Genomic DNA, 72,089 nt, shown 5'->3' with positions numbered 1-72,089 from the left:
ACCCTAGTACGGGGGGGTGGGTGGGAGTGGGAGCTGACTTAACCGAAGCGAGATGTTTGCCTGCAGGTGTGATCGTTGGACCAAGAAGACAATGGCTCTTGCTTACTGCTGAGAACATGAACTACCTGTTCCCCCTCGGTGGCTTCAATAGACTTACCTGTTCCCCTCGTGATTGAGGACTGTAATAAAAACCCCTGAGTTAACCAGAGATTTGGAGAGAGAGAGACTCTCCCTGACATGACAGGCGGACCCCTCGACAAGACTACGAGGACTTCGTCTCCACATTTGGTAGCTATACCCCCCCTTTTCTCTCTCTTTCTCCATCTCTTTCTCTTACTCTTAATCCCTCTATCGCATTTGCTGGGGTCAATCAATAAAAGGTGCATTTGTTTTAATGCTGCAATCCCCTCTGTGTTGTGTTTTGCACTCTGAGATCAGTAAATGAACCATCATGACCCCCGCTTGTATGAGCAGATTGTGACACCCTCTCTTTATTTTTTTAATTTTTTAACCTAAATTATTATTCTTCTTCTATGTCCATTGGAGCCTGCACTTTTCTCTTATCCTTTCTGTTCCTGAGATCCCAACAGTGGCCATTCTACCTTTGTGGACATAACAGGTACCTCTGTATTAATGCTATGCATTTAAAGTTAAACCCATTAGTGCTCATACAGAGAGATAGATGATGGCCTCTAGTGGTTCTCTGTATGTGTGCAGATCAAATCTTCAATACCCCTCTCATTTTAAGACTATGCATGCTGGAAGAAAAAAATTATTGATGTCCAGCTGTTGTCTTTTATGAACAAAAAACTTTTGGCAACAGTAAAGAGAGCTGCACAATATGTCTAGAAGAGAGAAGGTGATCTCCTCCATCAAAATATGAGCTGGAATGTTTCTAAGCACCGCTCAGAGTAGTCAATATAATGCAGTCGCAGATCACCTAAAATGCCCCTCATTCTTTGGACTGAGCACCAGAGATGAGATCATTCATTCTGAATGGAGGCATCCTTCCTGTAGCTGACAGCCAAAATCCTAGCGACCTTGCATCCAGAATGGGTTTCCAACCCTGTTTCCAGATGAAGAACTGCAGGATGACTGACTGTTAGCCAACAAATGTGTCAGTCTCATCTTTCTCCTGAGTCACATCCAGGTCTGTGCACAAGTCTGTGCCTGTAAATGCAGATGCGTGGAAGAATCTTGGCTCTCCTAGCTAGGCTGGATATTTGATGCTCACACAGAGTACATCAATTGTTCTCGCTGCGGTTCCTCAAACCAAATGTACCTGCCCCTCAGCTCTGATTGCCACGCTAACTAATCCGTACCCCTCAGGACCCGACTTTGGCTGGCCAGAGACAAAAGCTCCCTGATCCCAGTGGCCAAGGAATTAAAATGTAATGGCTAGCAGCATCCTCCTCTGCATGTTGCTGCAAACATTCAGGCTATTTTCCCTTTAGGAGCTCTATGGAAGAGGTCTGTACACTTTGGAGGAGCAGGTTTGCTGACACGAGTGTTCTACACCAGGCAATATTTTGATTTTAAAATGCAGCTATGCCATGTAGACAGTTTTCCTCTGAAAAAAAATAGATGGCATGGTGAGCAAAGCATCTGAATAAAAATATATTTATGCCAGGTTAATCCTCTGAATGGGCAAAATAATGTTACACTACTTTACTCCGTGTTTCTTCAAAGGCCTTTGTTCTACTAATGCTGGCATCTCTTTAGGTAATAGCTCCTGTATTTTGGGGATTTTGTTTACTTTAGTTCTAAAGAAATCTGCATACTAAATAATTTGGCATCCTCTATTGTTAAAAATTATCCACAAGAGAAATAAAGAACCATGGCAACAAGAAAAAATACATTAACATTATAAAACTCAAAGTATTTCAGTTGTTTATTCTTGCTTTTTATCCTTCTTTTTACTATAAGTTGTTAATTTTTTACTCTTTTCACAAATTCAGACTGGTTTTGAGACTCGTTAGACAGAAAGACAGGGGAAACAAAGAGCTAAAACATTCTATACATCTGTCAATGGCAATCTTAACTTTCTACTTTAATATAGTTTGATATGCTTAAGTGTAGTCTTCAAATATTTCTTATTTACACAGATGACCAAGTTATATGCTTAAATATGTATCAAAATATCCAAACATAGGGTTTTTAAGGTCTGAAGGATTAGAAGACAAATTCATAATGCCATAATTTCTTTCTCAGAAAGAAAAATAATCTAACAAAAGTCATTTAGGACAAAATAATGATAGGTCTTGAATCTTGACATTGAAATCCTAACAAAATTAATAGGCATAGTTAGATTGTTTGACTTACAGCTTCGCAAGAATTTAGAGGAATGACAGGTGGAAGGCTGACAACCTTCAGAAATTATCTAACCCTCTTCTTTCTACACTACAAAGCATTCTAAAGTAACTTTAATAACATTGAAAAATTGTCAAGAAAATACATTTCCAGCTGACCTATGTTAAGTATGGTCTCAACCTTCCCTACTTATATCCCAACAGTTTCCAGTTGTAATTTTCTATGTGTGATCATTGCTTCTTATCTGCCACAGAAGGTCTGTGCCTATGTCTGTTTATTTGCATTCTTGAAGGCAAATAAGCCTGGCAGCTACATTTGCAAAAATAATTCAATTAAAACCAAAACAAAATGTCCATACAAAAAAAGCATATTATGGAAATAACTTTTTTGAGTAAAGAATATCTGCATATAGGTAATTTACATGTAGCAGCTATTTAGCTACTCACAGCAGTAAGCAATAAATATTTTATTCCATATACCAGTTGATGATGATGCTGAAGCACTTTCACTTTTGTCTTCAGACTCATCTCATTCCCTCTGGTACAGTGTATTACTTGTTTTGCTGACAACAAACCCTCAAATATCTGACATTAGATCACTTTCAATTAAGTGTGTTAGAACCAAAGACTAAAGCTCCAGGGAAGAGGCATTTCGACTTAATGCCAGTTAAGTATAGGCTGCCCCTGTACTGGAAATCACAAGTGATTTGAAATGAGTCCTTTAGACTGTCTAGATTGCACAGATCAAAACTGTTATATGGATTTATTTACATTTGACTCTTCCTTTTGGATTTCCTTATTGTGACACATGGTTTTACTTATTCTTTTTAAAGAACCACATTTAAATTCCAAACTCTGAAGCCATCAATTTCAAGCTTAAAAACAATGTTTCAGCAAAATATTTTCAAAACTACACCTAGCTGAAATGGCTTTTATTGCTATAAGCGTAGAAAAGATATCAAATAAAGATTAGAAGTGGCTAAATGAGCTGTATGTAGGGGAAGAATCACTTAAGCAACACTATGAAGAATATCTATATTAATATACAGAATGTCTTCTTATAGCATATAGCATATATACAGACTATTTGAGGAGACTGTGTGCTCTGTTATCCTTTCTTGGTCACTAGGTGCTGAGCTGAAGAGTTTTAGAGAACTGGACAAGACATGAAGCTGATGATATAGAGCCTAAAAAATTGGCCTGAATCACAGGGTTCTGAGAGCCTATTGAAGTAATTGGCTCCACAGCCACTTAGCACTGCTGAAAATAAACCATTTTCTCTCATACTCACTACTGTGAAATGAAGCATGACCCAAAACACCTGCCATCTGCAGCTGGTTGGAAAGTTCAAAAAGCTTAAAAAGAAAAAGGAAATAAGATTTTCACTTTCTCTTCTATTTTCATGTAATTTTTATGTAGTTGATTCCCTTTGCTTATGAATGGACACCCTAATTTCAGATCCTTACCCAAGAGAACTTCTCTCACCCAGCACAAACCAAGCTGCCAGCTTGCTTTAAAAACTGTGTGGGTTCAAAAAATATCAAGCCTGGGAGGTTGTTGAAAGGGGAAGGTAAATATCTGTCTTACTATCAGGAAGCTGATACATGGCTGCTTCATTTGTAGCTATTCTTAGGATAGCAGGAGGGTCTGTTTTCCTTCCATGCTGTCCCTTTGGTACTGTTAACAAATGCTGCACTGAAAATCTTGTCCCTAATGAGGTCAGGAGTAAAACTCTTATTGATTCTTGCAGCCAAGGATGCAGTATCCCTATGTATTTTTCCCTCTATTTAGTGATAGATATGTTCATGATTAGAATGGATAATTAAATAGTCATTGTAATATAACCTAGTAGTGCTCTTTGGATAATTTTCAAATTTCATATTTAAAGAACCAGACTCTGAAACTAAACGAAACCTTTACTTAATTACTCCTCTGTAGACGTATTAGGTTTTTGTTTTTTTCAAAGAAACTTAGCCACTATTTTTCCCTTCAGGCAGAAGGCCCAGTGACATTCTGAATAAAACGGCGGATGCCAATTGAGCCAATATTAATACAATTAGAATAGAAAGCATCAATAATTTAAATCCTTTGTGACAAACTACAGGGAAAATCATGTTGTCATCTTGCAGCAGATAAATTCAAAGGAAAAACTTCAGGATAGAGTGTGAATTTAAAAAAAAATATTATAATGGGATGAAGTTTGCCTACAAAGTAAATACATTCATTGAAGATTAAAGAGCAGTTCAGGTTTTGTGATGAAGCTACAAATTCATAACTACAACTGTGTTCTGGGCATGCTCAGTTGGACACTGCCATGGTAGTGGTAAAATTTCTTTTGTGATTCCATCCACAAGAGAATTGTCTGCCATTTCCTCAGATGGCCTTTTCGCTATTTTGTTGTTTGAGAATGTTTAACTGACTCAGATGAGATAAAGTACACAGAAGGTGACTATTAGAACAGTTCTAACAGATAGTAGGTGAGTTAGGGCAGTTGTTGCAGTCCATAATTTGTAGGATCCCTTATTTTGTGGAAAGTTTATGTGGGAATCAGTTCTAGGTAGGGATACTTGCATATAGGTGTATGTATGTAGACTCCAACACATACACCAAGTGTCTTAGCTCTTCTACAGTTAATATGATTAAACAATGACATGGAGTGACTTCACTCACTTTCAAGCAGGTATGGTTGCCCAGTTGTGTCTAGAAGATGGGGATGCTCTAGGATACTGCCATGGTTTAATCCCAGCCAGCAACTAAACCCCACACCACCAGTGGCATGATGGTGGAAATACAGTGGGATGAGGGAGAGAATCAGAAGGTGAAATGGGAGAAAACTCATAGATCAAGAAAAAGACAGTTTAAGAACTAAAGCAATGTTGCTCAGGCAAGTAAATCCAACAAGGAGTTCATTTGTCATTTCCCAGGGGCAGGCAATGTTCAACCATGCCCAGAGCAGGGTTTCATCACATTTAATGGTGAACTGAGAAGACAAACGCCATCATTTTGAATGACCCCCACCCCCCATTCCTTCTTCCCCCACATTTCTATGCCAGCCATGATCTCAGTATGGAATATGGACAAGAGTGATGCTTCTATTTCTTTTTCTCTCCTGGTGGTAAGATCTATTGAGTGAGTTTATACTTCATTTAGAGACTGAATATAATTTCCAATTTGCTATGCAGAGAAAATGGGTGAGACCCAGGGAATACAGGAGACAGTCCTAAAGGTACACAGCAGAAGCTGAAGTAATTTAACCCAAATGAAACAGTGAATTCAGAATAAAATTATGCACTTCAGTTTCTTTTTGAAGGAAATAAGAGTTCTGCTTTTGTAGGTTAAATTTTAAATAAAATATTTGAATGGCCACTGAGGTGGAAAGCCACACCAACAAATTAGTCAGGAGTTATTTCTGAGAACATACCTCAAGTTTGGCCAAAAAAAAAAAAAAAAAATAAAAATCATAGAATCAATCATAGATTTATAGAGTATGCTTAGTTGGAAGGGAATCATCAGGATCATCAGGACCAACTCCTGGCCCTACACAGGACCACTCCAAGAGTCACACCATTGTCCAAACTCTGTCAGGCTTGGTGCTGTGACCACTTCCTTGGGGAGCTTGTTCTAATGCTCAACCACCCTCTGGGTGAAAAACTTCTAATATCCAACCCAAACTTTGCCTGACACAATTTCCTGCTGTTTCCCTGAGTCCAGTCACTGAGCAATCAGGTCTGCAATCAAGTCTGCCCTTCCACTTCCCGTCATGAGGATGTTGAAAATGGCAATGAGGTCTCCCCTCAGCCAGTGATAGGAAAAAGCATTGAACACTGTTATCCAAGATTCCCTCCTTTATTAACTCTTCATTCTATAAGATGGACAAAGTATTTCATTATAAATTTTTTATAGGTGTTTCTTATTTTTCTTGTGAGGTGACTTTTTTTTTTTTTTTTTTTTTTTTTTTTTTTTTTTTGAACTTATGTCCCTTATAGCAGTCCTTAATTGTATGGTAAAAGGGAACATTAACACTAATATTACATAACTCTAATAAGCTTTACTTTTTATGATTTTTTTCTTCATAGTACAATTCAATTTAAGAAATATTGTCAAGAATAAAAATCATTAAAACTTCATTTAAAATTTTCATCTGAAATTACATTTGCATATGAGAGTTTATGACTTAACCATGAGCTGTCCCAGACCTTGCAACTCAGATAAGACTGTGATATGCAAAGGAAAACATCCTGCGTACCTAAACTGGCTCCTTTTGTAGAGCATCTCCTTGCTACAGATGAACTGAGAGAAATGGACATTTCTGAGAGGGACCTGACCCATTCAAGGAGGTTCATTTATTGTTTCATTTATAACAAAAATGAGGCCTAGAAAACTAATTTAGAATTGCTGCTGAATTTTATAGACTTAAATTCTGCATGGCAGCCATTAGGTAAAGTGACTGTTAATGAGAGTTGCAGACTTGCAGTTTCAAAGTTCTTAATGAAGATGAAGGTGGAGAAGTCAAAGGTTTGCCGTGGCTTTTCTCAAAGCACTGAAATCTTTTATGTCAGCTTCTGATTTAACCCCTACATCAGAAAAGTCAGATTCTCTGTTTTGAATATTCTGGCCTAATTTATTTTATTAAAGGATAAACTGCAACAGAGAAATGGTGGCAAATTCCAACAAAGAAATAAGATTTCTTTTAAGAAATATGTAATGATAAAGCTTAAAAAGACACAGACATATATACATTTTGTAATATATCTCTTCTGAGTTTGGTAATATATCTGTTCTGACTACTAACTAGGATTTGAGCAACAAAAATTATTTTAACCTGATTTTGCCATGTTATCTTTCTTCTTAATTTTTAGTGAATGATAATCATTGGGGAAAGGCTAAGACTTGACAAAAGGCTGCATAAGAATTCTGTGTCCTGAGAAGGATAATAATATATGTATGTAACTTCAGAAGTCTTAAGAGACAGTCTGAAATTCCATCTTCGAATACTCATTTGTTTAATCTCCTAGAGTTCATAGAGTTTGCTATGGCTAGGTCTTCTCTTGCTGTGAGACACTGGAATATTAATGGCTAATGACTCAAAACAATCAGCCATTTGCAGAAATAGTAAGAAGCATATCATGGAAGGAGGGAAAATATTTTTTATCTTGCCAAGGTCCTTCCTTATACAACGGGCTTGGGAGTGAAAACTCCCCTTGGGGGAGATTTTGGGATGCTCATGCATCCACACGTAGGCCTGAAGAGGTTCATCCCTCCCAATGGGGCATAACCAGCTCAACTTCTCTGACATGAGAGGCAATTGTTGTGTCTTAGGAGGTGCAACACACAGTGTAGAGCTCCCCATTCCCAGAGAGTTACCTGAGCATTCCCACCTAGGCTGAGCATATATTAACCCACCGAACTTTATATTTCCTTGGCTACCACCACTCCTAATGGATCAAGACTGCAGCAACCACTTCAACAAACAGACATCTGAATTGCAAAAATCAAGCCTTGTGAAAAATTATGACAAGTAAAAAGCTGTACTTAAACATTCTGAAATAGATAATGCTATTTAAAACAATGTTTATGCAAACTGGATTATTATTCTTAGGGCAAGAGTACTTTCTCCTATCAAGAAAGTATGATCATAGATTCACAGAATCATAGAATCACAGAATGGGTAAGGTTGGAAAGGACCATAGAGGGTTACTTGGTCCGATCTCTCTGCTCAAGTGAGGTCATCCTTGAACATATTACACAGCTTTGCATTCAGATGGTTCTTGAATGGCTCCAGAGGGAGATTTCACAGTCTCCCAGGGCAAACTGTTTCAGTGCATGATCCCCTGCACAATAAAAAAGTTCTTCCTTATATTCAGTATCTTCATGAAAATATAGTTTTCTCTCTGTTATGTATCCTTTAGATACTGCTCCCCAAGGTTCATAAGATTATCATATCTTTTTGTCTAAAAAAACATCACTTATGGAGCAGTTTAGGATAAATCAGGGAATTTATATGGCTGACAGCTTGCTAGCCACTTGGCATTACTTGTAATGTACACAAGCATCTAAAACAGCAAAGTAAGAGTGTAGATTATTAGATCTTAATGTATAAGAAATAATAAGTAGCATCATTACACAAGGAATTCCACTGTTTCAAGTAGACAAAAGAATTTGGAAGATTTTAATCAGGATAAAAGTTTCTCAGTTTGACTCAAAGCTTGCAGAAAAATATCATTGGGGGGGCACATGTTTTCTTATGTTTCTCTTTTGAGGAGGGGAATGATAGAACAGTTAGGAAACAAAATTAATGATTCTCCTAATAGCTGCAGTGAGCTTAAAGCTACAGCCACTCCCCACTTCAGTTAGGTTTTATTTGATGACTTGAGGAAAACATTCTGAGCTTGACTCTGGAAAACTAGACAAGAAAATAAATATGAGATGTTGGAGATCAAAAACATTCAGAAAATGTGAGGATAGCAGACATGCAGAAATAGGAGAAGCATCATTCCTAATGAAAAGTTCACTTGGTTAGTATTTTTTTTATATTTGTAATTTTTTTTTTCTGCAGATAACATATTTCGCATCAAGTTTTTGATATATTTTACAAGTGCTAGTGAGTTGAGCCTCCAAGCTGCAGCCTCCTGATATTAAGTGGATAATATTAGTCACATATCACAGAGGAGAAAACTTGTGTTAAGCCCTTGTAAAAGCAGTGAATTTTGCCCTGTGTGATTCTGGAAAGTCAATGTGTCTCCACACTAGCATGGGAATGCACCGCTGAACAGATTAATGATGGGTTGTGTATAAACTTGCTGTGATTGCTCCTCTGTGCACAAATGCATTGTACATGTAAATCAAGCCTGAGTGCTACTCAGCATGTATATTATAAAGGATATTAAAAAACAAGGCACATGCAAAGAAGATAGAAGGAAACAAGCAATACACAGGTAGCAGGATCTGTCTGAATAGAGCTGATTATACACTCAATTTTTGGTTATATTTCAGCCAATCAGTCAGAATGCAAATGTGAGTACTTGTAGGAAAAAAAAAAGGAAAATACATGTCAGCAGGGCAAAATTACCTAAGAGCTTGGTGTAGATCACAGAGTCTTTTGCTCCTATCCCAAGCCAATAAAACTGCTCACTGTCCTCTGTGTTCAGCTTTGAAGCCAAAATTCACCTTTGAGGGAAACAGCAAAGCCAGAAGTGGCAACAATGATCCTTGCCATTTGTCCCTTTCTTTAAATGGAATCCTGGTCACAGTTATTCAGAAATCTCTCTCCTGTATGAGGCTCACTGCCTTGCTCTTAGGAAAGAAAGAAAACAAACAAAAAAGCGTAAGTCCTATTTAACCTTGTCTGAGAAAAAAAAAAAAAAAAGCTTCAGGAGATATTTTTTTTCCTTTTTTTCATTTCTTACTCGACCTATAAGAAATATGCCATCACTGAGATGAATAAAAGGGTCATTTTATAAGGACAGTGGTGCCTTGATGAAAACATGTTTTGCCACTTGTCTTATTAATAACATTTCCATCTTGCCAAGTCTCTGGGACCTTTTCAGAAATCTGGAATCATCACCCATCACTTGAACAAGGAAAAAACTAAATTCCATTCTATTTTTTTTTTTTTTTCTCCTGAGCAAAAAATTGATTTAATTTAAAAAGAATGGTAAACATTTGGAGAACTTTTTTTCTAATGGCTGAAACTAAAATCTGTTTTGTGATACACCTGAAAGCATACATGTTTATCTGCCTGGTCTGAGACCACTCACAAAGTGAACTGCAGTCATATTTTCAAGGCTCAATTTTAATACTTTTACACATTCGAGGGCTAAACTACAGGGCAACAAGGTAGAGAAAAGAGCTTTTCTTGGATAACCAGATTTTAAATGGGATGGGGCAGGTCTTTGTCAATCTGTAGTAAGGTTAAAGCAGAATGAAAGCACTAGTATCAACAAGATGGGAAGATATTCTTCACTAAGTAATTTTAACTGGAAAGAAAGGTAATCTGTAACTGAAACTTGAAAAGATATTTCTAGGGGTTTTTTTAATAATTTTAAGATTAAGAAACACTGAGGATTGTAGCTGCATCTACTCTCCAGTATTCTGAAAGAATCTCCAAAATTCTTGGCAAACAGAAAATAGATATTGCCTCCCATTAAAAGCCCTCAAACTTGGTGATACCCTTAAAAACAACAGTAAATAGATAAGGCACAAAGCTGAAGCCGTCTTCTGGTTCACACTCAACAGTTAATTTTTAAATTTTATTCTATGATTGCTTCATACAAATTAAATTCAAGTTCTTGCTTCACGGAAAGATGTCATAGACCATCCTGGATAGTATTACCAATTATTTAGAAAGTAAATGAATAACCACTTGAGTGTGCTAAAGGTCCCAGACAATTAATAGACATATTTCACAAAAACAAATGTTGATAAAAATCAGATAAAGATTTCCGACTGGGAAATGAGCAAAAAATCTCAACAAATCAATCGGGTTAAACAATTTGGGCCCTTCACTTTAGAAACTGCATCACTGACACTTTCAGTGGCTGCAGTAAAAGATAACCTCTGTCCCTACAAAATTCACCTCATTTGGATCCCTCTCTGTACAGTACCACCACTGTATTTTTCAGCTCATTTGAAAATCTGGGGATCACAGGGTCAGGACAAGCAGGCTCCAGCACAGCATCTGTGCTCTCTCTCCAACACCCCCTCTCATCAGTGGGCTGAGGGTGAGCAAAGTCTTGAGAGGGGACACAGCCAGGATAGCTGACCCCAGCTGACCAAAGGGGATATTCCACTCCAGAAGCCATGTGCCCAGCAATGAGGAGAAAGGAGGAGGCAGGTGGTGGAGGGGAACAGGGGTGTGTGGGCAGGGCATTTTTTAATGATGATGCATGTCTTCCAGAGCAACCACCACACATGCTGAAACCCTGCTTCCTGGGAAATGACAAAATATTGCTTGTTGATGGGAAGTAGAGAATAATATATATTTTTTTTCCCTTTGCTTTCACATCTTCAGCCTTTGCTTTTCCTTTATTAAACTGTCTTATCATCTCCCATGAGGTTTTTTCCATCTTATTTTCTCCCTGCCTCCTCTGAGGAGAGGAGTGACAGAGAGGCTCAGTGGGAAACTGGTGTCCAGCCAAGGTAAACCCCTTACACAGAAATTTTAAGCTTTTTCACTATCATCTTTATTTTTGTTGTTCCTTCTTAACTCTGTCCAATTCCTTTTGCAGTTTTTAACTTGCTATTGTTTAGCAGAAGACTTTTGCGTGTAGTAATTGTAGAACAATAACATAGAAATGTAGAAGAAAGTTTTGGCAGACCTCTCATCAGTATCAGTAATTGAGTTTTCTTCAACGACATTAATACTCTGTGTAAGAATAGCAAAAACAATTTCACATTTTCCTTTCCAATTCAGCTCATATATTTTTCAATTCTTTTTTATTCATATGGAAGAAACTTGACAGATTTTGAATATACAATCAAAACACTTTTTTTCATGTTGAACAGAAGGTCTGTCCAAATGACAGCTGTTTTCCCAAAAATCATTTTAATTTAAAAAGATCACATTGTAGAAAGGAAATAGAGAAAAGAGAGAAAGAGAGAAAGAGAGAACGAGAGAACGAAAGAAAGAAAGAAAGAAAGAAAGAAAGAAAGAAAGAAAGAAAGAGAAAAAAAAGTGGCAAATTTAAAAACAGTTTCTCTTCATATTTTTGCTTGTGTATAAGAACATTTCTCTTAACTTTACAAAACATTTTGAAGTAAAAAATTCAAAAAACTGGAAAAAAAAATCTGCAATAAGAAATGGAGATCAGTTTAGTTACTTTGCTTTCATGTTACTCATTACCACAACATTTAAAAGATTTCACCTATCTCTACAGGCAATAAAATTAACACCTATTGAGTATGACACATGCAATTTCTCATGCCTCTAAAGAGGCAAATTTCCTTACATGGAACTTTTTCCTGATTTTTGTAGTTATAGGTGTTGAAATTTGTTTTTAGATATGCACTCTGCAATTGACATAATTCAATGGGTGTATTTTAGGCTCTAGTTCAGAAACTGGTGATGGATGTCATTTCTTGAGGGCGTTCGTCTTAGGTAATATTTTGCACTTACATTTTGTGTCTTTTTTCTGATTCTCCCAAGCTACTTTGTAATGTTCAATGATTCTTCATTATTATATATTGGATAGATAGGTAAATGTAAAAGCTATTTCACTCTTGACCAGAGAAGATAGAATTCTCCTAGCAAAACATATTAACTCAATGTCAAAACTGGTCTTAGAAAACTAGAATGGTTGCACTGTGCTCTAACTTATTAATTATACCTCCTATTAAAGTCTTCTTATTTGGGTAGAGAGCTTCAAGGTCAGACAGTATGTGTTGAAAATACACCAAAGGTCTATTTAGTTATTGAGGCAGATGAGAAATTATGTGCCAGTTTTGTGTACAGGGCAGTGAAATAATTGTGTTCTATGTGTGCAGACACACCACTGCGTGCACTGGTTATAATTATATTCTTTTACTGTGTGTTCAGAGAAGGAAAAACTTTGTCTGAGTTCTGTGTCCAGAGAATGGACAATACATGAAAAGCATTGTTTCAACATGACGACTCTATAGTTTTATTAATTCCTTGATGCTAGTACTGGTTGGTAGATAATAACTAAGTGCATAAATTTTTTTCAGAGCTTTATAACTGTTTAGTTTTTTACAATTAATATTTTAGGATTAAATATGTCACATTAGCAATATAAATTCACCACAAATTAAAGGCAGCAATAGCTGATTGACAGTTCCCAAAATCTGGGAGATTGTCATCTTCAGATCACATATCCACAACGATATTGTAATGATCAGAGTTAGAGACTTGTTAAAATCTTCTATCATAATGCAGAAGTGAAACTGAAATAACTGTTGATAAAAGGTGTAGATTGAAAAAAAAAGACCTTTGAAAGCATAGTTAATTATAAAGAAAAGAAAGAAAGACATACTGAGGTAGGCTAATTAAAATAAACTCTTTAAAATAACCAGGCTTAGAGCTCTACACAAAGAAAGGCTATACATTAAGAAGGAAGAATATATGGCTTGAAAACCTTTAATCTGGAAAAAAAAATAGTATTTTAGGAGGCATTTCTTCTTCTCTCAGAAGACATAGGTAAGAAAATTTTGCTGTTTCTTCCAATTTTTTGAACAAAGTAACACATATTTTGGAGATGAATTTAAATGCAGATATAAAAATAATGAAAATTGTGGGAGAATTCTGCATAATATTCTCATATCTGACTTTTGGAAAAATGTAAAACAACAGGAGACACCAAAAGAAATACCCATCATTAGCTCCTGAATTATTCTTCTGACACCATAGATGATTTCAATCTCTTCAGCTGTGAGCTTTTTTACAGTGCATTACTGTCTTCATTAGAAGAAAATGCTGGACACTAATCAGCTCTTTAGCAAAAAAATCATGATAAAAAGGGTGACCAGGAAACAAAACTTTACAAATTAAAATAGCCAATAGACATACTTTTTAATTGTCAGACTGTTTAATATTTTGAACAAATGATCAATTGATAGAACAAAGGGAGCACTTGGTGGTCTGTCTGATCAAGTTGAACTGAAAATACAGTTTAGCAAAGTGAGGTTTTCGGATATTAGGAAGATTAAGGATGTAAAATAAACATGGAAGTATGCAGAAGCTTATCAGATAATCTATTACCTCCTTTTGGTCAAACATCTGAAAGCACAAAATAAAAACCATCTGTAAATTACATACTCAGGTATTTCTTTGTTGTGCTGTTACCCAGACTCTGATCTCAGTGACCCTTTGCAAATCTGAAGAGCGTATAGTGGGTTACAATGTGGGTTTATCCAGATTTAATGCAACAGGATTTTATCCAAATTTCAAATTACTAGACAAGTTACAAGAGTACATATGAAAACTTTCAATCTAAATTTTACTGTCAGAAAAGAGTACAAAGTTCTTTGCGTAAACAAAGGAAGATCTCCAGAGCCCAGATGAATTTTTAGTTCTTTTCTGTCTTAATTTTCTATCATTAAGACCAAAGAAGAATGCATTGTCAAAGTCATATATTTTATAATTATCTAAACTAGTGAAATCACCAGGTTAGCATATGTAAATACATATCTCAATGTGCAAACTGTTTACACATAAGCAGGACTCAAAAATTACTTCTCTATCTTATAGGTGGGTACAAGAGAACAAATTGGCCTCATCTGACTGACATTATTTTAAGGCAGAGATCCAAAACCCTTATCTGCTCTTCAGTGTAACTGGCTAAAAGACAAAAGACTGCATTGCACAGGTGGGTGGAATCTGAGTTCGTGTGAAATCAAGGGAGAATAAAACCTCTCTCAATAATTTAGGATCACTTCAATCAACAGTTTCTTTTAATTTACTCCCCAAACTAAGCTGCTTGTCATTAACACAAATGTGAGCAGAGAAAGGTGAGACAGACTGAATGGGGACCTAACTCAGCACTTTGCTGTCAGTTGCAAAATTCCCTTTAGTAGCTCATCAGAAGCAGGAGTTACCTCTGGTTCATAGTGCAAGCTTCCATCCCCGAGCTAAAGCTCTAGCAGGTCCTCAAGGACTGAGTGACACCTTTACAGAGAGAGAGTGTGCTGAGTACAAACCTCTACAAACCTTTCCCTAACCCTGAGGACTCTGGCATTGCTCCCACTGTCACAGCTCATGCCAAGAATTATCTTAGCTAGTAGTGGCCCTGCAAAGCACATATGCTGAGTGACTTGCACTATCAGTTAGTCTGTGCAGCTGTGTGTTTCTTGTTACCTTCACCTTCCTAGGAGAATCACATTAGGTTGGAGAATGATTCAAGAAGCTTCCAATAACCTAACTTTGAGATTCTCATTCAGAAAGTGCCTGTCAATCAAGATGTCAGGAAAATAAAACAATAAAAAAAAATTTTGAAAAATTAATGAATAAAACATGAAAAACTGCCATGAAGATTTCAAAGGCTTGTTGGAATTGTGTATCAAAAAGGAATAAAAAATATGTATTTAATATCCTATGAATACTGAGATGAAGTCTATTAGGCATTTCTTTCTAGCATGCAGTAGACAAGTTGAAGATGTTTATTAGCCTACATAGTAAGGGTCTTTGTGTGAGGTTTTTTCACATTCCACAACTGCAACTGGATTTTGTAGAAGAAAATAAAAGAAGCATGTTGGATTTTATACTTCCACTGCTACTTAAAGTCTGTTCAGGTGTTCAGTACTGCTTAAGCTCTCTCCTTCTTTTTCCTGCCTTCCAGAACTGATTTATTCTTAAGGAGACAGATTCAATCTTTGTCACCTGAACTTCATCCTTTTGCAGTGAAACAGCTAATGTTATTTAAACAGTTCAGTTGTTTCCTCTGCTTGACTAAACTACTAATAGCTTGTTAAATAACTGAGCTAAAGGTAAAAGGTATATTTCGCAGTGAAGCTTTCCTAGAGACTTTCTGAGAGGATATTGACTTTGCTTTAATTGTCCATGACAAGCTAACTTTTAAGTTCCCAGCCCAGAAGTCATCTCTATACAAGGGCACTGAAGGTTTGCACAAGAAGCAGCTTCTCATGGAAGTGCCAAACTCATTTGCAAGGAAATTGAAAGGACCATAATACCAAGCCCACCTGGGAAGAATGCGAATCAGTATCTTGAATCTATGTGTGGAAGCGACTTCTTCAATAGTGATGAGGGTAGGCAGGGCGGGTGTTGAGGCTTTCTGTTTGTGAGACAATAGCTACAGAATGGACTTATAAATACTGACACAATTAAAACAGGGGGGTACCCTGAGACTTAAAGCCTGCCCAGATCCCTCTGTAGGGCCTTCCTACCCTTCAGCAGATTGATGCTCCTACCCAATTTAGTAGCATCTGCAAAATGAGGGTGCACTTGATTCCCTCATCCAGATTATTGATAAAGATATTAAACAGAAATGGACCAAATACTGAGCCCTGAAGAACCACTTGTGAACCATACTCCACTTGTGACTGGCTACCAGCTGGATGTGGCATCATTCACCACCTCTCTCTGGGCCAGGCCATCCAGCCCCATGCTGTCTGGGCCTCATCCTCTGGTTTCCTGCACCTGCTACATGATGTCACTCAAAATTTCCTGTTCCATGACTTTCCCTAGAAACAAGGTCAGGCTAACAGGCCTGTAATTCCCCAATCCACCTTCCATCCCTTCTTATAGATGGGTGTCCTATTTCCAACCTCCAGTCAAGTGGGACTCCACCAGTGAGCTGTCCTTGTTGGTAAATGATATAAAGTGTCTTGGCAAGCTCTTCCACCAGCTCATTCAGTAGCCTTGGGTGGATCCCACCTGGCTCCACAGACTGGTCTGTGTGTGTTTGGTGTAGTAGGGTCGCTGATCATTTCTCTTTGGATTATGTGGGGTTTCATTCTGCTTACCTTCCCTGTATTCCATCTCAAGCTGCTGGGTACCTGGAGAGCAAGGAGTCTGATTATTAAAGACTGAAGCAAAGAACTCATTACCTTATTCTTTTCCTCATCCTTTGCTACTGTATTTCCCCCCACATTATATAAAGGATGGAGATTCTTCTTGGCCCTCTTTTTGTTGCTAGTATGCTTATAGAAGTATTTTTTATTGCCATTTTCAGCAATAGACAGATTAAATTCTGCCTGGGCTTTCCTCTAATTAACTTCCTTCAGACCCACACAATATCAATCACAATGTCTCCTGAGCCACCTGCCCCTTCTTTGAAAGGTGATACACTTCCTTTTTGTTCCTGAGTTCAAGCCAAAGTTCTCTGCTCAGCCAGGCTGATCTTCTCTTGCAGCATCTCTTTTGGCAATGTGGATGGCCCAGTCCTGAGCCTTTAGGATTTCCTTGTTGAAGTCCAACCTTCCTGCAATTCTGTTCCCTTCAGGACTGCCTCACAAGGGACTTTGTCACAAATATGCTTTTCTGACTGCCGTCCAACTATCAAAGTGGCACACAGGCAAAGTACTCTTTCCTGCTGTGTGGTAGACCTCTCATACCTGAACTATCACACATCAAGGATTGTACACACTATCTTTACAATAGGTTCATACTCTCCAGACACCCTCACTTTCAACAGCAGTTGAGAACAGACTTACTCCCCTGCTAGGTAGGCTAAAAATGGTGTGGTTAAAGAAGGCTTTCAGATTGATCTGGACAGAGAGTTGTGAATTATTTATGCAATTAAAACTGTGTATTTACAAAAAGAATATAAATTGACCAAAATGCTTAAGAATAAAACTCATTCATTTCATTTAGCTAGACAGAATGACAATTTGGAAAAGAAAAGAAAAAAAGAAAAATTTTGTCCAACACAGATAAGATACAAAGCACATTAAAGAAAAAGAAGAGGCTCAGTCCTCCTCCAGAGCAGACACTGTTAGTTTTTGGCAAGATTTGCCACAAAAGCAACATCAATGTGAACTTTTCATGGCACAGAATGTAAACCAGAGTTATGCCCAGTGCCGACAATGTAATAAAGACAGTCATTCCTCCCTCCTGCACAAGCCACAGGACCACCTCTAGGACACTGTGCATCTACTTGTGTCATCTTCAGGTCCTATGTGGAAGCAAGCCCAGTCCCCTGTCGAAATGCACAATCTGAACAGTTAGAGTGCTCGAGATGGTTTGGACATTAAATACATTCTTTCTCTTTAAATCACCCCCAGCAAGAACATCATCTACTCACTGGAACAGTTGTAACTTTTCAGCTCCATTTCATGCTTACTGTTTTGATGTGCCCTCCCATCAATCATGCCTTTGTACCCGACAGTTTTTCAGGACAAGCAGGATTACCTGTTTACACATTGTCATCTGGGTGCCCAGGATCTGCTCAAATGAATCTGTTTCCAGAGTTTGACACTGTGCTCCTTTTACTGCCAACAGCATTGGCATTACCTTTCATGTCACTGAATGTGCCCCATCTGCTAACACCTCCCACTTCCATAATAGATATAGGACAAATCCACCACAAATTAGCTACAGCCAGTTACTCAAAAATTATTGCATGTAGTCCCAGGTCCAGCACAGCACACTGGGGGATGTGTTTATATTCTCCACACATTTCCTAACTCAGGCTTAACACAGGGCTTCTGATGCTTGCAGGAACAAAATATTCATTTATACTAAGTGTACCAGTACACTTAGTTCTGTGCTCTCATTACTACAACTTTATTTTCTGGAAGCTTACTAACTTAATTGTAATTTATCGACCAAATGTTTCAACTCAACAAAAATAACATTTCTTTGTTTTTCTCTGATAAAACACAAAGTTAATTTAAACTTCTAAGTAATAAGGTATCTCCAATATCAGCACATTTCTAGTTCATTTACTAATACATAGTATGCTTTTTCGACTTAAATTTTCTCCCGCTTGTTTTTTCTAAAAGGTAAAAATCTCAGCATGATAACTGCATTGTGTTCATGCTGCAACATCAAAACTAAATGCTTTCAGGCTAGACACTCAGAAATTACAAATGTAATTAAAGCTTTGCTTTAAAATACTTCTCAGAGCTTATTGGTAGTGAGTACTTCCCCTGATGTCTCAGTGTTCTGACAGCTGTGCTTAGTGAAATCAGGTTAGTTTCCTCTTAACAAGGGCAAAAATAAAGACTTCCATTTTGTGGGAGGTGTAACAATTGAGTAAATATAATACTGGTCACCAAAGCAAAATATTTTCGGAGAATATACAACCTAATAACTTAATGTGGCAAAAAAAGACATTTGTGTTACACTTACAATATTTCACTTTCTGTGGTACACATCCATTCTAACCATAGTTTTGAAGTTTTGCATGTTGTAATTTCACATTGTGTACCTTTGATAAAGTAACTGATCTGGGGATAAAAAGATGTGCAATATGCTGAACATACTGAGGCTGCAGCAAAATCCTTGAGAAATGCCACATGAAAAATTCCTAATGAATATGAATGGACGGAATGAAAGAAGACACAAAAATAAAGAAGATTTTGCAACAATTTCAAAGCAGGAGCTACTGAACAAAAAACACCAGTGCAGAAATGATCTTGCCACTTAATGAGTATTTTTGTTAATGATCTTTGCCACCAAAAGTAGGACTATGCTAATGAATATTGTCACAGAAGAAAATTTGAGAGGCATTATCAATAGCAAAGATCAAGACAGACACAGAGTAAGCAGTGGATGACCTTGAGACTTTGTGACTACAATTTGAAAAACATTCTGCAATAGAAAAAGAAAAAAAACAGGTACTATGCCCAGGGACTCCAGCTATAAAATCAGTTTGAAATACAAAAGAAGGACATAATACAGAAAATACATGAGAGAAGGAGAGCAGCTTTGCCACAAATGAACCTACAGTAATCAGGCCAACAGATATTCCGTTAATTTTGGAGCAAAGAGACTGGTTTAGTGGAGCCAAAAGTGCTGCCTACAAAATGCCAGACTAACAACAACAGAAAACAAAACAAAACAAAGCAAAAAACAAACAAACAAAAAAACCCCAACACTACTAACCTCCAGAAGAGAAGGGTGTATTGTAAAGGACAATTTTGTAATGTCCCATTTGGTTGAATATTAAAAAACATTTAGCTTTAAAGCTTTAACAAGATTATGGAACAAGCCTCCTAAGGATTAGGGGAAGGAATATGAAAAGTATCCAAAAGTGACAGGGTAAATTTATGTCTGTGGTGATCTTTTGTATATCCCTTAAATGTCAGAAAACTACATCCAGTGACCGTGGTCTCTGTGTCAGAAGCTGGTGGGATGACAAAATCTCGTCTGCTCTTTCTTACAATATATTCTTTCTCAGTCTTCTTCCTAAGAAACCATTAGTCACTGAAAAATATCTCCACAGATAATGTGATAATAACTGTAACTAAAAAAATAAAATTAATAGACATATTTTTATCCTTGTGATTTTTAGTTTTAGGTCTCTAGAGCTAGGAAGACATGTTTTAAGTGTGGTAAGGGCAAACATTTGGGTTATTGAACTACCACTGTATTCAATTTTATCTTTACAAATAATTCAAATGTTCAACCCAGAGCAAATCCTACATATAGGCATTTACAAAAAATGAGATTTTTTTCATCACATAAAGGGGACTTTGAATGGCTCTGCAGGCCACTTAAAGCCTTCATCCCATGAACTAGAACACATTTATGTCTTTGTGATATAATGTCCTCAGGATTTCACTGACATTTACAAGATGTGAATTTCTGTCAAGCAAACATAAGTTGCTTCATAAAGGATAGTCCAACTTACAGTCATTAGTTTATTCTCAATGGAGATGTAAGAATTCCTTTAAATACTCACTGTAATTTGAAATCTCAATATAAACTTACTTAAAAAAAAAAAAAGAAAAAAAAGAAGAGAAAACGGTATTCAGAGAAATTAGTTTCTTTTCTGAAATAAAAAATTGAAAATCGAAGAAAAAGTGTTTGGTCTGACTGCTGAAATCAAAATATGAAAGAAGAACAGTGGATAAAGGAGATAAAGGAGAGGTTAACAACACTTACAGGCCATCTCTGGATGCCTTGGAAGGAGTAAAGTTCTGCAGTCATTTCATCTCTAAAATCTGAGAGTTGTATGGAAGAAAAAGACTGACTTGAAAAAATTGGAATAAATGTCAAATCTCAACAGTTAAGGGCTCTGGAAGTATCATAGTCCTGCTATTCTTTAGAAAGGATGGCAAGAAGTAATCTAAGCATATTTTTTCCTGTCTCTTGAGCCTTGGAGACCATTTTGTTTGATATTAACTCCTCCACACCTGACCAAGGCCCTCTTTATAGGATTGAATAAAGGATATTTTTTCCTTCTACCCATTAGTCCTCAGAATGAAGCTGCCATAGATCTCCACTGCTGAAAGAATTTTATGTCTTCTTAGAAGAACAAGAACCAAGTTTAATTTCTTTTCTTTGAAGGGTAATAGATGTTCAAGTAAAGGCATGATAAACCCCTGCAAAATTAGGCAGTGTAGGAGTCATAGAGAGTCATCTAGAAATTGGAATCAGATCTCTTGTGAAGGTGTAGTTGCGACATCTGGCCAAATATGACCTTGGGTTTCTGAGTATATTCCTACTCCTAGTTCCTCTGTCAAGACTTACACTTTATCTGAATTCACATATAGCTCATTGATTCACTGTTAATTTCCATTGTTCCTTTGCTAATCCTAAAATTCCAATTTTTGACAAATCCTTTGTGTCCTGCCTTTTTTTTGGCCATTGAATATTTTGTTCAGAAGCTCTTGGTCCTGAAACTGTATATGAATGTATTCTGCATCAGAAAAGGAGGGTGGCGGAAAGAGGAAATATTTTTGGCCAGCACACCAATAAATCCTATCAATATTCTCCCTATGGTGGCAAACAACATCTTTGCATTTTTCCCATGACACTTGACTTTGCTTCTGCTGGACATGCACCTTCTTACATGCACCTTCTTTTTTTGTCTTATTTCCAAGAGAAATGCTGCATGCATATGTGTCTTCACATAATCATCGTTGTCATAATTTGGCTTTGTTGCTAACTCTCCTGGAGATGACACTTAGATATGGTGCTTAGGAACATTCATTTGTGGTGGACGTGGCAGTGCTGGGTTAATGGACTACATGATCTTAAAGGACTTCTTCAAACTAGAAAATACTATGACTCTATGATTCTAAGATAGTAAATGCAGCTGTCAATCTTGATATAGCAGATAGAACTGATAGAATTTTTGATTCATGTTCATTAGTGAGCATGGTAATGCTTTTCATTTCAAAATAACTGGAAAGAATAGGAAGTCAGAAGGCAAAACAGTAGTTTTCATAAACACTAAGAGGGGCTCCCTGGGTGTTTGACTTACTTTCAGGTGCAAGTCCCAATGCAGACTTGCCTACTAATCAAGGTGCACATTTGCCCAGGTGAAGGTTTAAGCACAGAGGGGGAAAAAAACTATTTTTATTTTAATGGCCAGAAGAAAGGAGGGAATTGAACTGTATTCCAGTCCGCCAGGACATATCCAGAGTGAGATTCTGGTTCTTAATTTAATATATGACATAATCCCCATTTTGAAATGGCAAATAAGGAAGACTCAGGCAGCTACAGGCCAGTCAGTCCTACCTCTGTGCAAAGCAAGATCATGGAGTAGTTCCTCTTGAAAACTAAGCTAAGGCACAGTGAAAATAAAGGAGTGGTTGGTGACAGCCTCCATGGCTTCACTAAGAACAAATCATGCCTGACAAATTTGGTGGCCTTCTTGTGGGGTTACAGCATTGCTGGGTAAAGGAAGAGCAACTGACGTAATTATTGAAGCTACAGTTCAATACCATAGGTCATTGCTCGATATAACAAAAATTACTCTTTTCTCTGCAACAAGGAATGGGTAGTTGTTAAGAGGCTGCAAGTGTGGCTGGCAGCAGCCATGGTAGTGTTCCAGAGACACAGAATGCCCATAGGAAGAATCTCAGTAATCCTGCACTGACAATGAAAACTAAAAGGTCTCTGAGGCAGAGTTCACTGACAAAACAAGCTTGCAGTCTGTGGGAGAAAAAAAGTGCTTATTGAACAGACAGGTTAAAAAAAGGAATCTGAACTTTTTCTCCACTCTCTCCTAGCTCCACAGTAGTATTCAGGAAAAAAAATTAAAAAAGGAGTTTGTATGCAAAAATAGGATGGCATTTTTGAAATACCTCAATAATAACAATAAATTTCCCTCTTCCTAAACAGAGCAGAAAAGGCCCAGGTTTCTTGAGTCAGTGGATTGCGGTTGGTGGTTGCACTTTTCCCCTACCAGAATTACTTTTTACTGATGATTTCAGCAGAATTGCTGAGTTGGTCTGTATATTTCTTGGTGGCCCATATATTCTGCACCCTTTGTGTCCATTATCAGTAATACATTCTTTTCCACCACCTTTGTAAGCTCTTGGACAATAGTGCCACCTTTATCTTACCTCAAGTTCCCATCACAGTGGCTTAGAACAGTCCAAGCACCAGGTAACCACAGAGGCGTATTGGGTGAGAGGGAGGGGGTGGCATCAGTGGTCGCAGACGCCCTCTGTCTCATAACTTGGGGTGATCTTTTTTTGACTGTGGTATGTGTATGAGCAGTTGCTTCCCTGCACAATTTGCCAGTGGGAATTTTTATCTGGATGCATTGCCAGGATGTGCCAGCCAGACCCCACCTGTGCCAGACCTGGAGTTAACTCCATCCTGTCACTCCATTCTGTGCTTGTCTCATGGCAAAGTCCTTCTGTGGTCTAAACAGTGCTTGGGACCAGCTGCTGTGCTCTGTAAGACCTTGCAACAGGTCAAAGAGTAAGTAATGTTCCAGATATTGGTTCCGGATGCTGAAATTTTCCATGCGTAAGGGCTGATTCAAGCTCAGTGTTTCTGCAGAAGGTTCCAGCTGAAAAAAACCCCATTGATTCCAGGAGAAAAAATATTGTCTGTAACTAAGTGAATAAAAAAACAAGCAAGCAAAAAACCCCAGATTTTTGTCTGAGCAGCATAGAATTTCTGTTTTGGTATAGGGTCTGTTGTGAACAGACCCTTTGATCAATGCTGTACTTGTTATACATCTGAATAGGTGTCTTTGGCCTGACAAAATGGACTTGAGAAAAAAGAAGGGGAAAAAAGATATTACATGTAAAAGGAAACAGAGAGATACTTGATTAAGGGAAATCCTGCATTTTCTGACTTTCAAAATTGGTGATCAAGAATCTCATTTGCAGAGATGCTAATCCTTCAGAGGTGGATTGAAAGATGTTGGGAATTGGTTTTGACCATAGTGGATACTAATACTATGTAGTGCTAAGTACTCTATTATGGAGAAAAAAAATAGGAAAATAGCTCAGAGCCTCTAATCATTGAACATAAATTAATGGAAACTTGGTGCTTGCATATTTTGTGCAACAAATAACAGTCAACTTTCAACAGTTCAACTGGGTGACACTGGGTGACACTAGGAAATAATTTACCTCCATGAAGGTACTATGGGAAAAAATTAATTCATATTTTGAAGTCTATGGATACCATTGTAATGACTGCAGTCGCCAAAATGATGAAAGGATTAATATTTTTGTATTCACAGAAGGTTTTGGCTGAAGCAAGAGCCCTATGGATGAGGGTGAAAGTTCATACATATAAAAGCCATATGCAATGTTAATTCTATCATTTTCTAGCTTTTAAGTTCTAGGCTTCATAGTCTTGAAAATAATCTCTTCTGTTCTCAGATGTTTTTTTCTGCAATAAGTGCAGAAAGAGACGGAAGTTAAAATGTACATTGTTTAACTAAAAGCAGTCTCTGTGTTCCCTCTTCTTTGTCTCTAGAGTGATGTCCCTAATGCTTTTGTAAAGCTAATAAAAGGAGAGAAAACTTGGATCCCTTATTATTCACTGCAGAAAACAAACTTACATATTTATACAGCACAAAATATAAATTATTTACCTGATAGACCACAGTGGCCTCTGAAGAAAAATGTTATCTAACTAATACACTTTGAACACATACATGGAGAAAAAAGCAATAAGAAATCATACAGATTCTTTATCCAGTGCTTGCAAATTAAGTGACTAACACTTCAGAATAAACATACAGAAACCTTTTCTACAATAAAACAAACTAAGTGGGTTTTCTTAAATATAGTGCAACATTCCAAATACTCATTGACAATGCAGCTTTAAATTTGCTTGAAAACTTTCCAGGTTATTTTTTCCCCACTAGTAACTTCAGCTCAAATATTTCTGTTTCCAAAGGGGGCTTTTTAACTTCCTTGATTCACAGGAAAGGCACTGTGTTAACAAATTCCACCATTTCCAGTACTGTCCTAGGATGGAAACCTGTGATTAAATCTAACAAAGTTTTAAAACTAATTCAGGTGTCAACTGCTTAGTCTACTTTTTTTACTTAGTCTACAGATTTTGTGAAATGAAGAAAATTCCAAGCATTGAAATAGACTGATCAGAGAAGTAGTTGAGTCAATGTCCCTGGAGGTATTTTTGAGACATGTCGATGTTTCACTTGGGAATATGGTTTAGCGGTGGACTTGGCAGCACTGGGTTAATGGTTGGACTTGATGATCTTTTCTAACCTTAATTATTCTATGATTCTAAGAGATTAAATAGACCTTGGCTTCAGTGTATAGCATATATGTAGCTGGATAAAAGTGAAAAATTCAGTTTATTAATTAATTTAGGCTTAGTGGTAGTACATACTAGGCTTTGAAAACTTAGACTACTTGTTAATTGTTGATTCAATAATCGTGTAATACCTAAAAAACTTCCCAAACCTGAAGAGAAACTTCAACTTTGCATAAGCATTTTTAAATGCTACAAGCAAGAAAGCAACAAAATGAGAAGGTTCCAGGGTGTCCCTCACAGAGCAGCGCCTCCGTCTGCCCGGGCTAGCCTGACACTGCCTTCAAGCGGGAGTCACTCCTCTGGATCCTAGGAACCAGAGGGGCGGCTAAGGGGGCTTTCCCCTTATCTCGGGAGAGGACCACGACAATGGCGGAGGAAGGGGTCTGACTCAGCTGGAGGGCAAAATCCAAGACCTTTATTCACTCCCTGCTGGGACCTCTGGGCCTCAAGGGAGCTGCTCCAGCAGAGCCCCGAAAAAGGGAAGACAGTGACTTATAAACGGGGGAGGTACTAAGGGAGGGAACAAACCATTATCTAATGAAAGACAAGGTGGGAGTGGAACAGGGTTGGAGAGACATTCAAAGAAACTAGTGAGAATATCAAGGGAGGAACTTCCTCTGCTCCTGCCTCATTACTCGATGCCCTTACCCGAGCTTTCTAGAAGCCGGGAGGAGCAATCGAATGACAGGCAGGGCTCGAAGGAGGGGACTGGGAGGAATATGGGAGGATTGACAGGGAAGAGGGTTAGGGACAAACCTTGGAACACAACATTTCTTCAGGAGAAAAGGGAGGTGTGGAACAAACCATTATAACTAAATAAATAACATAATATACAATATGAAAATAACATAGAACACAATGTAACAAGAAGGTATAGTAGATAAGGGACTGCTAGGAAAAGTTCCAGAGCCTGGTTTTCTTTTATCCATAGTGTTTTCACAATGTTACTCCTTGAAACTTAAGTCTGAGATTCATTTTCAACTAAATCAAATTAATTAGCAAGGAAGTAAAGAAGTAAATAAAGGTAACAGGGGCAATTATAATTTAGGAAAAACAAAAAGAATGTACCATGAAGAAAGTCATATATAATGCCAGGGCTCAGAGGCTGAAGTATTTTATTTCTTTAAATAAATCTCATATTTGTAATAAATCCTATAAAATTGGACACAAACAATAGAGCTGCACACTTTCAAGGAACTGATCATCAGAATGGCTGAATTGGAGAAAATGGGAAAGTTACCATACAGAATACAATCTCTATATTAGAAAAACTATTTATTTTCTTAAAATGAAACCAAGATCAACCTTTTGTTAAAATTTTCTTGAATCATAGCAGACAAAAATGGCAAGAGTCAGAGGGAATGTTCAGTAAGATTTGAAAATTCCAGTCCTCCCCAGATAGTCTCCAAGATTTTTGTGATCCAAGGTCTTCATCCACTTCTGGAAAATCTTGTTTTAATCACATTAGATAGATAGATAGATAGATAGATAGATAGATAGATAGATAGATAGATGATAGATAGATAGATAGATAGATAGATAGATAGATAGATAGATAGATGATAGATAGATAGATAGATAGATAGATAGATAGATAGATAGATAGATAGATTAAAAAAAAAAAAAAAAGTCTGTAAGGGGAGAAAATTCCTAAAATGGCACCTCCACTAAAATGAAATAACATCTAAATAAAAGCTAAAAATACATGACAACTGAAACCCCTTGATTTTGCTACCTGATGAGGAATGCTCCCCAATGGCACTGCTTCCTTTCCTAAGCCAGTACTTGTCTGTTGCCTTACCACAGGCAAATCAAGTCAATCCTTGCCACTTCAGCTTCCCTTTCAGTAAATCAGGACTGGCACATCACCTATTTTGGAAAGTGCTTTACCTTCTAATGGCAGAATTCTCAGCTTGTAGCTCAGCGTTATGATAAATATGAGATTTTTGACATGCAAATATGATTATGCTTTTAACAGAATTACAAAATATAATTAACCCTCAAGCTTGGTACTATGTGATAAAAGTAATCAAAATGTGTGATGAATTATCTGGTTTATTGTGTCTTATATCATAATTATGTATTCCTAATCTATTCTACAAAGCTCAAGGATGGTTTTCTTACCATTGAAAAGATAAATGTCAAGTGATGGCTTTTTCTTGTTTTTATCCAAGCCAAGAAAATGTATTCTACTGGGAAAATCCATGAGGATCCCTTGAACAATTTATGTAGCATTGTGGAACACTTCGTACTGTGAGCAAGGATAAACTATAAATTGTTAAATGCTGTTTATGAGTACAAAAAAGTAACAAAAGTAATAACAATTAACTACGCTTTGGTGGCAGCAAATTGTAAATGGGCAAATATTAATGAATGTTTTGGTGATAATTTGTTTATGCAATCCCATGGTTTGAATCATATAAATTCTTTATAAAACTTTAGTTATGAAAAGTTTAAATTAAAAAAAAAAATCTCAAGATAGTCACTAATTTATGACTGCTCTAATGAAGAGTGTTTATCATCAAGAAAAGTTGGAAAGCAAGACATGCATGGATAATACTGGTTATCCCACTTACAAAGTCCTTACCCATTTTGTTCAAGACACAGTCCCTTAAAAGGGATCAGAAGTTCAACCTCTGGACAAAGTGGCAAATTAAGTATACAATTACGCATGAGACCCATGCCCACTCTAACAGGAAGTGATTAAATCTATGGGAGAAAAAAATCCATTGACTGACTCTGAATACCAGGACTCACACTCACTCAGGAAGTCCCTACCTGTGAGTTTCTGAAGGCTAGAAGGTTTTTCTGGTGAAATCTCATTATGTTGTTTGTGAGCTCTTCTTTATGTATCAGATTTTGATGTCTACATATAATTTTGACCACATCTGTGCCATCAAAATAAAGAGTTCTCATATCTGATGGTGGACGGCTGCCTGCTTGCTTCAGAGAATGAACACAAGGAGACTTAAAAAAACACGGAGTACATTCAGAATAGGGAAATGAAGAACCTGCATTAGACAACACATCACATAATAGACTTGCTGAGGCTCATGGAGATTACATAGGTGTTAAAGTCAAGCCCATCAATCACAGCTTACCCACCAGTCCTCTCCAAATGTGGAAGGCAATACATTTGTTCTGGCAAGATTTATCCATTACAAATCCAAGCTAATTTCTTCTGGTCATCCTCTACTCCTTCATATGAGGATTGTCACCATAACCTTCCAAGAACCTGAGATAAGGCTAACAAGCCTGCAGTTCCCCAGGACTTCTATGCTGACCATCCTCAAGGTGGGCATCTGGCTTGCTTTTTCTTGTCATCAGGAATCCATCTCAACCATCATGATATTTGAAAGATTAAAATCATGAAAGATTAAAATCATTAAAGTCATGAAATGAGGGTGATAAAACACAGTAACAGGTTGCCCACAGAGCAATATTTCATTGGTGGAACCTGCCTCTCCCCAGAAACCCTCATGCTTGTTGAGACAATTCCAGTCAAGATTCCAAACAAACTCTTGGCAACACCAGTCATGAAGGGCAAAGCTAACTTATTCCTGTGCTTCTATGCCTACACCCCAAAATTCTCTAGTCATTCTTAAGCTTTCCCGAGTCTCCATGATAGTACTATGGTGTTGATAGGGAAAATCAGGCAAAAACAAAAGTCTGGGTGCCAGACTTGATGCTGTGTCAGGTGTACTTTCCATCCAATCAAGTGTAATCCATGTTTTGTTCTTTTCATACATCACTGAAGAGATGTTTACATGGATTTCCAAAAACAGATGTTGCAATATCAGCTCCAGCCAGCAGTTGTGGAGTCACACTGACAGGTGTTGGGAACAAGATACCAAGCTTCCTTGAGAGAGAGGTGATGTGTGAGCTTTAAGAAAAGGCAGGATGGCTTCATAACTTCAATGGATAGAGCACATGGCTCTAGGCTGGGCCCGTGGTGGAAAAATAATGACTGATTGTACTTCCTGACAAGGGTATCCTTAACTTTATATTAATGCTCTGTCAACACATTCAAATGCATTATATTTTTCATAATTCAGACAAGTATGCACTATAAGACAGCAGACTACCTTCTGTCTGTCCTTACAGAAAGAATAATAACGTTCCCCTACTCTTAGTGTGCCAAAAAATGTGTTTCATCTGTTGTCTTGTCCCCTCACTAATTTCATAGGTAATTTCATGTGATGTTCATTAGTGAATACTTTTCTTTAATGTAAATGGGATTATATTCATTTTGCACTGATTTAATCAAATAAACAATTTTCCAGGAATTAAATACAGTTTATAAGAATAACCACAATCCATCTGCCTGGATCTGGTATTTAAGGACAATCCTTTAATTTAGGTCCAATCTAATGGCCACTTTCATCATTCTACTAGATTTAAATTCACATTCCTATTTTTTCTGGATTTTATTTTAAGAATATACTTTATCTTTAGTAAGCAGGGAATAGAATCATAGCTAACCTTTGCTCATAGCACTGTAACTTTATTTCTTTTTATCTGAATTACGCTAATGCTCAGCAAAAGCTAAACAAATCCTGATTTCTCAGTTAATGTGTTTTACTTTAAAATGGGAATTATTAATCATTTAGTGTTCAATCCCACAAGGCTGAGGATGAACATCTGCTGATAACCATCACTGATCTACTCAGCTGCTGATGATTGTGTTGCTATCACACTCAGAGCCTGATAAACTGCAGCAGATTATTTAGATCCTAAACTCTTTGCAGTGGGGATTATGTCTGCTTTCTCGCATACCACATCTATTACAGCAGAGAGCTGACTGCTAGCATTTAGCAAATGCTGAAAAATTAGCACTACAGGGCTTTACAGCAACTGCCTATAAGTGATGCTGATCCATAAAGATCATCTCCATCTGGCCCAGGAGAATAACTGGTGATACTCTCTCCTGGGAAGTGTGCAGCGCAAAGTGTCCCTTCAGGTATCTCCAGTAACTCCCCCATAAACCATTTAGATGTTTTTCTCCTTCTCACAAAATTACTATTAGCTCCCAGCATTTGTTGTCAAAGGAAAAAGAACAAAAACAGACAAGCAGACCCCAGACCCAGCAACCAAACCGAGCTCTGCTTCCTCCCATGGGCAATCGTAACCTTTCCAGGCACTGTAAAGTAATATCAAAATTGTATACATTTCCTTTCCCTCCTTCCCAGCCATCTCACTTCACCTCAGCCCCAAATCTCACTTCCATGACACATCTGCCTGGAAACCTGGGATGTGGGATTTGGCCTGCCTATACAAATGCAGCAGGACAAGCTGGACACTCCCAAGATTATGCTCAGCAGCTTATAGCCCCACTGTCCTGATCCCAAAGGTTATCTTGAGGGAAGCAGGTCTGTGCCAATATGGCCATGAAGCTAAGGCAGATTGTGTCTGCTTGTTCCCATCTGTGCACATATGCCCTGAGAGGGTGCTTGCCTGCGTCAACCTCTCTTCTGGGAAAAACAGTAACAAGGCTGTGCAAGATCCCAGATTTTTATTCATGGAAAGGCTTGTGACGGTGAAAGCTGTATCCATTCACGTTCTGAATAAAACAAAGGTAATTTGGTATTTCCCAGAAAAAGGAAATAAGTACTTACAAGAAGCTGATTAATCACTAAGAGGCCAGCAATCTGAGGGGAAACTTTTTTTTTATTATTTATTTTTTTCCCTGTGCTTAAAGTGTAACATTTTTAACACAAGTGCACATCTCCCAAGAAAATTCATTCTGAGAAAATCAAACAACCAAAAAGTCAACAAAAAAGCTCCCCCCCGCAAATTTACTTTATTACGTTTTGAGACCATTTTCTGAATTTTAGCTAAGAATTTCAGATGGATGGGCCAATTTCTGGAAAAGAGTTGGGTTTGAGCAAAAGGTAGTTTTCTGATGAAAAATGTTCTATCAGAAATCCTGGAGCAATTGTCCTGAAATCCTTAAAATGGCTGCCCCCTTCATCAGCTGCATTCACCAGACCATGCCAGACATACTGGTTTTGATCTGTGTTAGTATAAATTGATTCAGTTCTACTGGTCTCTAATGTGTTTCTGATGCTTTCTATACAGTCTGCCTCTGAGTTCACATACTGAATTTCATCCTGTGATTAACAGAGCTGTGCTACCACAGGGAATAAAAGTTCATCGTCAATGTTTACTACTGGCAATGAAAAGAAAAACACATTTCCATTAAACAATTTTGGCTGGGTTTAATCACCCTGTAAAGGCACTAGTACCCTCCTTTGAACGTAGGCAGAAGATAGGGTCACCCTGCTTGGACAGGTGACAAACTGAAGCTGCTCACAGAGCTCTTTCTATGTGAGGCAGAAATATCTCCACGCCAGCCTCTGGAGACCTTTGTTTTTCCAGCCTTTGCAGCATTAAGTATGACAGTGACAAGAAAGAAGAAGAAAAATTATGAGGCTGAGTAATCCTTCCCTAGGACAGAGCTATCTCTTATGAACAGGTGCAGTTTTAACAAGAGGATGGGGAATAGAGCTCTATTAGGCACGGTTAGTGCGGCATTTGTGCTGTAAGTTATTGTGTTACAAAGCCATGGCTGTGCAAGTCCCACTTCATCCACAGTGTGGATTTCACTGCATTTGACTTTTCTTATTAGGAAAATTCCATGGTTTTAAAATTTATTTATTTATTAATAGTCCAAAGTATGAGATAGGTGCGTGCATGTACAAATGGAAAGATAAGGGATCTTCCCCACAGAGGTTTTTGGGCTTGTTCTGAACAGACACATTTCAATTCATCCTGGATCCAAAGTCTATTTCAAAGCAGCCCATCAATTTAAATCCCCTAGGTGTAGAATTAATAAGGATTAGATAAAATTAATAAACTATATAATCTTCAGAAACCGATAACATTGTTTAGCTTTCTATTGCTTTATAATAATAATCTCTTTATCCATACTGATAAAAAATGCCAACGTTTCTATTACCACATATCTGTCTGAAGCTTTTACAAAGGCAGAAATTCCCCTGAAAAAGATATCAGAAAAAGGACTTTGTGACTATACCAGTGGGTTATGATTCACTGTAAGCTAAATCTACACCATTGATATACACCAAACTTTTTTAAACAGTGTTTGAATTTTCATAGAATTTGCACTAACTTTCTGTAAGGGGAGAAAGGGAAAAATTTGTTTACAGAATATCCAAAGACAATGAGAGGAACCCCAAGGATAAAGAACCTTCAAAGATTTCAAAAGATATCATATCTTTATTAGTTTTCACTTAATCCCTGGAGTAGAATTTGATGGCTTTCCCAAATAGTAAATTCTTAAATTAATTTACTTTAATCAACAGGACTAAAAAACTTAACATGTTCATTAGGAACACAACAGAAGATCTCATTTAAAGAGATTTTCAAGAACTGTAACAGAAAGTTAATTCTGTTGAAGTCTGGAGGAAACTAGCTACTGATACTAAAATACATATGGGTTTGGGTTTTTTCCAGGAAAACCGCTTAATTAACCAAGATAAACAAAAACACCTATGTGTACACAAACTTTTACTTAATTGCTTTTAATACAGTGAATATTCACCAAAAAATATTCTTCAGGTTATGAACTTCCATATTTTCTCTTATTTCAACATTATCTCAAATCTCCTATCAAGTAGTTAATTAACGTGAAAAGAGAGATGATAATTAGGATGATCATCTAGAGGTCAAGCAACTCAATGAGATATATTAAAAGCTAAGAGCAGGGTTCTAATCAAAGGAGTGTAATTTCAAATCAAACATTTGGAAGATAATTTTCTTGACAGGAATTTGCAAACATTTAGGTAAGTATGCGAATAAACTTTGCATATGCAAATAACCCTGTTGAGGGTAATAAAACTACTCAGAAGTGAAATGATAGGGAGGTGCAGGGATTGAAGTGTAGGGAGGGTGCAGGGATTGAGCAGAGATTTAAAGCACGAGGGAGTTCCCTAAGATCTGCCGAAGTCATTGGAGAGCAGAGAAACAGCAGAACATATACGAGCCTAAAGAGGTGCCGGGTGCACCCTTGTGTGTAAGCCCGTAGTGCCAGCTATTTAGAAGCTGTCTCTAGAAGTTTTCTTCTTATTCTTCTGTTTACACAGAAAGCAAAACCATTTGCAGGGTGAAAGTCTTCCTTTGCTTCCTCCTCTTCCGCATGCAATCTACGCATTTTGAAATAGTAACAAACTTTTCCCCCTGTTGCTTTAAGGACCACCAATGAAAGCCAAAGCAGATGTTCAAAAACTGAAGGTATTTCAAGGGCAGGGGCCACACACACATCAGTTTGCTGCTTTTTTTCCCCAATGCTTCTTAAACAAGACTTGTGTAACTGTGTGACCAATGAGGATTCTACAATCAGGTGACAGTCCCCTTGCTCTCACAGGTAGAAGCTGTTGCTCTTCCTTTCTAAGCTGCACTACCACTGTGCTGCAATTCGGAAGAGAAACCTAATTTACATAGTAAGGTGAAGAAAAGTGTTAAAGAAGAAAGAAGATTCCATATAATACTTGCTTCTTTATGGATTGTGGCACTTATTAATCTGTTTGACTTAGAAAAATACACAGAAATTTTCTGTTTCCCTCTATTATTCACTATGGCTCATATTATTCACATTGCTGTTATTAATTTTTTCTTTCCTGATTTGCACATCTATGGTTGAAAGCACCACCTTCTGGCCAGAGCACACTAAATTTGGGCAGCAAGCAGATGATGTTTTTATAGCTATCAACTGAAAAATCTTCATGCAATTTTACAGAAAATGACACATTTCTGTCAATGCTCAGTGCATACAGATCTATATCACACTTATAATAAAAAAAATTAGCACGAAATACATTAGTATAGAAAGATAAAATCTGTTTTGGTTTTTTTTTTTTTCTTATGTCACTATACTAGTAAAATTTATTCTTTAAAGACATGAAAAATCTGGAGTGAATACTGCCATTGAAATACCTTGAAAGCTATGAACCTTTCCACTTTGCTTCTAGATACTGCGCAAAAATGATCCTTCCCACAATGAAGGAATGTGTTTTCTTATCTTTATGTTGGTATAATTGAAACTATTAAGATTATTTTCATGTCCAGAGCATACATATGTGAGTGGAGTTGGTAACAGATGTTACATTTGCAGCAGCTGCATTTACAGTAGCTGTGCATCCTGCTGCATTTCTTATAGCTCTCTTAGAACCTGAAATAAAGAGATGAACAATGTAAGACCTGTCATTGTATTACAAAAGGCAAAATAAGGAGTTATTTAGCAGAAACACATGGTGGAAATTAAGAAAATCATTCTACACTGCTCTGTGACTTGCTCAATTCTTCCAATTGTTCTCCCTTTATTGTGGTTTTTTTTGTGTTTGATCTCTCTATGGACCCAATCAAAATCTCTCACATTTCTACTATAAGAAGATGGATCATACCTCTTCATTTATTTCCTAGGGAAAAACAAGGTAAACCAAACAAATTTTATCTTAGATTTAACAGATTTAACTTTTCAATTTCTTATTTACGGACTTACTAGGAACATACATTTTTAATTCATCAGCTGCAGAAAGCTGATTATCTATTCACTCAAAGCACACTATCCTTATTTATCTGATTTATCTTATTTGTCTCACAAAAGCTGTTATTATGTACATAGACATCCTATTTTTGCTAGGATGTTTTGTAAGTATTCCTGACTCAAGAAGTATGAACTCTACAGCCTGCATATCAAACACTTGGGTCAATACTCTGGACACTGGACTTCGCAGCAAAACCTCTCAGTGCCTTTAATGGGGCCAGACTTCTATCTGCATGTTTCAAAATGCAGAAGTTGACAGAATTAGTTAATTAATAATTAATCCAGAATTAAAACACAAACTGGATTTTTTTTTTTTCTCTTTTTGTCTGCTGTAAGCATTTGGGGAGTTCTGTGCAGCATTTCCCAGTTTATGTTCCATCTTGCTTGTGTTCTAAAGGCAAGCATAGAAGAATAAAAATCAAACCAGCAACAGGAGAGTATTAACAAGGAAATAAACAGGAGGTACATCCTGAGCAATAATTCTTTGTAACCACCTCTGTTAAATCAAGCCAGGAGTTCCAGGGAGTTGTATAGTTATACCTCCTTGCCACTAAGCACCTTGAGGGTTGTTAATATTTTTTTTGTTTGCAGTCCTGCCGCCCATTTTATGTCCACCTGGTGATATTTAAAGTAATATTACATTATTTCCAGAACAGACAGAGACCAACAAATGATAATTACATATTATCTGACGGACTTAAGGGGCAATCCAGCTAAGTATCTTAAATACTGGAGGGTGAGGGCCATTCTGCTTAATTTAAGAGGCCCAAAAGAGCAAAGCAGACCTGAATCAGGATGAATTGGAATGAACTGGATGTGCTTCATGCTCCCCCTTGGACATATCTCATTTGTCTCAGGTGAGGAAGGTGAGGGGTCCAGGCTGGTGGTACAAGCTCTGAATGGCCTAGGTACAGCTTGTCATCACATCTGGGTTACAATCCCAGACCTAGTCCTATTCTAGGATAGAGCTCAGACACAGGTTTCCTTCAAATTCACTCCTCCAAGCTCAACAATGTGCTGTCAAGTGTAAACACTGGATGGCCCATAATTTCTTCCACTTTCCCCACAGTTTAGTATCCCCTTTGCTTTCTGAAGTACTGCAGGTCTCTCTATAATGATAATGTTCAGGTGCTGAGAATGCTAAACAAAAGCAGTTCAGCCACTGATATCTATCCTGGTGATTTCTTATAAACAATACAAAGTGCTCATCTCCCAGAAATACCAAGCTTTCCTATAAAAGGGAAAGCTTCTTCTAAACTATAGAAGTGTACCCTAGAGAATTATTGTGCCATGCCTTCACTGAAGTGGTGATTAATTCACAGTAATTTACCTTGAGTTGTTTGAGTATATCTTTCACAGTGATGTGACAGAAGCTTGATTTTATGTTGTTTGTTACCTGGCTTTGTTTTACTTGGTGCCTGGTATTGTTTTATGTTATATTTTTTTTCCCTTTTGTTTCTAGGACAAAGAAATATGTATCTTTGGATGAGATGTTTGACTGTGGCCTTTATTCTTCCAGAAATTAATGAAAGATACATTCCTGGCACAACACCACCAAATTCTGTGCCCGTTTCTGTTCCTTTACAGACACCAGAAAACTCACTTTCGTTTCCTCCAGCAAAGGAATTCGTATAAGTCAAATGATTTATAATTTTCATGAGAGGAATTTACAAAACCCAGCACAGCTCAGTTTTTGCTACAGCTGCCTCCTCCTTAGTTATTTATATGGCAATACAGTACAGCAAAGCAGGAATGGGAAAGCTGTGCTGACAGAAAATGAAGATAGCATAAACAATACAGATTACCGCAGTAAAAGCAAAGCTGGATATAAACCACTACAAGTGGAATCAAGAAGGGCGAAAACTGTATGAAATATCAGATTGTTGAGAGCGAGTTAAGCAGCACAGTTGGAGATGGGAAGTGAAGTACCAACATGATCAAGAGTTTGTTGCCTTCCGCTTTCTGTTACCTCCCTTTAATGTTTAGGTTATGGCTTCACTGGGATCAGAAAAGCATTTGGTTACTCATTTAAGCTCATTTAACCCACCAAGGCCCTGACTTTTTAAGAGTGTTCTAAGTACTGCAGCAACAAATTAAAAAAAAAAAAAAAAAAAAAAAAAAAAAGTGATAGCTCAAAGATAATTTCACACACAGGTTCATTGTTCTTCTCCAGAGAATGAGAGATCGTGACATTCAATATTTTGAGTGGCACACATTACTGGAAAGCCCTTCAACACTGTAGGAAACACCAAAGAAAAAGCACTTTTTCTTTTTTAAGAGTGTACTCAAGTTTTATTTGTTTGAAATAAAATCAATTTTAGCCATTTAAGGTATAAGATATGCTACTTCTATAGAAAAAAGATAAATTTTCCCAAAATTTGATATTTTGGTTGTCCTGTAATGCTCTTGAGTAACCTCATCAGCAGATGGGCTGAGAAACTGCCCAGTGTGGAAAGAAAACCCTTTCTGTACATCCAATGTATCACTGCTGCATTGGAGACCCAGATCTTTGGTGAAACTCTTGACCAAGGAGCGCGTGGAAATATCCTTGCAACAGCAGACAGAGATGTACATTCAGTTGCTTCATGTTTTCAAAGATATTCACACATCTTTACTGCCCAGAAGTATAACTCTTATAAATTGAGGTGCCTTTTAAGACAGGTCACCTTGAGAAACTCTGGAAATTAATACTTGAAACAACCCAGGCTATTTTTACCTTGCTAGGGAAATGGGCTTCAGATAGACACTAAAAGCAAAGTCAGACCTCAGACATTTACCTGTCACAGCCTCATCTCTAGACAGTTTAAATAAGCATCTTGGTGCTTGCTCAGCCTGACAGTTCTTCATGTGTTAAAGGTCGGGATACAGAGATGCACCCAGCACCTCCTGCAGTCACCAACTTCTAGTCAAAGTAATAAGGACAAAAATGGTTGGAGCTCAATATTTTGTGTCATTTTTGTTCATATCTAACTGAATTCAATTCCTGCTTTATTCCTTCTTCTTCTCACCTAATACCAATTGATAGCAACCTGTTCACATAGCGGAGCTATTTATAGGATGTATTCCTGTTTAAAAAAAATATCAGAGGGTGAGATCCTAATGCTTGTGATCATAGCTAATAGGCTTAATTAACTGGTCATGCTCTCCAGATTACTTTGCATTAATAAGCACAATGGATTCTGTTCACTTTCTGAGCAAATGCACTTTAGCCTAAAGAAAAAGAGAGGAAGTCAGAATCCCAGCTATAGTATATACCAGTCTTTTGGAAAAAACCACACCACCATCAGGGACTGCTGTTCTACAACAACTATTTCGCACAACTGTCCTAGCAAATAAAGCCAATGCAAGCTGAATAAAATAACATTGTTTATCATCAACATGCTTATTACTGATACGTTAAATAATCAGAACAATTATTTAGATGTAATCTCTTTCTGGTTTGGGACCAAATCTCTGTCAGAAGGGGAAACACAGTTTTTCTTTTTTCTGCTTTAATTCTCCAGCCAGGAGTTTTTCAAGCATTAGAAATGCCTTTGTCAGGGGACTAGTAATGTCAGTTCATATTTGTGTCACAAAACTTCACGGAAATGGCTGCTTAACCAAACAGGTGTTGAGGGAGAACAGAGAGGGAAAGTTCAGAGAAGAAAAGGAAAAAGAAGATAAAGAGAAAAAACAGATGGTGGCCAAGAGAAATGGGGGAAAGTTTTGTGTATATACAAGTCATGAATTAAAATAAAACAAAACAAAGTTCAAAGAAAAAAAACAAGCAAAACCCTTCACAAAAAAATACTGGATTTACTCAGGACCACGAATCATAAAGTTTTAGCATTCAGCACTATAGCAACCATCCTCCCTCACCAGTTATTTGCTCCTACTCTAAGCTAATCAGACATCAGGCAAACAGAGCTCGGTTATGTAAAAGTCAAGGAATATAAAACAAGAGCAGCTTATATGTTGACCCTCCCTCAGCACAAGTGACAAAGAAATGAAGGAAACATTAGCTTGTTCCTATTTTTTTTTATTTGTGCTTCTTAGCCTAACTTTGGTTTCTTATTACTGGTAATTAAATTTGGCTCTGCTGAGCATATTGAAAGACACAGGAGAGGCTGTGCCTGCAGCACTCAGGCAAATCTACCTGCACTGCAGGAACAGAGGAGCCTGCACCAGCTCACCACTCCTTCATAGAATCACGGAATGGTTGGAATTGGAGGGATCTTCCAAGAGCATCTAGTTCCAATACCCCTGCTGTGGTCAATGACACCTTCCACTAGATTTGGTTTCTCAAAGCCCCACTCAACCCGGTCTTCTCATCCACAACTTCTCTAGAAAATCTCCTGTGTCTCACTATCCTCATCATCAGTCCTTATGATAAATCCTTATCCATCTTAAAGTATCTGGCAAACCAGGCTACATCTCTTCAATTTAGTGACAAGGATGCTGTGGGAGATCCCATCAAGTGCATTAGAGACATCTATGTAGATGAGATCAATAGGTGTCTCTCTACTCACTGATGCAATTTTTCTGTCATAGCTCACCAGGTCAGAAAGGACTAGGTGAGTCACAATGGATTTCTCTAACTACCTCCCTGTCTCCCATATGCTCCAACAAATCTTCCAGGAGGATATGTTCCATGATTTTACTGGGAACAGCAGTGAGACTGACTGCTACTTCCCAGGGTGCTCCTTTGGACCCTTTTTACCGAAGACAAACGTGGCAAAATGCTGAAGAGTCAGTCACAGAGCACACAAGCCCTGCACAAAGGTGTCTCCACGCAGCAAGGCAAGTGTAGGGCTTCTTCTAACAGCTGCAGGTTTTGTGTTACCTTAACAAAACAGACTTTGTGACTTGTCAGACCTTGTCTTGGTTTGCCTCAAGCTTTGTATGAGCTTTTTTAAACAGTAACGGCAATTATCAAATGTTCAGGTGATAAGTACCTTTACTTTTACTTTTTTATATGCAAGACTTTGCATTGCAATACTACATATTTTAAACTAACAGGTAACAGTAACAATCAATGACTGTACAAAAAGGTTTACCCATGGCTCTAGGACAAAACACAGCCCATAAGGAGGAAAAGAATGAGATGGGCTTGAAAGTAGTGGCATGGAATGACACCAAGGATATGAATAGTACAGCCTAGAATGTGGGCAGAAACAAGGGTAGCAAAAAGAGCAAAGAACAACCCTCCATGGTGTGTAAAACACATGTACGATATACAGCAAATGCAGATGCAATGTAGACTTGCAGACAACTAAGAAAGAGCAAGGAATATTATATTATTAAACACACAAATGAACCCAAGATCTTAAAGAAAGGAGGAAGAATCAGTCACCAACAGTTTTGAGCTCTTCTCCATAAAGAAATCATGATGATGATGACTGCCCGTACCCTCCACCTCTGACTGAAGGTCCCAGAGATGCAGTGGAGGAGGTGGGGACAACTTCATATAATAGGGTAAATATCAGAAAGTCTGTGTGCAGATCAATTTAGCTGTGTATAATTTACACTATAAATGTTTATATGTATGTTACTGTAATAATAATTCTCAGATTATACTCTTAAGACTTTAATTAAACTAATCATAAACTCTTGACTATGCATACAAAGCATGTTATTTTGCCTATATCAAGGTTTTGAATGTAAAAAATGGGTGGGAGTTTAAGCATCCTGTTCTGTAACTTTGTTGCAACAAATTAGTAACAAAAGGAGGGTGTAGAAAGTGATCTCTCAGCATGTATTTTTTCAAGTATTATCACCTCCTGCAAATTAACCATCACAGAAATCTGGAGGAAGAAAGAACATCCCACATGCCACCTGTTTAGAGGGATAAAGCAGTCCATCCATAGCTTGTCATGCCATAGTACCAATTTCCCCTCCTTGTAGGACATAAAGAGATTGGTCATCCCAATTTTCCTTTTGAATGTCCCCAGAACAGAGGAGTAATTCTCTGTTGGTGGGTTGCATTATTTTGTTTTATTGATATTCATTTAGTCATTTTAAATATAGATTTTTTTTTTTTTTCCTGTTTGACAAAACTGGAGTTATTCGCAATACAGAACAGCAAAATATGTGTAACTCAGAAGAAATAATATATTAATAAATATAATTAATGCAATTATAATTAATAACAATATATTAATAACAATATAATAACTCAAGATTGTGCTTGAACATGGACTTGGCTTGTGCAGTAAACAAAGATCAGTAAACAAGTGAAACAAAATCTTCTCAGATTTCCCCAAATGCTCCTATGTGGCTGAGTTTGCACATGGAATCTCTTTTCCATTGCGCCCTCAATAATTTACACTTTTTATTCAAAGATGGAGAGCATAACAGGATTGTGTTTCTTGTTTTCACATGCCCCTGTAAATTTACTAGATTCAGGGAAGTTTTATCACGTGTTATGTAATATCATTATGGATATGACTTTCAATAAGAAGAATGTATTTCTCTGTCAATACCTGGTAAAAAAAGTATTTCACATACATATTCTAATCACTAGGTAATGAAAAGCATGACTGTTTCCTCATTCAGGGCTTAACACTGAGTAGCTGACTAATCTTTCAAGTTGCTGAACACCTTTCACTCTGAGTGACTTCAGTGTAAATCTGATAAGTAAAATTACAATAATATGTAGACAAATAAGAACAAGTGATTTCAAGTGTGTTAAAATCTTCACCTACTGGCTTGATAACATATACAGTAGTAAATAAATAATTCCAGATTTTGGTGTTAATAAGTAAAAATATCTATACTGGCACATTAGCCAAAAATGAAAAGCCGCAATCAGTTTTATATAAAGAAAGGATTATTATTTTGTGAAATCAAACAGGATCTCAATAATAAAATAAGGATTGTGCTCAATAGATTCTTCATCATTAAACGGGTACTATGGCAAGAAAACCTGTGGATGGGCTGCTTTCTGGCTCTGAACAGTGAAAAAGATTACATTGAGGAAAGCACTGATAAAAATAACTTTAGAAGATGAGTCTGCTGCAAGTCAAATCCTGCATCAATTATACATTACATGTGAAAGACCTTGTTGGCTGCAACCTCCTCCTACATTAGCCAAAACTTACAACCAGGCAAGGGGAGAATCCTTTCATTAAAGAACAACCTGGATCACACTGAGTCTGTTATTATCTCGGAGTGAAGGTTGTGCCTGGGTACTGCTAAGATAAAAGGGATACAAAAGCAGGTCAACCCCATTGTATGGAATTGCTTTATGAAATCTCATTAAATCTGTCTTATATACCAATATGTTCTATTTCCCTTTTAGGCAAGATGCTGCAGCACATCTGTGCCTCCACAGACACAGCATAACACAAGTAACAAAGAATCCCAGCCACTTTTTGAAAGATCCAGTACCACTTCAGGGAGATGGTGGGGCAGCATAGGCAAAACCCCATCAATTCGTGCTTTTTTTCTTTTATGAAGAATAGCCTAGTCCATCATCATCATCATCATCATCATCATCATCATCATCATCATCATCATCATAATAATAATAATAATAATAAAAATCTTCCTTTCCTATAATTAAAATATTAATTTATTTCCTTTTTAGACAAAGAAAATCCAGAGTCATGCAAGGATATAAATGGAGTTTATCCAAATCATTGAAGCAAACAATGCAATTATAATCTGTGTTTTTAAGTGTCACTATATAGAAATAATAAATCATTATCTGTCTTGGAGAAAATATAGAAAAAATTAGAGGATTAAAACAGATAAATTGCATAAAATATCTCTGCTGTAAATAAGACATTTTGCTAGCAGGAAGAAAAAAGGCATAGTTCAAAGAACAAGAACTTACATCAATGGTTATACTCATAACATATTAATTAATCTATCAATCAATCTATATTTAATGGACAGATCTGTCTTACTACTCAGTCAATTTTTATTTTTTTTTTATCTGCCTTCATTAGAAATACCAGTTCATTTTTACATTCCCACAACATTGTTTCTACTTGTATTTAAAAAAGGCCATGCCAGCTTCAGTCACTTCTAATAAATTAATTGAAGCAGAGGACTGAACTTTATTTTCCCACATGATAACAAGATGTCACATCTGGAGGACCACGGAATCAGTAACTTGTCATCTTTCCCCATGGTTCAAGGAATTTGCCAATTCTTTTACAAACCAGTATAGCTCCCAGACAGACCCACATATTTTTCTCTCAGAGCATGGCAGTTAAAACCACAGTCTGAATTTGTTCTCAAGGGAATACAGTCAAAGCCTTCCTCTCCCTGAAACAGCTTGCAGGGTGTTGGAGTCCACGGCATTCCTTTGGTTGCCCTGGAGGATCAGAGACCTGGGCAGGGGGATCAGGGACCCCAGCCCACAGCCCAGGGCTCAGAGAGACACTGGCTTTGATTTCAGTCCATGGGAGAGGCTTCTTGCACTGCGGGAAGCATTGCAGGCCACAAGAGTGTGAAAAATAGTAGTTTAGTATATCACGGTGAAAAAACAGTGGGTTTGGGATTTTTGGCATTGAAGTGAATGGGGCAAGATGGAGAATTTGGGGCGTTGTCCCTTTCTCCTTCCTTTTTGTTCCCTCACTCCATTTCTGCAGTCACGTTGGCACAAAGTAGTTAGTGACAATTGGGTCAGAGTAGAGATGACCTTTTTAGTAATAGTGATAGACATTGGTAAGAAATAGTAAATAAAGAATACGTAGCAATTAGTATAAAAGATAAGGACAGCCCAGAGACAGGAGGAGTCACCAGATGTCCGAGCCGCGGCAAACATCTTTTGGACACTGAGAAAATTGTAAGATAAGAACTAATAAATGAAGCATGTAACCTTGAAGACTCCGTCTTTTCCTGCGTTTGGCACAGAGCTTTGCAGAGGGCCAGAACTCTAAAACCACCTGAATGCCGGGGAATTTAAACTCCTGCAAAGGAGCCCCTGACACAGGGTTTGGGCAAGGTTGAGCTCAAGAAGTTAGATTTGAATTCTGTCACAATGTGTGTGTGTGTGGTGTGTGTGATACGCATGGGTTTGTACACATACACCAGTTCTATGAGCTCCTTATACAACAAATGAAGATCCAGACCACAGTTTATTTGCCTGCACTCAGGGGTCTAATTTCACTTCAGAGACATGAAGACATCCGACCTGGCTTCTAGGCACAAACAGAGACTTTGGGGTCCTGCTTCGTGTGCCAAAGAGGAGGAGCACCATTTACATAGCAACCTTCTTATGCAAAGGCTTCCTTACCTGTATCAGATGCTGAACTGACACAGGTAAGGAAGCCTTTGCATAAGAAGGTTTCTATATAAATGCAATAATAAAATACAAATAAATACAAATCCTGCCCATATATTCTTATCAACACCTTAAGGGATTAAGACAAACCCTTCTTCTCTAAGCCTAAAATATCTGGGATAATATGGGACACTTTTGTAGACAGTTGATGTTCTGAAATCAATTTCATGACAGAGTAAACTAGTGTCTCTTAAAAGTAGGGGAAGAGAACTGTAACCTTTGAGATCTTGAGGAATGTATTGGTAGTGCTGTTGAATAATAAATAAATCATGACTGCAGAAAACAAAAAAGAGGAATTAAAAAAAAAAAAACTTTCCATTTTTATTTTTTTTTTCAGCAAAGAATTAAAACGAAGACATTACATGTCTATAATAAAACCCAGAAATTTCTTTCATTAAGGTTGCAGGCTTCTCAAATTGGTCTGCTAATTATTTAAATGCATCTTAAAGCAAGGATTGCAATCCTAAATTGATTTTGCAAGAAAGTGTTTGCATGGGACCCTTACAATAAGTACGATCATAAAATCAGTAAACATTAGCTGCTAAGGGGTTTGATTTGCAATCCTGTGATCTTTTTGAGGTGGAAGAGAAGAAAATATCAGTAGTCAGAACAGGTCACTTGACAATCACACTGTTCTGTCCTTGGCTTTTATTGTATTTAATTTTATATTAGTTTTATAGCACATCTGCTACCTACTAAACTTCAGCTCTTTATTTAAAAACTTAACACTTTTCTTTCACTTTATCCATATGAAAGGAGATTAACTAAGTGTTTCATGCGTTATTTAGTCAGGGAAATGGGTGAATTCAGAGACTTTTGGAGTCCTTGTTCTACCTCTGTCAATGCTAGCTCTTAAAAGTGTTTAAAATTAAATCTCTGTTGAATTCAGCTTATGAAGCAAAATTCTTTTGGCTAGAAAGCCATTGTGTCACAGAATGTTTACAGGATTGACTAAGTCTCATTATATGCAGTGCATGTTACACTGGTCAAGCAAGTTTACATCAATCATAAAGCATTGTAAAGCTCAGGGCAACCCAGGGATGTGCTTACAGCGTCTTCTTATAGACATGATAGGACACATCTACAGGCCAGTCTGCCACTGATTATACCAATGAATTTTTCAGTTTTTCAACCCAGCTTGATTCTAAGTCTCTCTGCAAAGAAGAAAATAAATGTTTATCTCAACTATTTCTCCAGGCTTCAGTGCTAGAAAAAGGCATGAAATCATCTGATCACGGCATTTAATTTCCATCTGATGCTACTCTGACTCCATCCTATTAGTTGCTTGGTATTTTCAGGGAAGCAGAAGGAATAATTTTTTTCTGATGGGGAAAAGATCTGCTCAATTCTGAGGAGTTACAGTGCCATTGATTGTTAGACCTTCATTCTTTCAACAGCAAAAGCCAACATCTTCTACAGAATTTTGTAGCACTTCCTGAGTCCAGCTTTGGTTATCTGCCAACACAATGTGAGGCAGTATGATAAACTCCCTAGATTTCCTTGTGTGAAACAATACCAAATTCAGTTTTTCATGTAGTTGTTGAAGTGTCTCAGTTCACTTTCTTCCTGCCTTTCCTCTTAAACACACTCAGGAAAAGGTGAGAAAACACAGGTTTTACAACTGATGTCAGCGAAAGGAGCAATCATACAAAGAAGAGGACTGAAGATTTTTTTTTTTTTTTTCTCAATGCCATGCTCTTTCCTCAATATTCAGATGGATATACTTCTTTGCTTTCAGAAGAGTATCTGCTCTGCTGCTTCTCACCTTATTCCTCTTTGCAAGAGAGGAATTTGTACTCCTCCCAGTCTTAGCTGCACCTTGCTAACATGATCTATACCTTTAATGGCTCTCTTTGTATTTTCTCTGACTCTACCACATTCAGACAGATAGCTACCTTTTCTTCTCCATAGAATAGCAAACCTCAGGCAGAATTTGATTCATCCAGTACAACCCCTAAAAATTATTCAGCTGACTTTCCTCTTCTTGTTACTCTTCCTTACCATCACATTTTCTCCCTTGTTTCTTAAAAAAACTTCTTTTTCTCTATTTCCTCTTTTGTTTTATTCTCTGTCTTAAGACACTACTGCTCTCACTGTTTAAAACCAAAAATAATTGAAATAACCTCCTTTTTTCCTAAACTGTTTTTCTTTTTTTTTTTTCCCTACCTCGATGGTAATGCAGACTAATAAGTATAATAGATAGTTCATGCTGTTTACAACATAGAGTAGATTTTGTCAAATTAGACAGATTGTCTCTAAAATAGTGGAGCAATTTTGTAAAAATAAGGATCTTCCTAATTCAACCTCACTTACAGATGTTTCTGGTTTCAATATATGTGCAGAGACAAAATGTAGTGTGAAAAAGTCCATCATCATTAAATACTGTATTTTTTTAAGAATTGCTCCAGAGTATGATTATCAAATTGAAGGACAGATAATTTAAAAAGTATAAAGAAGGAGGGCACCTGCTTTGTTTGCACAGAGCTTTCTGCTATACAGAATCAAAGAATCGTTAAGGTTGGAAAAGACCTCCAAGATCACAAAGTTCAACCTCTGACAAAATACCACAATGTCAACTAAACCACACTGCAAAGTGCCACGTCTACTTGTTTTTGAACACTTGCCGGAATGCTGGCTCTACCACATCTCTGAGTCTGTTCCAATGTTTAACCACTTTTTCAGTGAAGAAGTTTTTTTTAATATCCAGCCTGAACCTCCCTTTGTCAATTTGAGGCCATTTCCATTTTCCTGTCACACTGGGTTGTTACTGCATGGAATAGAGTATGGAAATTAGAGCTCTAATCCACATCTCTCACCTTTTACGCTTATTCCAGGTGGTGTAAACCATAGGAAGGTGCATACAAGACAATGTAGCATATATGCAAACACATCAACAAAGTTAAAAAAGACAAAACAGAGCCATGGAACAGAAAATTAGGTACTTACTGCATACCAGAAAAGTTCTGAGATCTGTGATCATCTAGAGGGAAAGGTGAGGCACAGTCCTTACCTTTCTCATCAAATTTATATGATATGTATCTCTAAAACAGCTTGAAGAAATTAGGGGGTCTTCCAGTTCAGCTGAAGTCCTGCTGCCAGAAGCCAACAAGAACATGAGTGAAAGGGATGGAACCAAAGCAGAAACTCAGAAGCTCCTGGAGGGTTGTTCTAGTCTACAAGGGGTTACTGGGGCAGCCCACCACTGCGGAGAAAACCCAGTCAAGCTGGTGGATATGATAGAAGCAGACATGCATGAGCACCAGATGAGGTCTAATAATCTCTTCTTTCTTGCTGAGTCAACGTCCCAATCCTTTGGAAACCTCTCTATAGATAAGTTTTCCTGAAGGATACCTCAGAGAAAGAGTCTAAAAAGATTCCTCTGAATCATCATTGGGGAATTTTATTCTTTTTCTTTCAGATAAAGCTGAAACTTAGAGATACTAGCTAGCTAAGTTAGGTATCTGACTTCTGACACCATTGCTATTCCTATTATCATCTGTGCTCTCAATTTCTCATCTGTGAAACAAGAATAGCCACTCTACATGGAAGTCAAATGAATGTTGCAATGACAAATGGGTCCAAATTGTTGCAGGATTATAGTTAGACAATGGAAAAATTATTATTATGTTTGTAGATAAGTTGTCCTGTAATGTCATTACTGTTGTCTCAGGTTTATTGTTTTTATTCATAGATAATAACATGATATGCCTTCAGCACATATGAAGAAACACTTGTGCAAACGCTTTACTATCAAATAACAAAAAATGTATTTTCTTTCTAAGATTTTGCCACCTGTGACATGACAGTGAGAAATAAAACATGAAAGTAGTAAGTTCCAACTCAGAAAAACTAAGAACAAAGCATCTTGTTGTCTTGGATTGTCTAATGGAACATAATCTAATATGTGGACGTATCCCTGCCCCTCAACAAAACACATAGTCAAAAATAAAAAGCAATAAATAAAATGCTTCCCTCCATGTCTACTTTCATGTTCTAGTAACATATTTTCTCAGCCCTGTGAGATGCAACGCCTGATTTTAATATGGATACTAAAGCACAATAAGCAGGAAAATGAACTGCCCAGAGAAAGAATGTACACAAAATGCTGCAGCTCCTGGTAAAGCAAGTCAAGTAACATATAATAGTAAATGGCAAACAAAGCTGGAAAGGGTAGATTCAAAGACAAACCTTACTCTCAATGCGTCACAAAATCTTACTTTCCTTTTGGAGTTTTCAGAGTTACATTCAAGACCAAGCAGAGTTCCATTGCAGATTTTTGTTCTCTTCCAAGGGAATTATTCAAAATCTTGAATAACTCCATGGAATATTGCCTACTGATTTTAAATCCTTTTGAATCAGATGCTCATGGTTGGTTTCATTTCACCTAACAGTATCCATCAAAAACCTAGACATATAGTCTAAGATAGTTAGCACCATACTTTAAATTTTAAATGAAGAGAGAGTGGCACCTCTGAAAGTAATGCATCTATCGCAAACTTGTATATTTTTTTTTGGAGAGGGAATGAGCCATATCCAAATTCCTCTATGAACTTTAAAGGGATCATAGAAGGCCATGTAGATGGACTGAAATATACAGAAAAAATGCCATCCTCCTTTGACATGATAGACAGCATAAGATTACAATTCTGCAATGAAGATGTACATTTTAAATTAAAACTTACCTTGAAATACATTCAACTGCTTTCTTCAAAATCCTGTCCTATGGCTTGAAAGCAGAAGTTGAGATGGCAAACTTGAAACCAAAGCCAAAAAAAAAGATGGGTAGTGATATTGACAGACAGCTTTAAGACTCTAGGGTATATGCATGGTTTTGAAGGAAACCCATCGCACGTTCAAACCCGCAAGAGTACTGGCTGCAGTGGGTACCCGCAGAGTACCCACTGCCTGGGTCATGTGGATTTTCAGAGTTTTAAGACAGCATTTTCATTCTTCATTAGAGAAAACTCTTGAAGTTTTAGAACCCAACTTTTGTTATATTCATTTGTTGTTTATCAGTGCTTGATTTTGCTATGTGCTCAGTACAAGGGCATTTCTTATCTGAGCTCCCATCTGACATTTCTTTTTAAAGGTGACCATTACAGCACATGAGAAAAGCATATAACAAGCCAGACCCCATGTAAAATTTCAGAGCAGGAACAATCAGTCAACAAGAGCCTGTCATTTCCTTTAGCCCCTTGCTTCTACCCCTTGATAGAGGACAAAAAATTATATCCAAAGTCTGGCTTATGTAGCTGAAGAACTCTTCTAAGTTTTTGCACAAGATAGATACACAGGGATTTTAGTGCCACTGTGTGACAGGAACCTGCAACCTGCTGACAACTGGAGAAGTGAGCCAGCTTGAGCACGTGTGTGCTGCTGTGTGCCGTCACCAAACCGGAGTGAGAGCAGTGTTTTCAGCATGCTGACCACGTAATGCGATCCAGGCATTGGATAAAACAGAAAGGCCTTCCACAAATAAGGAACAATTTGTTCAAAGTCGGGTCTCTTTTATTCATTTGAACCATTCCATAGACCGGTGCAAGTGAAGAACCAGAGCAGTGTTCAGGAAAACGTGGCTGGGGCAAGTGGAAGAAAGGTTGAATCCTCTCTCTCTTTTTCTGTCATTGTTGTACAGATCTCCACACAGATTATAAAACAATATTGCTGGCTGTGGAAGACCTTTCCTATTTATCCCACCTTTTGGAGGTCTTGAAAGCATTGATGTAACTTTTCAGCAAATTTGTAAATAAAAGGGATGATATGTACAGTTCATTCTTGAAATATTTTGATTGTTTTGTGCAATTCACATTCAAAGTTTGGGAGAACAGATTATAAGCTTTTCTTAAGACCTGTACAAGCACCCAAACACACCTTGCCAATGTAAGAGGTAAATAAATGAGAGTACTAATTCACTTCTGTGCTTGTATATCATCAAATTACTAAAAACTTTTCACAATAATGTAAAAGTACATTTTCTGATCTGAGGGTCCCTCATGCACACTCTGCCATGCTGTAAATAACTATCAGATGCAGAACAAGAGGGAAATCACAGCTGCTGCAGATAGCACAAACACAGATCTCAGCATCTGTGATGGTATCAGTCTCAGTCACAGGGATAAATCTGAATATTTTAATATTGCTCATGAAGTCACAATGCTTCATTGCCTTCTTGAGAGCTAGCAAGTAAGTAAGATGGATGTACTGTAATGGAAGAACCAGAAAACTCAGCAGTCAAGGTTTGTCCCATTCATTTATAAAGTTTATAGCCTTGGATAACATAGATTGTAGAAAGTGTAAATGGTCCACTATCAGAATTTACTGACCTAGAAGGAAATGGGTGGGAAATAAACATCTACAGTGGTAATAAAACTGGGCAGCCTTGTCTGCCAGTTGCCTGAAATACTGGGATTCAGCACATCCTCACTAAGCAATTTATTGTCCGGTGTTGTATAATTAAAGGCATTGACAGCAAACAGTTGTATTCTTTGCAGCAAAGTCCATGAGTAGGGACGGCATGTCCAAAGCACCCTGTGGTGGGCAGCTTAAATCTATCTGTTCATAGAGAGTGCCAGAACAGGATGCAGAAAAGTCATTTTTTTCTTTTCTAGAAGTGAGGAGGCCTCCATATTTTGGGGGGCATGCAGAGCCAATACAGAGGCTCTCAACATTCAGAAGAAGTCAACAGAAACTCTGTCTAGCCTAGAGAAGTAATAGGTTTTTTTCAGATATTAGTCCTGAAACAGGTGCTACAGTCCTTGAACAAGTTATTAACCTTGGGATCAAACACAACAGACCACTTGCAAAACAGAAAAATACAATAAACTTTCTAAAAATGTCATCCAAAATGTATTTCAGAAATATCATTAAAAGAGATCAAAGGCTTCAATAAACCCTGTATGTCAAGAATAGCACAAGATGGTAAGGTAATTGCTTAGGTAGCCCTGGGTAATTGATCCTACCTGATGCATTAGAGGGAAGTTAATAAAAATCTAATCAGTGGTGGTTGCCAATTTGCCTAAATCTTTCCATAGGTATAATCCCCAACAAATGAGCAGACATCTTGTGTTTTTTGTTATTCAGATTGTTCACATCTCCTTTCAAAATCTTCTGTCCACAATTAAATTCTATTTCTCCAAGAGCAGAGGAAAAGTTCCTAAACATGTTAATATTTTGTCTCTTAGGATCAGTGAAAAATCTTGAATTATAATCTTTGTTCCTAAATATTCCCAGTGTGTCTTTCTGGCTATGGCACTTTCAGTCTGCCCAATCCTTCCTTTCCCTAGTCGCATTGCAACGTCTGAACTGACTGTCAAGTATTCTTGATACCAGGCCTTCCCCTTTATCAGAAATGATGGGAAGCTTGAGGACAAAGCAGAATGAGAGGAATGCTCCTTTGACATGGGAAGTTATTTCAGTAATGAAGTGCTAAGAACTACGCTGTGGAAGATGGACAAAATTACAGAATATATTTTATCTGCTTCTACATACAACCCCCCAAAATATATTTAATTTCATCTAAGCTCTGAATTCATTTGCTTAAAACCATTTATTTTTTTTTTAATAGTAATTTTCCTTCCAGAAAAATGCTTTTCATCTCCATGGAAAAGTGAGCATGATGGAAAAAAAATATTTGGCTTTTGGAAAAAACATATCCTCAATTCCATAAATGTATTTTTTAATCAGTTTTAGTAACAATTCCTTATAACACAGAATTTATATTCCCTTAACATCTAGAGAATGAAATGGATGTCAGAATTACCTTTTCCTAGGTGCAAAAAAAAAAGACACTTAACCTCTTCTTTGTGAGGAAAGATGACCCAGAGAGGTCAAACAAGAGGTCTGAAATTATATGGGGTTTGAACTTTTTTTCTTGCTATTGAGTTTACTCCCTCAACAGCAAGACTACTTTGTTGAAAAATACTAAACAAAAATCAATCCAATTTTAAATTTAACTTTTCTAACCCTAACATTATGGTACTTCAGTTTCATTCTCTGTGAGCATATTTTGTGTTCATTAAACTGAAGGGCAGACTGTTAAAATGCTCTCCTAATTACCCACCTTTCCAAAGACATTTTAAAAATTTACTAATTCAATCTTTTCAAATAATGAAAAGACTTCTAATCATTTTTCAATTAAAATGTCACATTCTTCAGAATGTTTATGTTATTTGCACAAACCTCTCTTACTTCCCTTCAACTTAAACAAACTTTCTATGCATTGCTATTCATGCTGTGCTATGAATTATTTCCCTGACTACTCTTCTGGAGAGGGAGAATTTTATATAATTGCCTTAAATATTTCTTTGCATGAGTAAGCACATCTTTGGTAGAGTAATGGTGTTAACAGGGCACAAAGTATGCTGTTAAAGTGATGAAAACCAGTAAATTTAAGGCATTTGTTAACACCGATGAGATACTTTGCCATGTCTGAGGCTGAACAAGAAAGCTTTTAGTTTGGTGAACCATATGTAATTTTGAAATATGACAGCCCTTCGGGAGCTGACCGATGCTGTCCTGCCAAAGTCTTCTTTATGCTTCAGAGTAGCATAAAGATTTATCTCTGAAATGGGGTAATAGACAAATTTACTCAACTTATCAACAAGCTATCAAAAGAACCAAGTTCTCCATTTTAGAGAATACACAACATACAAACACATCCAGTCTTACCAGATGCCTGTTCCTCTAATGTAATTTGTACATAGATAAACTTCATAAATTGCCACTACCACAAAACAATAATGATGACACATTCCCTAACACTGCCTGATGCAGTAACTGCTGAGGAGATAAACTGCATTACTGATATTTGACTCAGGTATGTAGAAGAGAGGTTTCTGCTGGGTATTGTTAAAGTAGTTCAAATGAACTTCCAATTCTATTTCAGAACTCCTCCCTTTGGATTTCTTGCCACATCTAGTTTAAAATCATATTATTAAAAACGCAGGAGGAAATTTCATCTCTCCCAGAATTGCTACACTTGAGCACCAAAATCCTTCATGTCCTTCCTCAGGACTCCTGTCCCTGTGAGTCAGCCTTTATGTGGTGCATGCTCTGCCCATGATTAGACAGGTCTAGCAGCAAACCCAAAATGCTGTGTTCATTAAACTCTGTCCTCACTTGTTTTATGCAAGGATGACACCGCACTCATCCCTAGGGAATGGTGCTACAGCTCTCCAGAGTCAAAAACCCCAGATGCTACAATGAGAACAAAGAGTTTTGCAGCTGCTGGAAATTTCTGTTCATAAATTCAGTACAGTACTGTTGAAATCTCCTGGCACATTTTTCCCAGTCCACCAAAGGATTTGACTTTTGAGATGTGTGAAAATGGAGAATCATACCTCCAAGTTGGTCTTCAAGAGAGGGAGAAAGATGAATCTTAGGGAGTTGCTACACATCTACACTCCTAAAACCTAATTCCTTATAACCTTTCCTGTCACCTTTGATATATATTTTCACACAAGCAAATTAAATGTAAAATGGTGTCATTTTTAGATAGCATTTCTGACAACTGTTTTGCACAGATGTAAGTTATTGCCTTCTTACAATCTTAAAAAAGCTAGAGATTAGAGTAGGGAACAACCCTTCATGGCTGCTTCTAATTTAGCTTCTAAAGAAGATAAAATTTTATTAACTTTTAGGGACTGAAGGAATCCTGAAAGGCAGAAAGGTGTCCATTTTTTAAGAAAAATTATAGATGACTGTACAAAATAAGTTAGTGAAGATGAGGGCAGGTTTGCTAGGGAAGGACAGTAGTGAGTCTGGGAAATCAAGGAAATCAGCCTTCATTTGTACAACTCAGGCTCCATATGAAATATTAATCTTGATCACTTATAAATTCCACACTTTAATATTTCTTTAATTTGTTTTTAAACCCCGAGCACCCTCTCCTACACTCCCCAGAAAAATCAGGAGGTCTTGAAATGAAACTCTGATTTTTCAAATTCTTTATGCCTCCTTGAATGATATAATTCAAAGAATGTGGTGATTATTACACAGTTTTATGTCACAATGCTCTGAAAATTTCAACAGGATGAAAGTGAGAAAGAATTAGGGGAAAAAAACCGAACAGAATAACAAAACACCAGCACTCCAGATGGCAAAGGTAAAACAATAATTATAGAGAGGCTGATATCTAAAATCTGAAATAAAAGGCGAAAGACTAAAAAAATAATTTAAAAATCAATCTAATAGGCACATAGGGGTAGAGCACAATAAAATGAAAGATAAAAATCTGCAGCACTTTTCTAAGTATAACAAATTCAAAGTGTTGATGAGAAAAACGTGACTAGCAAATCAGAGGCTGCAAAAGAGACAAACAGTAAAAAGGGCCAGAGAAAGGGAATCAGATGTGTGAAATGAGGTCACTAGACAAGTGAGAAAAGAGGTGAGATCTCGACTGTGCCCTTGCAGCCGCTAGCTTGTTCGGGTGGGAGCAAGCTCCTACCAGCCTTTGTGGGATGCTGGGAGAATGTGCTGGGCAGCACAGCAGACCAGGGCTGGCAGGTGGGCAGGCTGCAGGCAGGGACTGTACACCCCACCAAGCTGGCAGCAGCAGGTTAAGTGCTTTCTGCAGAGTGAGGAAAGGGGCCCCCACACAGCAGAGTGTTTAAGATAACAGGTGGGGTGTGAAGATCTGACAGACGAAGCTTATTACAGTCTCCCAGCAGAGCATGAAGTGGTTAGATGCTCCTAATGACTGTATACAAGGTGACTGACTCACTCCTATCTGTTGAACAGCTTGAAAGGAGGATATTTTACCCTGAGGAAGACTGACCTGTCTTCTTCATACTTTTTTTTTTTTTTTTTTTTTTTTTTTTTTTTTTTTTTTTTAGCAATTAATAATGAAAGCTTCCTCTCGTGCAGCAGATTGGCTGCTGCCACAATGTCCCCATGGCCATAAGGCCAACCAACAGTGTCCGGCAAGCTCTAGATAATCTTTGCCCTGCAGGACCACAGAGAATGGCTCTGTGTAAAGTATTTGGAAGGGCATGAGCTGTCCAGGGGAAACTCAAGGGGTTATTACCAGTGCATGGTTCTCTGGTATAGCTGCCCGACTACATCACTTTGAAGCAGCAGGACATTAAGTGTGGGCCATGATTTTTCTTCTTCTCAGTGTTATTCCTAATAGGACTGCTAGATAATATTTTCATACATTTTTGCTGGCCTTATCTGGTCTCTGAACACTGTTGAAATTGATAATGCATTTCAAACTCCTCTTGCAGAAAAATAGGCTAATGTTTAAGGAACAGATAAACCACAGGGGTTAGGAATAGGGCTGTTTCAGAGGGAGAAAAAGAATGGAATTTTACACAGGTCACACAGTGTGTGTAGAAGGGACAAAGAAGTGTCTTCTCACTGTTGCAAATATAATTTTGTGTATTTATGACTGTGTCTGCAATGGAGATAGCAGTACTGAGTAAAAGCAAATTTCAGCTTGAGCATTTGAGGAGATTTGGGACATGATGAGTCAGATTGTTGTCTGACATTCCTAATGATGATTCAAATTTGGCCATTCCCACAACAATTGTGTTGTGGTTTATTTACCCCATATGTAAAATAGGTTACAGCCCAACTCACATGCCTACAGATATTTACTGTAAATAAACAAGCTATTTCTATTCTCTATGGACCAGACATATTTATTACAATAAACATAACGGCCCAGGGATAGATTCTCTGGCAGAGCGCTGGAAGTAGCTCTGTGCAAAACAAATATTCCTGATTGACCACAGTATTGCCTCCTCATCCTTGTCACAGCTTTACTTGCCTCCATACAGCCAGTGGGCATTCATTAGAAACAGTTGCCTATAGCAAATCTTCGATGAGGACTGTGACGGGAAAAATGAAGCTTTGGGGAAAAATCGAGATAGCGAGAAGAGATGTATGTATTTATGTTTTCCCATAGGGTCAAAGCACTCGAAGTAGAGAGAAGGTTGGTATCCTGTAGAGGACTGAGCTTCCCTTTCCCTACAAACAAGCACTGGGATTTCCAAGGGTGTGATGCCACAGGAAGACCTCCAACTGAGCCAAGCACAAACCCTGCAGCTCTCAGGAGTCAGCAGCTGGGGTGGGATCAGGTTTCCCAAAGGCATTTCCTAAATGCTGTGTCTACTGAAGCAGAATGAATCACCTCAATGCAGCAGATTCTGCTGAGACTTCTGAGCATTTTGTACAGCAGTGTAGAAAAGCAGACGTCCATTTAGTGTATATATTAATAAGGATTTATCTCACCTGACTCGTCATGGATAACCAGATCCAGACACAGCAGATGGAGAGATTGAAGCAGTTCCCTCACCTGCTTCAAACATCTGGCTTTAAATCAGATGGCTTCTGTCTGTGAAGTGCCTATTTTTCTCCACTGACTAAAAAGGGATTGTAAACTACATACTCAGATGTGAGTATCTACTCTGTAAATACCTAAAACTGGCAGCATGAATCCTTTTACATCTGTCTGAACCAAATCACAAACTACATCTTGCTAATGAAAATTGCTTCCTGCTACTACTTTAAACTTGTACCTCAGAAGGAGTAGTTGAAGATCAAGTATTGGAGATCAACCCGGTGCCATTAATAAGTGGAGAGTAGATGCAAGCAACAGAATAATGTAAGCAAAGAATAAATGTAATGGATAAGAAGGAAGGTACAATTTTGCAGGTAGCTATAGTATGATGGAGCAAATGTGGAAGGAGCCTGAGCTGAAGACGGTATCTTATGATCCTGGACAGAGTTGTCAAAGACAGAATGTCTCTCATAAATGTGACAGCAATGAAGACAGAGATTTTGTCTGAAATTTTGCACTCAGGTTAACTGCAAGGGGAAATTTAGAAACTCACAGGCCATCAAGCAAGGAAAATACTGAGCATATGCTTTATCTAGTCTGACTCTGAGTTTGTGGGTGAAAGGTGTGATTATTTAAGAATCTGCATTGGAAAACCATTTTGCTCTGCTTTTACTACCAGAAAAATTTGAACATTTGCATTGTCTGGGAAAAGGTACGTCTTTATTTTGATGAGTAATTAAGAAGTTGGAAGTTTCAGCCTAATTTGCAAAACAGTTAAGCAAAAAGTATAAACATGTGACTGTCTCTAAACGCCTAAGTGCCCAGCAAGCAAGTACTGAAGAACTGCAAGCTGGATCCAGTATACATTTAGCTGGGAGCACCCAGCTGTGGCAAGCTCGTTGGTTAGCAATAATTACATTCACTGCCAGGCAGTTCAGCTTGGTTAAGTTGGATTGCTGCATGATCAGATCTACAAGTAGTCAAATCAGAGAGCCTCACCTGGCATAACTCCAGCAACACTCCAGATACAGGAAATGATACTTTCATTCTATTGCATGCCACCAAAGAAATTTTATGTTTCACTCTGGTCCTCTTACAGGTGAAAGAAAAAGCCACTTCCCACATTTGACTACTCAAGGGTTTGTAAAGTCACCCAAACACAAAAAGTGTTACATTTTTTCACAGTATTTCCTGCATATCTTATGGAAAATCATTATATGGCTTAGTAAATTCAAAGGTCAGGTTTTTCTGACATTTTATTGATAGTTTTCTCTAATGTGAGACTTTTTAATAAAGCACCTGTTGTACATAACAAACGTGCCACATCACTTCATTTTTATTAGATATTTTTTCAGCTTCATTGCTAAACACTGTGATGCAACATGATATCTAATTAGAGAGCTTTAGTTCTTGGCTGACAGTTTCACTACAAATAGAAAAGAAGAAAAAAATAAATATATGCCACCCACTTTATATCTTTTTCTTGCACATATTCTCACCCATTATCTGGAACAAAACGAAAGTGTTGGACTTCAAAAGATGAACCAGATATTTCAGTTTCAGACTTCATGCAGGACTGGTTCACGGAACAGGTCTGAAATTCTTCACAAATAATAATCTGTAGTTCATTAACCATTGTAACTATTTCCCGGTCCGTTTGCTTCCAATAATAAACATAGTGGCTCATAATTTGCTAGGCAAGGAGAACATCAACTTATTCCAATTCATAAAACCAATCCTGCTCTTTATTTAAGGCAGTTATGAGCACTGCAGGCTAGAATTTTGCACTTAGAAAATCCATATCACAATTAAAATAACTGTCAGGGATGAGTCACAATTCTTATGGTTTTCAGGACATCCAACAGAGTAAGAAAACCTCATCAATTTTTGTATGTACTGGTAAGACATTTGTTGACAGCATAGTGGCTTTTATCTATCAATATAGTCCCCTTGGAGGTATATGTCTGTGCATCCTAAGACTGTATGGATTTATCTTTGTAAGGATTTTGACATGAATTACAACAGCTTTACCCTCAGTGTACAGACAACAGACATGAGGTATTTGTCCAGAACTATAAAGAAACTATATCTAGTTTTCTTGAAACCTATCCTAAAATTTTAAACACAATGCACCATTATCTCTATCTTATGTCTTTGTGACATCATCTAAAGACATTTGGAAACCATAGAGTTCATTCTTTCAGTTCCAAACAGCCTTTAGAACAGAACAAAAGTAGTTTATGCCAGCTGGGAATTTTTTGACTGTTGGAACGCACTAGGACAGGGCATCCAATCACACAGAATGGGAAGAATATATTTTCTGATGGTATAGGACTTGTTTATATGGTATAGGCTCCCACACGAAGAAATCTTTCTTGAATTTATTCTTCCTTCAGATTAGAAGACAAAATTTGGCAAACAGAAGTCCATGTTCAATGTAAGTAACATTTAAATGGCCCACAATTGCCTTATACCTGGCACAGCCATGAGAACCTTCCCCTAGTCTATGAGAAATGAACATAGAGTACTCTCTATGCACACAAATGCACATGCATGAAGCAAGAGCCATAAGCAGGCTGGTATGAACACACCCCCACATTTTTGCACACAAGCATGTGCTCCATGTCTGCCTAAATCGCACTTTCTAGAATGCACTTGAAGGATCCTGTCTCTTTTGTACTCCATTCACCTGAATGGTGAACAAATTAGGGGGTAAAAGGGCAGAAGAACTATGCTGGTAAGAGGAGAGAAAGACTGACTGTTACCTGCATTATGCTCAGTGGTGAAATTAAAGAATAAGCAACTGAAAGAATGATAAAAAATATGCAACAGTACAGGTTTTGACATGGCTGTCCAAAATTCTAGAGCATTGAATCTGGTGCATCTTGTTTGGATCCTTGAGGCTATTTTTGCCAAACCTTTCCTGTGACTTTGACCCACATGAAAAATCCCAAGTGAATTTATCCTACACTGCAGATCAATTAACAGCCTTCCACGACACTTTTTTTTCCTGGCAGCTGGACATGAGTGTGGCCTTTCACCCAAGCCTTTGTCACCTTAAGTGCAAAATCATTTCCCACCAAGATAATACTGACACAAAATCAAAAGACCAGGAAAGCCTGATCTATGTCTATAATCCACTTCTATCCTTTGGGAATAACTGGATTCTTGTTTTCTATGATTTGTAGCCTCTCTTTCAATTCTGTAAATCACAAACATGGTATATGACTTTCAGATATGCCTGTCGTGCTTTGCTTCATATTCAGTACTGTACCAGGATTGATGTTTTACTGAGCTGGTTTCTAAACAGCACCCCATTGCTGAAAATATATTGATATTTTTTAACCAGGTTTAAGAAAACATGTTTCTAGAGCAAGCACAGGAGTAGATCCCAGAAAACTTGCATTTTTTTCCCCCTACAGCATCAATTTTCCACAACCTCTCATAATGAGGCTATTTATGGCTAGATCCCAATCAAAGGTTATGCCTTTTTCAATATGAACTTTTAGACTCTGTCAGTTTGAGCTTATTACAACATTTTGTAAAATAAAAATGTAGAGAAGCTTGTGCTGCTGTACTATCAGAAAAAGAAGTTACTCTATTAGATAGCATCAATAAATCACACATTTTGAGGATAAATATTTTGGCTAACTGGTAAATGTTTAATACTCACTTAAAAAATAGCAATACATACAACTTGATCTCAAACAGTTACTTACAGTTCTACAGGTAATTCCTCCCCCATTAAAGGACTAAAGTGCAAAGGGTGGTCATGAACACTGGTCCCTCTCCCACGGTGTATAGATACTCACATCTGTGACTGTAGTATGTGTATTGAGCAGAGTGACCAATGTCTATCCAATGCTTGCTTTCTCTTGTCCTTCTTTTGCAATATCGGAAGTATAACACTGTTGGAAATAATCTGTGCTGAATATTGTATTAAATAGTACTCTGAATTAAGTATGGACAATTTCATGTTAATTAAATATGCTTTGCACTATAACCAGACAATGGAAACATTTAATTTAATTACTATTTTTTCATACCCATCTGAGTTTATGTTGAGACCTGGCTGTAGGCATGCTGTGAGAATGTTGTAAACCACCAAGAGATCCAAGATTCAGACATCAGAGTCAGTCCAGATAGTGGAATGGCATGCACTGAAATTACATATTAAATTATATATAGTAGTATATGTTATATTCTTTTAGCAGAGAAAGCATTAAAAGGAAAGAAAAGAGGCAATAAAATCCACTAAATTGAATGGACAGTAACAAGGAAGAACTTCCAGATTACACTGAATAAATCTCTGAATTCTGCAGGAGAAAGACAATCCTAGGGGTTTGTAAGTAAAATTGAGGCAAGTGATGTAATCATGGGTGGCACAAATGAATTCCTAATAAGGTTTTTGTATGTATTCTTTAATAAGCAACTACTTTCTTTAAAATAATTATGATCATCAGAAAAACACTTTCAAATCATGAAATAAGCAAATATATGAAGTAAGTAATCTATACTTTGATTAATTCTGTCTTTCCAGCTCTTCTCACAGAGGTCTCATGGGTATCTTATGTGAACCTCAATAATTCCCAAAAGAAAAAGAAAATAAAAAGAAAAAAAAAAAAAAAAAAAAGTATCCCTAACTTGTGAGGATAGATGGAAAAAACTCCATTTGATCTCTGTAGTGTGTATCAATTAGAATTTATGCTGACAGTTTTGTGCAGCTCCTCTCAAAAATTTTCTTCTTGTGACTTACAAAGTGACTAGAAATGTAATATCTCCATAAGAGTTAGGGGCCCTGCTGTGCAATATACCCAGTAAATCAGAAGATCCAGCTTTTAAAATATTCTCCCTAGAAGTAAGTAATTCCCTGTTAACTGAAAATAGGACATCCAAAATGGATTTTAGGAGAAAATGTATGAACTGGAGTGGTTCCATAACATCACTGACAGTGACTATCACTGCAGAATTCAAAAGCTTGGTACATGTCTATATTAGGGACGATTTTTGCATATTATCTATTCAGTGATGCAGTATTTTACAGAAAAGTCACAATTACATCATAAATGGTTCTAGTTGCAGATTTACATTTTGGACTCTGACAGATCTGTGGCAGGGCTGCAAGCTGCAATTAGATAAGAAGCAAGTGGAATGGACTGACTTCATTGATTGGCTGTTGGTATGGATTTTAAACACCTAATTCTAACCTCAGCTACAGGGAAACAATGAGTGTATATATCACATGTAACCTATAAAAACAATTTAATTTACCTTTTGTCAAGAAACACCTGAGTGAAAACAGATGACCCAGGAGTATTTATTGTGACTGATATATCTCAGAACTTGTATGATACTACTTAAAGGTGTTGGGTCATATAAAAGTTTGAAGAAGGGGTATCTCCCTTGATGTCCAAGAAATGCAGTTTTGGTTCCCTTGAAGATGTGAGTCCCTCCATAAATTACTAATGAAAAATGCAAAACACTTTTGTCAGAAGATGTGAATGTCCACCTATACCATGAATCACATAAATGTGTTACAAGTGCAACGTTCCTTCCCTGGACTCTTACAAAGATAGCAGAGCTCTAAGCATGTTCACAAAGTACCTTCCCATTACACAGTAAATTTAAAGCTATTCCACTGCCCCAAATTTATACCCATAAATCTTGCAACAATATTTTGATCCTTTATTTTAAACATGGACTGGATGTTAGAAGCAGTAAGTCTTGCTGGACCAGGAAAATAAGTCATCCTGTAAAAAAATACAACTAAAAAGAGGAGATTTCAAGGATTAATTAGGTCTGAGTGGTCAGAAAAATGTAATGTTTTGTGGAAAATAAATCCCTAACATGATTAGTGCCCCAACAGTGTGCAGTCAAAGCATGGATATATATTTCAGATTAACTCCTTTTTCAATTTAATAATTTTTCAACTAAAATATACTAAATCAGATAAGGAGAAGCTTTGACAGAAGTTACTGGTAGGGAAATCTAATTGAACAGTAAGACAAAAGAGTATAACAGAAGAAATAATTTTCCTTTGTAACGAAGAAAAAAGAAACATAATTGAATGTGTTCCCTTTTTTCCAGCAGAAAGAATAATCCGATCTACTGCAGTATTGTAAACAACCATATTAGAACAGATACCTGATTTCATTGGAGTAACAGATGCTTGGCTAATTCTAGATATCAACAAGGATGTGAAAACAGTGGGACAAAAAGTCACCCCATAATGTGTCAAAGCTTAGGAAATCCTAAAAGATGCAATTCACTGAATCACCGGCTGAATTTTGTGAACAGCTACTACATTCAAACTTTGCGTTTAAAACATTAGGTTATGTCTGTGTCCTACCCTGCACCCACTGCAGCAGAATCAGTTTCTAGTGTCTTCATTATTGCAGTCTTTTAATGCCTAAAACTTCTGGAATTATATCCAGAAAGAAAAAAGCTCTTTTTTTATTACCTACATCATACATTTTGTCTTTCCTGATAGTGGTGGACCTGATGTGGGGAAGATTTCTTTTTCATGTTTATTATTCTTGTAATCACCACATACTGTGTGGTAGCTTTACTTCTCAAATAAAGAAACAGAAGCACAGAAAAGGGGGGGCGAAGAAAAGATTTGTTATTCCTTTCCTGGTTTCTTCTTTAATTAGCTGAGTTATTTTGCTAATGGCATGGTAGCATTATAAATGATAAATATTTGTTTTAAAAATTCATTTGTAAAATAAGCAGTGACAAGATGACGAACCACAAATATGAGGGTAGGTAAAGCAATGTGAATTTTCTCTTAACCTTCTGCATTCAGAAATCTAAATGTCCCTATCTCGATAGAGATTTCTGTTCAGCATGGCATGATAGATTACAGCACGCAGCACAAAACCATGCACACCCATTTTTCTGGTTCACTGCAGAAACTATCTCCTCAAAACAGGGGTTTGAGATGCTCAAAAGCACTTTTCAAGGACAGTTTTGGAGGCAGGATATTGCAGGGCACACATGGTGTACAAGATTTTGGGCATGTTTAGCCAGAATACAAAGATAAAGGTCTGGGGAAACACCATGAAGATCCAAGCAAGGCCATGGTGCTGTGCAAGATCTGAATGTGTGTTGCTTTACGTTATTTGTTTTCATATTGTATGTTATGTTACTTATTTTTATATTGGGTTTTGTCTTATAAGAGTTTGTTCTGTACTCCCCTTTCTCCTGAAAAGTGTTCTGTTCCAAGGATTGTCCCTCCCCTTCTTCCCTGTCACTCCTCCCAGTCCCCTCCTATGGGGCCTGTCTGTCATTTGGCTGTTCCACCCAGCTTCTGGAGAGTTCTGGTTATGACATCAAATGGTAGAGCAAAAGCCGAGGAGGTTCCTCCCTTTATGTTCCCATTGGTTTCTTTGAATGTCCCTCCAACCCTGTTCCACTCCCACCTTATCCCTCACTGGGTGTTGGTTTGTCCCCTTCTTTAGCCCCTCCCCTGTATGTAAGCCCAGAACACAAGGCTGGGCAAGAACTTGGCAAGAGCTGCTGAACCGAGGCAGGTGTCCAACCAGGACAGAATAAAAACCTTGGACTTGCCCTCTAACCAAGCCTGACTCCTTTCCTCCGCCACAGATGTGGTCTCTCTCGTGATAAGGGGAAAAAACCCCTTCACCACTCCCTGGGTTTCTAGGACCCAGGGGAGTTTTCCTGTCTTGTTGCAGTCTTGAGCTAGCCTGGGCGAAATGGAGCCAGCTCTCTCTCCAGAAAGAGACAAGTGACAAACATGTTTATAACTTCTGCATTATAATGCATGCAAAACTAAACTGTCCATTGCTTTTAAGAAAATCTACAAATATGAGGCTAATATGCATATTGCAGGCTGAGCACAGAGTTCCTCTTCCAGCAGCTGCTCACTTTTATGCTGGTTCTTGTATGCAGAAAACACTTCATTAAATGGATAATATGAACAAAGAAACAACAAGATTTGGATATGCAGAGAGCAATCAAAAGTTTCACAACTATAGCCCACAGTATTGACTAGAATGTGATTATAGAAGAAACAGGGGAAAGTGTCACAGTGTCCAGAAATCGCGCTGACCAGCGCAGCCACAGGCTAGCTCAGTGTCTCACTGCGACAGCGTGGTAAGGTCGGAGCGGCAGGCAAAGCGCGCCGCTTCCTCCCTGTGGGAACTTGGATCCCACCACCAGCGACGGGCACGACGATGACGTAAGCGACCCCGGCAGCTAATGAAAGGCGGACTCTCCCGAGCAGGATGTAACGTAGGTTTATTGAAACAGAGGGAGCACAGGGCTCTGCACTCTGCACCTGCTGCCCAGGAGAGACCCCGAGGGCAGGCACACGGCAGTTTTTAAGGGGGGGTGGAAATGGGGGTGGCGACAACTGGTCAGCCAGTCACAGGAATCGGGGGGTTAACTGGGGGTGTGAACCATAGAACTGGGGACCAACCACGAAATGACGGGAGGGGGTCTCCCGGGCCCCAGCCTATCACTCGACACCCCTCCCGGAGCTTTCTAGAAGCCAGGGAAGGGTCTCCGAGTGACAGACAGGGTGACCACGAGGAGAGAGGGGGGGGATTGACAGCGACAGGTGCAGGGAAGGAATGAATGACAGAAAACGTCCTAACTCATAAGGGGAAAACCAATGCAGAACACAGGGGTATACAGTGGACTCAACCATTATAAAAATAACTTTAAAATCTTACAAAAATAACTTAATAACTTAATAAAAACAATTCTCACACCACCACAGGAAAGTGGAAATACATCATAGGCTAGGTAACATCACGGTCCATCTCCTTTGAATACTCATGGCAAAAAATTGACTAAAGCCTCTAGCAAGTTCCCTGCTAGGCATTACACCCAGTTCTGTGGATGACTGCTTCCATTACAGGAATAAAATTGCAGGGAAGAAATAGATCTTGTAAACCCCTGCTTCAAATAATCCTCTAGAGTGTCTCAGCCTCTGTCCCAAATCCACTTTCAAGTACATGTTAAGAGCACTAACAGCTAAAAGAGGCTTTCTTTCATGTATCCAGGGAAATCAGAAAGAAAGAGAATTTATGATGTTTCAGCAAAACAGGCCAAAACATATAATGGGTATAAAATGTGTGAAAGGCATAAAGAAAATATTTTTCATGATCTAGATGAGACTGTTGGATGAATGGGCCAAGGACATACACAAGAATAATAAATATTTACAGTCAAGGGGAAGAGGAAAAGAAAATATTACTAGGTTTCTTCATATCTATTTCAAGTATGATTACACTTCACTCTTCCACCATTTGAATATTTCAGTTCTGTACCTTTGATGAGTGGCATGATCAAATTCCATTAACTCCAGATTCTTGCTCCTTACAAATTAATATTTGCTCCCTTGTCAGTCATGGTACTAGCCTCATGGATGACAAGATGGATGACATGTAAATGCATGTGATCTATAGCCCTTATCACTCTCAGACATTCTGTGCCTCCAATTTCAAATCTTGCTCTACACCCCTCTTCTTTTAACTAAACTCTGATAAGAAAAATATCTTATTTCTATTTTCCCATTAATTCTTAAAGCTGTTACCAACCTCTCAACCTTTACTTGATGAATATAGCTGTCAGAAAACTGGGCATGAACTCAAAAATTAAGTTTTCATGCATTTTTTATATTAGTGATATTATCTCTTTTCAGTTGTAGTTCGCTGTTGTTAAGGACATTATAAGCTGTTTAAACAAATCAGCATTTGAAGACACATTTTGAAAAAAGAAATAAGTAATGTTTTATTTGCTACTTATCCAGTCTTGTACGTTGGCATACATGTGCACCACAGAAAAATTAGATTACCCTTTCAGATGAGAAAGTTCTATCTTTGTATCTGATATAAAGGTGTGCAAGCACTTTTTTCTGAAAGGATGTTGCTTTGCAAATTAATCATAATTATAACAGTACTAATACCATTGCATAATACAAATTTTAGAAGCAAAGCAAACATATGAAGTGTAGCAGTAGGAATTTTGATTGAGACAGTTTTGGTTCAGAGAGCTGGTCTTTCTTTATACTTTACAATAATAGAAGGAAAAGAGAGATATAGTTAAATAATCAGAAAAATTAGAGGTGAATTGGTCCATAGGACTCACTCAGACCCATGAAATAAATAGAAACATGAGATTGAAATAAAACAAATGGGATTTTAAACCCCACACATACAGAGCTAGTTTAAAGGTCTATTTACTGCCGTACCACATCTTCAAGTGAAAACAGAAATAAAGGCAATGGTAAAGTGTACAAGAAACAAATTTTGTATTAATTTGTCCTGCCACACCTCCTAGTTTGCAAAAATCTGAAACTAATATCTTCAAGCACTTTAGATATATGCAAAATGACATCCAGACATGGGTGAATGCATCTTCTGTTTCTCTAGTTTGAAAAGGGGAAGATATGTACAGAAGGCAAGATGTGTTTCAGGGAAGAAATGCATGTTTTAGAGCTTATAAAGAAAGCTCAAAAAAATAGAAATGAAATTTAAAAATCAAGCCATTCAAGAGCTATGTAAAAAGAGGAAATAAATTACAAAATCAATACAGAAATGTCACTCACATATACCCTGTTATAAAGCATTGCATAGAGATGTGGGGCAGAGCTCAGTAGCTATTAAGTATTAACATTAAAATGCATATTGCTTTTGATAAAAGACTGCACAAAGCTAATGCCTTCTCTATCAATAGATTTGGAATGATTCTCTATTCTGACTATGCTGTAGTCCTGTACTAGTACTGCGGTTCACCACTTGGAGGTGGTGAACAGAAAATCCATGAGTTTTGCATGCTTTATGTGGTTAAATGTGAGGTCAGTTCCAAGCTGAAGTGGAGTTATGAACAAAAACAATGCCTTGGATGTTGACTTACGTTTGGTTTACAATGTTGATACTGTCTGGAGCGACTCTAGCAAATCTGAGACTGCACATCATAATCATAATCTGAAATCATAATCTGAGTGAATTTAACACTGCTGGTTGAAGAAGGGCTTTTGGAAACACGAGTAGAGTTTCATCTGATATTACACATTCCTAATAGAAATACTCATCTCGGTGTGTCATAAAGGTCCATTTCTAAAGCTGTGCACCTCATTTATCCTAAATATTTACAGTAAAGTGAATTCATCCTATTAAGTGTGTTCTAGAGGTACTTAACCCTGTCTACTGATAATTTAGACAGATCAAAGTATCATCTTGGAAGAAATATGGAATTTTTATATAGCTGAAGGTAGATGAGATAAATTTCCCCTTTGTAAGTGGTGTTCTAAAAGGCAACAGTAATTCAACTTTACTCAAAGGCTTGAGGTTTAATTCAAGAACTATCTGGGGAAAAAAAAAAACAACAACATTATTATTTACTTGAATATATTTCACTGGGAAAAAAACTTCAGAAAAATAAATAATTCAGGCTTATGTTTAGTACATTTATCATTTTTCTGTGAAGAAAGAAATAGCTTAACCTGAAAAAAGACAACATGTATCATGATAATTACAACAGAAAACTATTATAATATCACTGTGCGTTTGACAAAAGCCCAGAAGCATTTCTAGGGGCATGGGATTATTTCACTCTTCATTATAGTACTACTTCTGCTAAGTAATGGATATTCCCATGGTATAATCTGGTATACAAAACAGTGTTGGTGCAACTTTGTCCCAGCATTCCCTTTCTGACCCATTTTCCTTTCTATAGCAAAGGCCTCCATACTGACCCATTAAGTCCAATGGATCTGTTTTGCTCCAGTACAGTGGAAAAGTTAAAAGGGGAGCAATAGCAAACGCAGGATATGGTGCAGAGATGAGTGTGACATCATAGTAGTGCCAGTTTCCAAGTCGCTTTGGTGGCACATCTCATCATTATACCATACTAGGTAAGGATTTATAGGGAGAAGTATGTAAAAGAAAATAGAAAATAGCAAAGAATTCAGTCCTGCTGATAGGAAAATACATAAAAGCAGTGGAGAAGATAATTTTCAGTGGAACAATGACTTCCATGACCGTGCAATTTGATAAACGTTAAGAATCTGACAATAGACAAAGTTTGACAAGTATTGGATTTGATAGACTCTATCTATCACTCCAGGGCTGGTATGGCAGTTCACGACTGCAGTCCAGGGCATCTCTTCAAAGAGGCTCATTCCACTGACTAAATGTTGACATCCAAAATCCACATAATCCATGAACCAGGAACCATTCTGCAACCATCTGCTCAGGTCAAGGTCACTCACTGTCTCTGATCCTCAAGGCAGAATGGTGGGCACTTCTCTTAGAGTGCAGCTTCAGCTGGGGTCTGCACAAACAGCAAGGGGAGGGGTTGCAATAATGCAGAAAGGACAATGATGCAGGAGATTGGAAACGTGCAACAGCAAGGAGCAGAAGGAGGAAGATATTTCCCCTGATGCCGGAGGCACCTTTGCAGAATCACATCAATGCTCTGCAGACTGAAGAGGAAAGACCCATCACATCAAAGGAGGTGCTGGAGCTGAGCAAGGCAGCCCCATCAGCTCCCCATGTAACCACCAACATAACCAAGAAAAGGTGATGGGTGACAGTAGTGGGCAACTCTCCTCTCTGGGGTGAGGAGGAACCCACTTTTTGACCTGACATAGCCAAATAGACACAATCCAATAGTTATGGTCAAGGGCTCAGTGTCCAAGTGGGGACCAGTGATGGGTGGAGTTCCTCAGGAATCAAGTATGGGGACTGGCACTGTTAACATCTTTGTTGGTGACATGTATTATGTGATTAAGTGCACCCTCAGGAATTTACTCATGACACCAAGCTCTGTGGTTTGGTTGACACACTGGAGGGAAGGGATTTCATACAGAGGGATCTTGACAGGCTGGAGATGTGGGTCTCTGTGAACCTTATGAAGTTTAACAAGCCAAGTGCAAGGTCCTCCACCTGGCTTGGGGTAATCCCAAACACAAATAGAGAGAATGGGTAAAAAATGAATTGTCAGCAAACCTCAGGAGAAAGACTTGGGTATGTTGGTTGACAAGAAGCTCAACATGATCCAGCAATGAACATTTGCAGCTCAGAAAGCCAACTATTTCCAGGGCTGTATCAAAAGAATTGTGGCTAGCAGGTCAAAGGAGATGATTCTCCACCTCTGCTCTGCTCTCATGAGACCCCACTTGGAGTGCTGCATGCAGCTCTGGGGCCCAAAGCTAAGGAAGTACATGGACCTGTTGGAGTCCGTTCAGAGGGCTGGAGAACCTCTCCTATGAAAACGGGCTGAGAGAGCTTGAGTTATTCAACCTGGAGAGGAAAATGCTCTGTTATTACAAGGAAAAATATCCTGTTTGTGTTCAGGTCTAAGCACTGAGTAAAACATTGTCTGGTCTGATTCAAAGCCTTGAGATCTCAGTGGTGATGGATCCTAAGGATTAGGGAGGCTTTCTTAGCCCGAAACAGTGCAGCAGAGTAACTTAGTAAATGTAATTTTGACCTAGGTATAAGAACGTGAACATCTAATAGAGAGTTACTCAGAGCAGTTACAGCCACATTTTTACCCAGTGAGCTGAAACTAACACTTTCGAGTCGATGCAAACATAGTTTTAAAGTGGTGTGATTGTCCAAGGATATGCACTGTGTAACCCAGTTGCCTTAGTTACACTAGGACAACTTGTATAATGAAGCCAGTGAGTGGATGTGCATCCAGACAAACCTCACTTTACCTTGGGGGTGGAAGCATCATCGAGTTTCAGTGAGCAGCCACCCATCTGTAATTGTCGACTTTTAGAAAGAAGGATGAAAAAGAGATAAAACTCCAATGAGTCAGGAAATAACTTCAGATTTATTTAATTAGCAGGAGTCAAGAGCTTTTTGAAATGTGTTTTTCATGAAAGTAAACCTCCCTCCAGCTGTCTGTCTTCTCTAAAGCTGTTCTCTGCTTGATTTTACACTGCCCACAGGTCTCCCCCGCAATCTGAGCCAGCCTGTGGGTCTTCTAGGCCTGAGGTTGTCATAGGGGAGTCCCTGTATAATTTTTCAGCCTCTTGAAATGTTGCACAGACAAAAAAATTACAAATTTTTTAGGATACAAGACCTTAAGTTAGACTGAAGCAGACTTGGCAGAATATAGTGTTCATACTTGAATTCATTTTTATATAATTTAAACTTCATAACTAAGAGGTGTATATTTTAACTAACAAAATTATAAATTAGTGCATATTTAATCAGATTGGCTTGATTATCCAGCCTCACCCTCAGAAGGCAGCAGGGTTTTTCTGGAAATATTTAAGTTGTATTGCCTTGTCACCTATGGAAGTGAGGAGAAGGTTCAAGCCCATTCCAGATGCATTCTAAGATATTCTTTCCTATACTTTCCTACATATGCTAAAGTCAATGAGAGGGAGGGAGGACATTTTTCCACCTCTACAAAATGTTTGTGCTGTCAAGAAGAGAGATGATGAAGTCCTCAGTGGCGCCAGGGCTGCATGGGAAGCCACAAACATGAAGAAGGGCAGAAGTATCAACATTTTCCTTATCTCCCTCAGCCTCTAACCTATTCCCTGTACATGGCCATTTCATGGCTGACCGGACAATGTTGGGCAAAACATCTGTGGCAGTGCTCAAGACTGAACTAAGTATCGTAGTACTGACAGCATCACCGACAACAACTTCCATGCCTACAAAACACCTTCAAGTGTTCTCTCCAAACCAGCACAGTGTTTCTGCCTCTCCAGGATGCCAGAGTATGGTCTAACCAAGGATAGTCATTCTCCCACTGCACCACTCTGCTATCCACCCCCACTGGAATATCAGAGGAGGCATCCACCACTGAGCCTCTTTTGTTGTTCAACAAGAGCACTGCTGAAACTATAATGAGATTGGGGGTGGGAGCAGGGTGGGATGTTTCAAGGACATCTGCAATGGTCAACATCAAGTTGGAAGAAAAATGACTGTCATCAGCATGCAAAGCCTGCCAGTGAGGTTTTCAAACCAGGGAAACATAATCAAGTTTTTAAGGCAGAACCACAAAGCAAACTCAGCACTTTTGCCATTATTGGAGCTACTGATAGCAATTACTCTCCCTGTGGCAGGGACAGGGACAGGGGTCTTCTCTCTCTCTTGATTTTGACCTTTGTAAATCTTTTGGCATTGATGCAGCAATTACCGCTTAAACCCATTACAGGCGTGGAGATGGAGCTATCATCAATCATTGCTTTTTGAAGGCCCAGCATCCTGTTGTGCTCTACACTGCATGAGCACCAAACAAAAGGCTCACCCAAAACAAATGTTCTTTTCTTGTATAATAATCAAGGGGGAATCAAATTCCTGAGAGTCAGGAAGATAAATGTTAAATCTAAAGATACATCATTTCTGATTCTACAATGACCTTCCAACATCTGCTTTGTTGTCTATTCACAGTTCATACCTCTGCTATAACTGCATGGGGTGAGTACAGGTTTTATTTTAATAGTTGCATAGTAGGCAAGCAGTGGCTAATGAAGCAGACAAACAACGGTTTCCTTATACCTACTCCATGCAGTAAAAATAGGCAGAAACAATTCCATGTGTTTT

The sequence above is a fragment of the Hirundo rustica genome, chromosome 2, assembly GCF_015227805.2.
Source record: "Hirundo rustica isolate bHirRus1 chromosome 2, bHirRus1.pri.v3, whole genome shotgun sequence".
Classification (NCBI taxonomy): domain Eukaryota; kingdom Metazoa; phylum Chordata; class Aves; order Passeriformes; family Hirundinidae; genus Hirundo; species Hirundo rustica.
The sequence above is the reverse complement of the archived record's forward strand: the minus strand, read 5'-3'. Positions refer to the sequence as shown.